The sequence below is a fragment of the Poromitra crassiceps genome (assembly GCF_964638095.1).
Source record: "Poromitra crassiceps genome assembly, chromosome: 22".
NCBI lineage: Eukaryota > Metazoa > Chordata > Actinopteri > Beryciformes > Melamphaidae > Poromitra > Poromitra crassiceps.
In genome coordinates this window covers 3142389-3212949 of record NC_139647.1, presented here as the reverse complement: position 1 = coordinate 3212949, position 70561 = coordinate 3142389, and the positions used below count along the sequence as shown (strand labels likewise).

The 70561-nt window shown below is 44.0% G+C and overlaps 7 protein-coding genes across 10 annotated transcripts in view; 4 read left to right on the top strand and 3 right to left on the bottom strand.

The window, feature by feature from the left end:
- LOC310795872 (cellular tumor antigen p53-like) overlaps positions 1 to 2234 on the bottom strand; it is a 5574-nt gene extending 3340 nt beyond the window's left edge. The window contains exons 1-4 of the mRNA XM_083657963.1: positions 2149 to 2234; positions 1290 to 1503; positions 1136 to 1199; positions 800 to 988 (exon numbers count right to left, since the gene is read on the bottom strand). Coding sequence (XP_083514089.1) covers positions 800 to 988; positions 1136 to 1199; positions 1290 to 1426 — 390 coding nt within the window. The 5' untranslated portion in view covers positions 1427 to 1503; positions 2149 to 2234. The remainder of the gene's footprint in view (positions 1 to 799; positions 989 to 1135; positions 1200 to 1289; positions 1504 to 2148) is intronic.
- Positions 2235 to 4901: 2667 nt separating this feature from the next.
- Positions 4902 to 7836, top strand: LOC310796091 (uncharacterized protein; the record flags this gene model as incomplete). The annotated part of the gene is made up of 2 exons (XM_083658242.1): positions 4902 to 5918; positions 7762 to 7836. The coding sequence occupies exons 1-2, from the start codon at positions 4971 to 4973 to the stop codon at positions 7834 to 7836; spliced, it is 1023 nt and encodes a 340-aa protein (XP_083514368.1). The 5' UTR covers positions 4902 to 4970.
- Positions 7837 to 8027: 191 nt separating this feature from the next.
- LOC310795960 (uncharacterized protein) lies at positions 8028 to 9757 on the top strand. The gene has a single exon (XM_083658070.1). It carries the CDS (start codon positions 8157 to 8159, stop codon positions 9357 to 9359), a length of 1203 nt encoding a protein of 400 aa, XP_083514196.1. The 5' UTR covers positions 8028 to 8156; the 3' UTR covers positions 9360 to 9757.
- Positions 9758 to 22854: 13097 nt separating this feature from the next.
- ubtd1a (ubiquitin domain containing 1a) lies at positions 22855 to 27735 on the bottom strand (the record flags this gene model as incomplete). Its single annotated transcript, XM_083658241.1, has 4 exons — positions 27643 to 27735; positions 24983 to 25210; positions 23281 to 23466; positions 22855 to 23063 (listed from the first exon to the last, which is right to left on the bottom strand). Exons 1-4 carry the CDS (start codon positions 27713 to 27715, stop codon positions 22855 to 22857), a joined length of 696 nt encoding a protein of 231 aa, XP_083514367.1. The 5' UTR covers positions 27716 to 27735.
- A 3564-nt stretch (positions 27736 to 31299) lies between these two features.
- Positions 31300 to 41728, bottom strand: zdhhc16a (zDHHC palmitoyltransferase 16a). 3 transcript variants are annotated; one of them, XM_083658534.1, is made up of 11 exons: positions 41622 to 41728; positions 36999 to 37260; positions 36352 to 36546; positions 36151 to 36239; positions 35538 to 35566; positions 34782 to 34915; positions 33779 to 33862; positions 33568 to 33653; positions 33305 to 33428; positions 32796 to 32866; positions 31300 to 32028 (listed from the first exon to the last, which is right to left on the bottom strand). In XM_083658534.1, the coding sequence occupies exons 2-11, from the start codon at positions 37236 to 37238 to the stop codon at positions 31926 to 31928; spliced, it is 1155 nt and encodes a 384-aa protein (XP_083514660.1). In that variant the 5' UTR covers positions 37239 to 37260; positions 41622 to 41728; the 3' UTR covers positions 31300 to 31925. The 3 variants fall into 3 exon arrangements, with proteins under 3 accessions (XP_083514660.1, XP_083514659.1, XP_083514661.1); XM_083658533.1 differs by lacking the exon at positions 41622 to 41728 and adding an exon at positions 38079 to 38202; XM_083658535.1 differs by lacking the exons at positions 33779 to 33862; positions 41622 to 41728 and adding an exon at positions 38079 to 38202.
- mettl18 (methyltransferase 18, RPL3 N3-histidine) lies at positions 38542 to 40315 on the top strand. The gene is made up of 2 exons (XM_083658173.1): positions 38542 to 38706; positions 39145 to 40315. Exons 1-2 carry the CDS (start codon positions 38602 to 38604, stop codon positions 40084 to 40086), a joined length of 1047 nt encoding a protein of 348 aa, XP_083514299.1. The 5' UTR covers positions 38542 to 38601; the 3' UTR covers positions 40087 to 40315.
- Positions 41729 to 48103: 6375 nt separating the features above from the next.
- On the top strand, positions 48104 to 69656 carry sufu (suppressor of fused homolog). 2 transcript variants are annotated; one of them, XM_083657998.1, is made up of 12 exons: positions 48104 to 48410; positions 48772 to 48906; positions 50453 to 50589; positions 53088 to 53230; positions 55114 to 55199; positions 56946 to 57018; positions 57732 to 57885; positions 60540 to 60642; positions 62295 to 62429; positions 66820 to 66958; positions 67701 to 67769; positions 67871 to 69656. In XM_083657998.1, exons 1-12 carry the CDS (start codon positions 48262 to 48264, stop codon positions 67958 to 67960), a joined length of 1413 nt encoding a protein of 470 aa, XP_083514124.1. In that variant the 5' UTR covers positions 48104 to 48261; the 3' UTR covers positions 67961 to 69656. The 2 variants fall into 2 exon arrangements, with proteins under 2 accessions (XP_083514124.1, XP_083514123.1); XM_083657997.1 differs by having other exon boundaries at positions 57729 to 57885.
- The last annotated feature ends 905 nt before the right edge of the window (positions 69657 to 70561 follow it).

The window sequence follows — 70561 nt, the reverse complement described above, 5'->3', positions numbered from 1 at the left end:
TGCTATTGGCTGTTCAAACACAGTGACTGACATCTAGACCTTCAATTTTAGCGAATTGTCACAACGAATACGATTTCACATGAATGCCGCCATGAGAGATGCGAAACAATGGAATGATTTTTAAACGCCACGGTAAGAGAATTCAATTTGTTTTAGATCTCTCACCAATTTCAAATCACTTTACTGTGGATGGAAGAAAAACGATAGTCAGTGGAATTTTCTTCAATGAATGCACACACACACAAAAATCATCTGTGTTCTACATTTATCTTTAAATAGAGTGAATTAAAACAACACCCGACAAGGGCAGAGTCTGTGTATGAGAATGGCTGTAGGGAGTTACTGAGTTGACTGTAGGGAGTTACTGAGGAAATGGTGGTTCCAGCCCGGGAAATGACAGAAATCCCCTTTGTCTGTGCCCAAGTGTTCAAATAGCTGACTTCTGCTTTTTTGTCGTGTTTGGTTACAAGCCCTGTTAATCTAGACCTTAAACTGCTCTGGGCCACTGCAAAAATACAGCTAACTGCTGGTCTTGAGAGTGGCGATTTTAGATGATAAAAATGGAAATAATAAAGTGATAAGATAAGATATCACTTTATTTCCCATGGTGATATTCTGTTATTCAGAGTGACGGGCCATAATGAACTGAGATTACTGGTAATTTCACGTCAGTCCGTTTGAAAGTAAGAGGAATCAACGACTTAACTGAAACCAATTTAAGAGAAGTATCGTGATTTGTAGAGCTCCGATTCATCAAGTTACTTGTAATATTACATAGTTGGCTAGTAGAGTTACTCACTGTGCAGGTCACAGACTTGGCCACGCCAGACTTCTGGAAACGCAGCTGGAAGCCGAAATCCCCAGGATAGTCAGTGGTGGTGGGCACAGTGGAGGCTGGGGGAGTGAGGCTGTCCGCAGCAGACACACCAGGGGGCAACTCAAACAAACCCTCGTCAAAGCCTTCCTGGAGGGTGGAGCCAGGCATGAGCTGGAGGGGAGAGGAACAAGAGTATGTTTTTTGCCTGTAACTTGGCTTTTGATCTCTGAATATTGACAATTATCAACTGATATAAGGCTCTCTCAAAACAACAATTACAAATGTTACTGCCAAACGTTACAGCTCTTGTTAGCTTACCGACATAACCATACCAGATTCCCAGGTGACGTCATTGGTCGCAATAGTGGAGATGGAAGGTATACTAGAACAAAAAATGTAAACGGAAATCTGTTAATGTGGTTTTTCAAAAAAATGTGGGCTGAAATGGTTGGTTACTTTTTTTTTTACTTACACAGTGTCCCAAAGCTCCATGAAAGAGTCCTGACTCAGAGGAAGGCTGGGAAGATCCTCAAAGCCCTGCTCTTCCAGCTTGAATGCCTGCTCTTCCAGCTTGAATGGCTGCTCTTCCATCTTGTATGCCTCATTCATTTTCTCCTGCCCTTGCTGAGAGAAACTTGAGGAGAGGACCGGAGGCCGAGATGGCTAACCACCGAGATACAGGAAGGCTGTGGGGGTTATAGAGGAAGGGAATCTCCTGTTAGATTGATGAGGTTATGAATTGTTGTTGTCACTATACAGCTGAGGGAGAATGGGGATCTTGGTAGAAGAGTGAAATCAAAACAAGCAAGGGCACCAACAAGACATGAGTAAAATAGACATGAGTACATGGAAACAAACACACTCGCAATGATAGCAAAGAAACATGCTAACGTTAATAGCATAATACTGTAGTGGTAGGAACTGCGACTTTCAATGAAAATCTGCTTCCAGCCACACAGGAAATGAGAGTTCCCACTCGAGTACAAAAGTAGGTCATTTTGGGCCCCGTTAGCTCGTTAACTAGCATAGGCCCAGTATCCTTGAATAAAACATACCAGTATTCCTATAACAGCCATAATAACCCAGAACATGCGCTACATAATGATTGGAGCAAGAAAGACTATCATGATAACCAATGGCGAGGCTGCAGAATCAAAACAAACAGCGTGTACAGATCACGTTAGCTATATGCTTGCTAACGTTAGCTTAGCCAGCTACCTTTATGTTTACATTATGACCGACAAACCTGCCGTGAAACTTTTTTAATCTGACAAATTAAATGAGTTTTACTCCAGCGACTCACGCGAATGAGATCAAACAGGTAATGTTACCTTGTGTCCAGTAACAGTTACGGCGGTACCGAAGCCAGCTCTGAGTCACACAGTTGAGCTAAAGAGCACGTTGTTTGAGATGGGGATTCCTTCCTGCTCCTGTGGGGGATTTCTGTGCTAAAGCAGAGAGGCGGGCTCTCTGTTTTACTGGTCCTCTCCTTTCTTACCATGTTTCTTACAAACGGAGGAGGAGGAGGAGAAACAAACAAACAAACAAAAATTATGACTATTGTGTGATAGTAATTATTTGGTGTTGTGTATATAATACAGAAGGGATTTTAGTCCACACTCCAGATCAGTGGGTGGCGGTAATAGCCATTAAAACAGAAGAAGAAGAAGAAGAAGAAGAAGAAGAAGAAGAAGAAGAAGAAGAAGAAGAAGAAGAAGAAGAAGAAGAAGAAGAAGAAGAAGAAGAAGAAGAAGAAGAAGAAGAAGAAGAGATAAGGCACTTCCGCATTCATTGGCTACTATTTGTATTTTCATTTCAGATCGGCGGGTTGCCGCAAGTTCAGTTAGTTCAGGAGGAAAAGTTCCTGTCACTGTGTAAATGGCTAAAGTCCAAAAGCTGAGAGCGTTGGTCAACCAGCGACTAGCAGTGGCTGCCGAAGAGATATTTGGGCTGGTTGAAAGAACGATATCAGAGTACGAGGAGGAAGCTTCTCGTTTCAAAGAACAGATCGACCGACAACAAAACTTACTGGACACTGTTTTAGATCCTGAAGTACGGTTACACAGAACAGACCTCCCCTCTGAGCAGCAGGACTGGAGCCCCAGTCTGGACCAGGAGGACCCAGAGCCCCCGCACATTGAAGAGGAACAGGAGGACCTCTGGATCAGTCAGGAAGGAGAGCAGCTTCAGGAGGACCCAGAGCCCCCACACATTAAAGAGGAACAGGAGGAACTCTCGATCAGTCGGGAGGGAGAACAACTTCAGGAGGAACCAGAGCCCCCGCACATTGAAGAGGAACAGGAGGAACTCTGGGCCAGTCAGGAGGGAGAGCAGCTTCAAGGGCTGGAGGAGGCTGATCTCACAGAGTTCCCATTCACTCCTGTCCCTGTGAAGAGTGAAGATGATGAAGAGAAACCTCAGTCCTCAGAGCTTCATCAAAGCCAAACTGAGGTCGCCAGCAGCTCAACTGAACAGATGAAAACAGGAGCTGATGGAGAGGACTGTGGAGCATCAGGCTGGTATCCAGCCCCAATGAATGGCAGTTTTCAGCACTCTTTGAATTTGCATAGCGATCCATATGGCTTCATAGAAGCTGGATACCAGGCGAGTGGAGTATCAGAACCAGCCAGGAACTTAGATCCAGCTAATGATTTACAACCAACTAGTGCTGACAAGACTTCACACTTTTCTGAATCTGCAGCTCAAGAAGACAGTGATGATGATGTTTGGATGGAGACTAGGGACCCTCAGTCAAGTTTAGACTCACAGAAAAACAGTGAAGTACTTGAGAAGAAACGCTTTATTTGCGCTTGTTGTGGTAAAAGATTTGACCGCAAGGGAACCCTGCTGATGCACATGAGAATACACACAGGAGAGAAGCCATTTCATTGTTCAGTTTGTGGTAAAAGCTTTGCTTCTAAAGGAAATGTGACGTCACACATGAAATTCCACACAGGAGAGAGACCATTTAATTGCCCAGTCTGTGGTAAATGTTTTGCTTATACAGGGCACTTGAAGAGACACATGAGAATCCACACAGGAGAGAGACCATTTAACTGCCCAGTCTGTGCTAAAAGTTATAATCGTACAGAACACTTGAAGAGACATATGAGCGTCCACATAGGAGAGTAACCATTTAATTGTTGTCTGACGTGCGGTAAAAGCGGTAGTCAAAATGTTCAATGTTACTGCTACTGTAATAAACTATGGTGCAGGTTGACTGATATGATATCCCTCCAAAACACCACCAAGACTGTGAGGAACACCATAAGAGTGCATGCATTGATATAAAAAAATATTTGACATTTGGAGATTGCACTAAATCAGTAACATCTGTAGCAGATGGTTGGGACCAATGGATGTCTTACATCTTAGTTTCATATGCTATAAGTAGCTATCTTCATTATAGCTTTGAAAATGAACCCGCTAGTGAGCTCCTTTGAAAGACGGTATCGGCCACGGACGAGGAGTAGAAGATCTAGGACATTTTCAGCCGGGGACAAGTCACCAGAACGGCGACTGTCCCCGGAAATCAGGTACGTCTGGTCACCTTCATCCTACACATGTCTGCTCTTTAACCTAATTAATTAACGTAAATGCATCTACTCTGATCCACTGATCTGATCATTATTTCTGACGAAAGGCACTTGAATGAATCTGTAGCCCGGAGTAGTTTATTTGGAGCAATTGAAGGCAGCATACAGTAAGGAGTCATGGCCACCTGTCAATCACGTCTATTTTACTCTAAATTGAATAATTTACTAAATGAACATCATGCTGTATTGGAGAAGACTTGAAACTACTGAGGCATTAAATCAAGTGAGAAGTAGGGTCATTTTCCCATAGATTTGTACAATCTGACTTATTTTTGCAGCCATTAGTCTTTTGTTACTGGTCGCCCACAGTAGGGGGCGGTAATGCAACACTTGGATGACAACCGCCTTCAAACTCAAAAGAAGAAGAAGTAGCCAAGGCACTTCCGCAATCCGCATTGTTGGATACTATTTTCGTTTCAGACCGGGGGGTTGTCGCATTTTTTATTAGTCCTGCAATAGATGAGGATACGTTCTAACTGGTACCGTGAAGCTATTGAACAGTTTGTCAGTAAGTAACGTTAGCTAGTTCAGCAGGAAACGTTTCAGTCACTGTGTAAATGGCTAACGTTAAAGTCCGAAAGCTGAGAGCGTTGGTCAACCAGCGACTAGCAGCGGCTGCTGAAGAGATATTTGGACTGGTTGAAAGAACGATAGCAGAGTACGAGGAGAACGCTTCTCGCTTCAAAGAGCAGATCGACCGACAACAAAAGTTACTGGACACTGTTTTAGATCCTGAAGTACGGTTACACAAAGCAGACTACCACCAGCAGCTGCTGGTTCCCTCTGAGCAGCAGGCCTGGAGCCCCAGTCTGGACCAGGAGGACCCAGACATTGAAGAGGAACAGGGCGAACTCTGGACCAGTCAGGAGGGAGAGCAGCTTCAGGATGACCCAGAGCCCCCACGCATCAAAGAGGAACAGGAGGAACTCTGGACCAGTCAGGAGGGAGAACAACTTCAAGGACCGGAGGAGACCCATATCACCGAGTTCCCATTCACTGAAGATGATGAAGAGAAACCTCAGTCCTCACAGCTTCATCAAAGCCAAACTGAGGAGAACAGAGAAGCAGAGCCTCTAGCCAGCAGCTCAACTGAACAGATGAAAACAGGAGCTGATGGAGAGGACTGTGGAGCATCAGGCTGGTATCCAACCCCCAGTTTTCACCACTCTTTGAATTTGCATAGTGATCCATATGGCTTCATAGGGGCTGGATACCAGGCGAGTGGAGCATCAGAACCAACCAGGAACTTAGATCCAGCTTATGATTTACAACCAACTAGTGCTGGCAAGACTTCACACTCTTCTGAATCTGCCCATCTAGACAGTGATGATGATTATTGGATGGAGGCGAGGGAACCTCAGTCAAGTTTAGACTCTCAGAAAAACAGTGAAGCACTTGAGAACAAGCACTTTATTTGTGCATGTTGTGGTAAAAGATTTGACCGCAAGGCAAATCTGTTGATGCACATGAGAATCCACACAGGAGAGGGGCAATTTGATTGCTCAGTGTGTGGTAAAAGTTTTGGTTATAAAGGAAACTTGAAGTCACACATGAAATTCCACACAGGAGAGAGACCGGCATTTAATTGCCCGGTCTGTGGTAAATGTTTTGGTTATACAGGACACTTGAAGAGACACATGAGAATCCACACAGGAGAGAGACCTTTTAAGTGCCCAGTCTGTCCTAAAAGTTATAATCGTACAGAACCCTTGAAGAGACATATGAGCGTCCACACAGGACAGTAATTATTTAATTACTGTCTGCTGTAAAAGCTGTATATGGAAACATTCATACGAGTTACTACACAGAAGAGAAACCCCTTACTGTGTGTGTGTGTGTGTGTGTATTAATGATACTAGAAATCCATGCATTTCACACAACCATGGAGCAGAACCAGGCCGCCTTATTATACTAGTAAGATAATTCTGTTCTGTGCTTGATTGTTGTATTAGTTAGTTAGATCTAGCTAGGCTCATTGTAAAGCCCTTTGAGACATTATGTAATGAAGAGCGGTACCCTATAAATAAACAAATCTGAACTTGTGGTATAGTGTCACGTGTCTGTGGTACTTAATAATCAGGATCATGGAAAATGATTTGATTTGATTTAAATTTACAACATTCAAAATTTAGTCAGGTACAGTGAGCATCATATTGCACATAAAAATGACAGCATTTCATCAACTCCTGTTTGGAGTGATGAAATAAAAAATAAATAGCAAGACATTTGCGCCTCATCAAGTGGCAAATTCAAGTCAGGCATTGATATAAAAAATATTTGACATTTGGAGATTGCACTAAATGAGTAGGCCTAACATCTCTAGAGATGGTTGGGACCAGTTGATGTCTTAGGTCTTCTAGTTTCATTATGCTATAAGTATCTTCACTATAGCTTTAAAAAATTACCCTGTTAGCCTTTGAAGGACGTAATGTTAGCTATGGACGAGGAGTAGAAAATCTTGGGACATTTTCAGGGACAGGTCACCAGGAACGGGGACTGTTTGTCCCCGGGAATTGGGTACGTCTGGTCACCTTTATCGTACACGTCTGTTCTTTAGCCTAATTAATTAATTAACCTAATGCATCTAATCGGATCATTATTTCTGACCAAATGCACTTGAATTAATCTGACCTGTCAATCACACCCCATCTATTTCACCATAAATTTGAGCATAATTTACGAAATTAACATCTTGCTGTATTGGAGAAGAATTGAAACTACCAAGGCATTAAATCAGGTGAGAAGTAGGGTAATTTTCCCATACACTTGTATAGGCTGGCTATAGTACAATAGGATTTATTTTTGCAGCCTGATCTCATTCATGAAATAGTATTAGTTTTATATAGAATTGAGAAGGCAGGCTGTTCAGTGGAGTTTTGCTGGGTTCCGGGGCATGCTGGGATTGAGGGAAATGAGACAGCTGATTCCCTTGCAAAGGAGAGCCTGAAAAAGGAAGAAGTTATAAGTATTTCAATGGGAAGAGTTGAGCTCAGAGATAGGATCAAGAAAGGAGTTGAAGCTGAGTGGCAGGCTGAGTGGGAAAAGGGGACCAAGGGGAGGCATTATTTCTCTCTGCAGCCTCAGGTCAAAATCAACTTGGCTGGCTATGGGTCTAGGAGCGATAGGGTCAAGATATGTAGACTGAGGCTTGGCCATTGTGGATTGAATAGTACCTTAATCATTGTGGGAAAACATCCAGATGGGCGGTGTGAGTGTGAAGAGCCTGAAACTGTCAAGCATGTTTTTCTAGAATGTAAAAGGTATAGGAAAGAAAGGGACATCTTTTATAAGAGGTTAACAGTATTAGGAGTTTCTTCTTTCTCTCTAAAATCTTTCTTTGGCCTAAAGAATAAGAACCACCAGCTGATCACAGAGGCAGTGCTGAAATTTCTGCATGAATCAGAGTTGTATCAGAGGATATAGTGTTTATTTGTATTTGTATTTTTATGCGTATTTAAGTTTTTCTCAATTATGGGAGTAGTTGAAGTATAGAACTGAGGAGGGCAGTAATACGCCATGTTGCGTTTACACTGCCGGAAAAAGAAAGAAGAAGAAGAGAAGCCAAGGCACTTCCGCATTCCGCATTCATTGTTGTTTGGATATCAGACCGGAGGGTTGTATTCGCTTTGTCCTGCACACACAAAATGTATACGTTCTAACTGGTATCGTGAAGCTATTGAACAGTTAGTTTGCCAGTAATTAACGTTAGCTAGTTCAGGAGGATACGTTTCTGTCACCGTGTAATGGCTAACGTTAAAGTCCGAAAGCTGAGAGCGTTGGTCAACCAGCGACTATCAGCGGCTGCTGAAGAGATATTTGGGCTGGTTGAAAGAACGATAGCAGAGTACGAGGAGAACGCGTCTCGTTTCAAAGAGCACATCGACCGACAACAAAAGTTACTGGACACTGTTTTAGATCCTGAAGTACGGTTACACAGAGCAGACGTCCAGCAGCTGCTGGTTCCCTCTGAGCAGCAGGACTGGAGCCCCAGTCTGGACCAGGAGGACCCAGACATTGAAGAGGAACAGGGGGAACTCTGGACCAGTCAGGAGGACCCAGAGGCCCCACACATCAAAGAGGAACAGGAGGAACTCTGGACCAGTCCGGAGGGAGAGCAGCTAGAAGGGCCAGAGGAGGCCCATATCACCGAGTTCCCATTCACTCTTCCTGCCAAGAGTGAAGATGATGAAGAGAAACCTCAGTCCTCACAGCTTCATCAAAGACAAACTGAGGAGAACAGAGAGGCAGAGCCTCTAGCCAGCAGCTCAACTGAACAGATGAAAACAGGAGCTGATGGAGAGGACTGTGGAGCATCAGGCTGGTATCCAACCCCAATGAATGGCAGTTTTCAGCACTCTTTGAATTTGCATAGTGATCCATATGGCTTCATAGAAGCTGGATACCAGGCGAGTGGAGCATCAGAACCAACCAGGAACTTAGATTCATCTTATGATTTACAACCAACTAGTGCTGGCAAGACTTCACACTTTTCTGAATCTGCACATCTAGTCAGTGATGATGATGATGATGATGATGATGATCGGATGGAGAGGGAACCTCAGTCAAGTTTAGACTCTGAGAAAAACAGTGAAGTACTTGAGAAGAAACATTTTATTTGTGCATGTTGTGGTAAAACATTTGATCGCAAGGGAACTCTGCTGATGCACATGAGAATCCACACAGGAGAGAAGCCATTTCGTTGCGTAGTTTGTGGTAAATGTTTTGGTTACAAAGGAAACTTGAAGTCACACATGAAATTCCACACAGGAGAGAGACCGGCATTTAATTGCCCGGTCTGTGGTAAACGTTTTGGTTATAAAGGGGACATGAAGAGACACATGAGAATCCACACAGGAGAGAGACCTTTTCAGTGCCCAGTTTGTGATAAAAGTTATAATCGTTCAGAACCCTTGAAGAGACATATGAGCGTCCACATAGGAGAGTAACCATTTAATAGTCTGACTGCAGTAAAAGCTGTAGACAAAATGGAAACTTGAACATTCACATGAGTTACCACACAGAAGAGAAACACCTTAGTTTAGTTTATTTCGGTCAATTTAGTATATACAAATCAATTCAATAGTTATTATATTCTGAAAGAAAGCAACGGGAAAAAAAGAAAGAAAATAAGTAATTGCTTGTGAAGCATTGACGAAACCAAAATGGGTTAATTGTGACTGAAAAGGTGTAGGCTGAAGCCTTTGCTTATAGCTTATGGTGTTCTGTGGCAAATTAATTTATGTGTGTCGGTATTACATAGAGTTTTGGTTTAAAAAAAAGTTTGGTAAGACTGCAAATACTGGAAGGTGAACGCTTATGTCATTGAGAAGGAGTCCACTAACTACTCTGCTCCCAATTTCATTGGTGAAAATGTTGTATATTAATGTAGCACTGTCAGTTGTTATTCTGATTGGCTTTAATATAGTAGGAAATAAACTTATACTGTACATTGTCTTAATTCATTCTCTATTGGATTTGTGTTGGTTTGGGTTTAGTAAATCTGCATTGAAATCCCCACATGTGTACGAAAACCATCATTGTTTGTCATCTACTATACATATCTGTTATCTTATCGTTTAATTATTAATTAATACACAGGACAAGATGTTACTATCCCTTGTGCCAAAATCCGAGGAAAAACACATTTAGAAGCCCAATCCAGACCGCTAATCTTCTCCCTTTTTGGCTGGCTGGCCTCTCTGCTTTCCTCGGTGCTAGGACCTGCCTCAACATCAGGGGTGCTGATGTCCTGCGAGCTGTGGGTTACTTCCTGTCGCTGGACTTCACCCGACTGACTTGATAAACTTCTTAAGAAATAATTATCAATGCGGGGTCCCTGTGTTCCCTCTACCAAGCACCTCTTCCTGCCTTGATGGATTCTAAGGCCCCTCAAAGTTGTTACCTTCTGCCAGCCACACAAGCAAACCTGACGCTTCTTTCCATCTACATCTGAACTAGTGGCTTCCACTGACATGTTTTCCCTACTCATAGTCAAGTCCGTTCCAGAGTCAATAACCATGTCAACCATAGGTGAGTCATCTTCCGCCCCCGCTCTCGCAGACTCTAGGGGTGTTTTTTCATAATTCTGTTTCGTAGCAAGTTTGGGTGTAACCAATGGCCTATTGGCCTTGGCTACTGCCACAATGAGCAGCTAACCCATTGCAGCCCCGGTGGGGTCTAATCCCTCCTGTCAGCTGTCTTTCCATGCTGTCACTAGGTCTTTCCCTAGTTGTCAGCTGCACTATTCACAACAGTCACTAGCCTAAGCTAGCTTTAGTATTAATTAATACACAGGACAAGATGTTACTATCCCTTGTGCCAAAATCCGAGGAAAAACACATTTAGAAGCCCAATCCAGACCGCTAATCTTCTCCCTTTTTGGCTGGCTGGCCTCTCTGCTTTCCTCGGTGCTAGGACCTGCCTCAACATCAGGGGTGCTGATGTCCTGCGAGCTGTGGGTTACTTCCTGTCGCTGGACTTCACCCGACTGACTTGATAAACTTCTTCTAATATATCAATACACGATCCTGGTGGTATTATGCAGGTTATGATTATGTTCTTTGATTTCTCCACCTGTCTTGCTGGGACTGTCCCCGGAAATCCTGTACATCTGTTCTTTAGCATAATTAATTAATCTAGTGCATCTAATGATCTGATCATTATTTCTGACCAAAGGCACTTGAATGAATCTGTAGTCCGAAGTAGTTTATTTGGAGCAATTGAAGGCAGCATATCAGAATCACTTTTATTGCCACAGTATGCAAGTTACAGTACATACGAGGAATTTGTCTTAGTGGCTGTATGCAGCATAGCGGTTACATCAATATACAGGGATAAAAACAAGAAGTAGGAAGATAACTACCGGCAATCGCAAGGTTGCAAGTGCAATCAAATCGAGTCAATATATACAATATGTACATGAGTTCTGAAAAAAAAAAAATACTAACCTAAACTAAATTTGTACCACTGTGTAGTTGTCATAGACTGTGCTCCATAGTTGATTGCTCTATTGCTGACAAAAATGTGTTATTGTAAGTCGCTTTGGATAAAAGCGTCTGCCAAATGACGTAATGTAACGTAATGTAATGAGTGGTGAAGTGTTCTGTGGATGATAAATATGAATTTACGTTGGATTTACATGAGATTTACAGACTGAGTTAAATATATGTTAAATAGGCAGTGGATTTACATGAATTTACAGTCAGAGTTAGATAAGAGTTTACATTGAATGTACATGAAATTTACAGGCTAAGTTAAATAGGCATTAATGTGGAGTCGTGGCGACCTGTCAATCACACCCCGTCTATTTTATTCTAAATTGGACCATAATTTACGAAATGAACAACATGCTGTATTGGAGAAGACTTGAAATTACAAGTGGGGTCATTTTCCCATATTTCTTTTTGCAGCCAGTCTTTTTTACTGGTCGCCCCTGCTTGTTAGAATCCAGTAGGTGGCGGTAATGCAACATTTGGATGACAACCAGGCCAAGGCACTTCCGGTCTTCAGGAATGCGGGCTTGGATACTATTTTCATTTCAGAACGGGGGTTGCCGAATGGTTTGTTTCGTTTGTATTCGCTTAGTCCTGCAAAAAATTAAGATACGTGCTAACTGGTATCGTGACGCTATTAGCCAGTTTGTCAGTAACTAACGTTAGTTAGGTTAGTTCAGGAGGAAACGTTTATGTCACACTGCAAATGGCTAACGTCCAAAATCTGAGAGCGTTGGTCAACCAGCGACTAGCAGCGGCTACTGAAGAGATATTTGGGCTGGTTGAAAGAACGATAGCAGAGTACGAGGAGAACGCGTCTCGTTTCAAAGAGCAGATCGACCGACAACAAAAGTTACTGGACACTGTTTTACGTCCTGAAGTGCGGTTACACAGAGCAGACCTCCAGCAGCTGTTGGTTCCCTCTGAGCAGCAGGAGGACTGGAGCCCCAGTCTGGACCAGGGGGGCCCAGAGACCCCACACATTAAAGAGGAACAGGAGGAACTCTGGATCAGTCAGGAGGGAGAGCAGCTAGAAGGGCCGGAGGAGGCTGATCTCACCGAGTTCCCATTCACTGCTCCTGTGAAGAGTGAAGATGATGAAGAGAAACCTCAGTCCTCACAGCTTCATGAAAGACAAACTGAGGAGAACAGAGAGGCAGAGCCTCTAGCCAGCAGCTCAACTGAACAGATGAAAACAGGAGCTGATGGAGAGGACTGTGGAGCATCAGGCTGGTATCCAACCCCTATGAATGGCCGTTTTCAGCACTCTTTGAATTTGCATAGCGATCCATATGGCGTCATAGGGGCTGGATACCAGGCGAGTGGAGCATCAGAACCAGCCAGGAACTTAGATCCATCTAGTGCTGGAAAGACTTCACACTTTTCTGAATCTGCACCTCTGGACAGTGATGATGATGCTGATGATGATTGCATAGAGACTAGGGAACCTCAGTCAAGTTTATACTCACGGGAAAACAGTGAAGTCCTTGATAGGAAACGCTTTATTTGCACATGTTGTGGTAAAGGATTTGACCTCAAGGGATCTCTGCTGAATCACATGATAACTCACACAGGAGAGAAGCCATTTAATTGTTCCGTTTGTGGTAAAAGTTTTGCTCATAAAGGAAACTTGAAGACACACATGAGAATCCACACAGGAGAGAAACCGGCATTTAAAGATAAACCATTTAATTGCCCGGTCTGTGGTCAATGTTTTGGTTATGCAGGGCACTTGAGGAGACACATGGGAATCCACACAGGAGAGAAATGTAATTGCCCAGTCTGTGGTAAAAGTTATACTCGTACAGACCACTTGAAGAAACATATGAGCGTCCACACAGGACAGTAAGCATTTAACTGCTGTCTGACTGCAATACAAGCTGTAGTCTAATGGAAACTTGAACATTCACATGAGTTACCATGCAGAAGAGAAACGCCGGCCTTAATGCTCAGCGTGTGTGTGTGTGTGTGTGTATTGATACTAGGGCTGTGAATCTTCACTGGCCTCACGATTAGATTCGATTACGATTCAGAGGGCTACGATTCGATAACGATCTTAAATCGATGCATCACTTTTTTTCCCGAATACATGATTTTTTTTCTCACTTTCTTTTTTCTCACTGTGTGGCTACTTTTAAAATAAAAGTGCATTTAGAATTGCATTGTATTATGATCCATAATTAAAATAAACAACTGCATGTACTTCCATTATATTTTATTTGATTATATAAAAAATAATAATAATAATAATCGATTTTTGACATTTGTGAATCGATGCAGAATCGTGCAGGTCCGCATCGCGATGTATCTTATAATCAATTATTTTTGACACCCCTAATTGATACTAGAAATCCATGCGCTTCGCACAAAACCGCAGAGCAGAACCGGGCCGTCTTATTATAGTAGTAAGATAATTCTGTTCTGTGCTTGATTGTTTTATTAGTTAGATCTAGCTAGGCTCATTGTAAAGACATTTGAGACATATATGTAATGAAGAGCTGTAGCCTATAAATAAACAAACCTGAACATGTGGTATAGTGTGTCTGTAGTCTCACTTGCAATAATCAGGATTATGGAAAATTATTTGATTGGATTTAAATTGACAATATTCACAATTTAGTCAAGTACAGTGAGCATCGTACTGCACATAAAAACTACAGCATTTCATCAACTTCTGTTTGTAGTGATGGAATAAAAATAATCAACAGGACATTTGCGCCTCATCAAGAGGCAAATTCAAGTCAGGCAGTCCTGAGTGAGAAACTTCACATCATGCACTGTTGGAGTTCATCGGTTTACAAAGCAATTGACAATCCTACAATAAGGTGACCAGATTTCTGAGATTACAATTGGGACATGTCCAGTTTTGCACCCAATATATCATTGAAATATTCAATGTTATATTATATATGGGCGGGAAGGGGAAACGATTCCGGTTTCATGTATTTTGATCATGGTAACTGTTGTACTGTAATAAACGATGGTGCAGGTTGACTGATATCCCTCCAAATCACCAAAGAGACCTTGAGGAACACCATAGAAAAATGCATGCATTGATATATATATATATATATATATATATACAGTATATATATATATATATAAAAAGACATTTGGAGATTGCCCTAAATGAGTAACATCCGTAGAGATGGTTGGGACCAATGGATGACAGTAATGTCGACCACGGACGAGGAGTAGAAAATCTGGGACATTTTCGGGGACACCTCCAGCCGGGGACAGGTCACCAGAAACTGGGACTGTCCCTGTGTTAATCATGTACGACTGGTCACCTTTATCCTGCACATGTCTGTTCTTTAGTCTAATTAATTAATCTAATCTCATTATTTCTGACCAAAGGCACACCCCTTCTATTTTACTCTCTAATTTGGAGCATCATTTAAGAAATGAACATCATGCTGTATTGGAGAAGACTTAAAACTATTGAGGTAGTAAATCAAGTGAGAAGTAGGGTAAATAATTCTCCCATAGATTTGTATACAATCAGACTTATTTTTGCAGCCAGTAGTCATTTTCTTACTGGTCGCCCCCTGCTTGTTAAAATCCAGCAGATGGCAGTAATGCAACACTTGCATGACAACCGTCTTAAAACTCAAAAGTAGAAGAAGAAGCCAATGCACTTCCGCGATCCGCAGCCATTGTTGGACACTATTTTCATTTCAGACCGGGGGGTTTAGTTGCCTCATGGTTTGTTTGTATTCCCTATAGTTCCTGCAAAAAATGAGGATACGTTCATTCAACTGGTACCGTGAAGCTATTGAACAGTTTGTCAGTAAGTAACGTTAGCTAGTTCAGCAGGAAACATTTCTGTCACTGTGTAAATGGCTAACGTTAAAGTCCAAAAGCTAAGAGCGTTGGTCAACCAGCGACTAGCAGCGGCTGCTGAAGAGATATTTGGGCTGGTTGAAAGAACGATAGCAGAGTACGAGGAGAACGCTTCTCGTTTCAAAGAGCAGATCGACCGACAACAAAAGTTACTGGACACCGTTATAGATCCTGAAGTACGGTTACACAGAGCAGGCCTCTCTGAGCAGCAGGACTGGAGCCCCAGTCTGGACCAGGAGGACCCAGACATTGAAGAGGAACAGGGGGAACTCTGTGCCAGTCAGGAGGGAGAGCAGCTTCAGGAGGACCCAGAGCCCCCACACATCAAAGAGGAACAGGAGGAACTCTGGACCAGTCAGCAGGGAGATCAGCTTCAAGACCAGGGGGAATTCACTGAAGATGATGAAGAGAAACCTCAGTCCTCACAGCGCCTTCATCAAAGCCAAACTGAGGAGAACAGAGAGGCAGAGCCTCTAGCCAGCAGCTCAACTGAACAGATGAAAACAGGACCTGATGGAGAGGACTGTGGAGCATCAGGCTGGTATCCAGCCCCTATGAATGGCAGTTTTCAGCACTCTTTGAATTTGCATAGTGATCCATATGGCTTCATAGGGGCTGGATACCAGGCGAGTGGAGCATCAGAACCAGCCAGGAACTTAGATCCAACTAGTGCTGGCAAGACTTCACACTCTTCTGAATCTGCAGATCTGGACAGTGATGATGATGCTGATGATGATGATGATGATTGCATAGAGACTAGGGAACCTCAGTCATGTTTATACTCACAGGAAAACAGTGAAGTACTTGATGATAGGAAACACTTTATTTGCACATGTTGTGGTAAAAGATTTGGCCTCAAGGGAACTCTGCTGAATCACATGATAATTCACACAGGAGAGAAGCCATTTAATTGTTCAGTTTGTGGTAAAAGTTTTGCTTATAAAGGAAACTTGAAGTCACACATGAAATGCCACACAGGAGATAAACCATTTAATTGCCCAGTCTGTGGTCAATGTTTTGGTTATGCAGGACACTTGAGGAGACACATGAGAATCCACACAGGAGAGAAATTTAACTGCCCAGTCTGCGGTAAAAGTTATACTCGTACAGACCACTTGAAGAAACATATGAGCGTCCACATGGGACAGTAAGCATTTAACTGCTGTCTGACTGCACTCTAATGGAAACTTGAACATTCACATGAGTTACCACACAGAAGAGAAACCCCAGCCTTAATGCTCAGTGTGTGTGTGTGTGTGTGTGTGTGTGTGTGTGTTAATGATACTAGAAATCCATGCGCTTCGCACAAAACCGCAGAGCAGAACCGGGCCGTCTTATAGTAGTAAGATAATTCTGTTCTGTGCTTGATTGTTTTATTATTTGGATCTAGCTAGGCTCATTGTAAAGACATTTGAGACATATATGTAATGAAGAGCTGTAGCCTAAATAAACAAACCTGAACATGTGGTATAGTGTGTCTAGTCTCACTTGATTATGGAAAATGATTTGATTTAAATTTACAATATTCACAATTTAGTCAAGTACAATGAGCATCATATTGCACATAAAAACTACAGAATTTCATCAACTCCTGTTTGTAGTGATGGAATAAACATAATCAGCAGGACATTTGCGCCTCATCAAGAGGCAAATTCAAGTCAGGCAGTCATGAGTGAGACACTTCACATAATGCACTGTTGGAGTTAATTGGTTTACAAAGCAATTGACAATCCTACAATAAGGTGACCAGATTTCTGAGATTACAATTCGGACATGTCCAGTTTTGCACCCAATATAACATTGACATATTCAATGTTATATTATATATGGGCGGAAAGGGGAGATGATTCCAGTTTCATGTATTTTGATCATGGTAACTGTTTTACTGTAATAAAACGATGGTGCAGGTTGACTGATATCCCTCCAAAACACCACCCAGACCTTGAGGAAGACCATAGAGAAATGCATGCATTGATATAAAAAATATTTGACATTTGGAGATTGCACTAAATGAGTAACATCTGTAGATATGTTTGGGACCAATGGATGCCTTAGGTCTTCTAGTTTCATATCCTATAAGTATCTCCACTATAGCTTTAAAAATTAACCCGCTAGAGTATTTGAAAGACAGTAATGTCAACCACGGACGAGGAGTAGAAAATCTGGGACATTTTCGGGGACAGCTCCAGCTGGGGACAGGTCACCAGAAACTGGGAGTGTCCCTGTTAATCATGTACGACTGGTCACCTTTATCCTGCACATATCTGTTCTTTAGTCTAATTAAATAATCGAATGCATCTAATCTCATCATTATTTCTGACCAAAGGCACACCCCTTCTATTTTACTCTCTAATTTGGAGCATAATTTAAGAAATGAACATCATGCTGTATTGGAGAAGACTTTAAACTATTGAGGTAGTAAATTAAGTGAGAAGTAGGGTCAATCATGTTCCCATAGAACATAATCGGACTTATTTTTGCAACAAGTAGTCTTTTTTTTACTGGTCGCCCCCTGCTTGTTAAAATCCAGTAGATGGCAGTAATGCAACACTTGCATGACAACCGTCTTAAAACTCAAAAGTAGAAGAAGAAGCCAATGCACTTCCGCAAACCGCAGCCATTGTTGATACTATTTTCATTTCAGACCGGGGGGTTTAGTTGCCTCATGGTTTGTATTGTTGTCCTGCAAAAAATGAGGATACGTTCATTCAACTGGTGTCGTGAAGCTATTGAACAGTTTGTCAGTAAGTAACGTTAGCTAGTTCGGCAGGAAACGTTTCAGTCACTGTGTAAATGGCTAACGTTAAAGTCCAAAAGCTGAGAGCGTTGGTCAACCAGCGACTAGCAGCGGCTGCTGAAGAGATATTTGGGCTGGTTGAAAGAACGATAGCAGAGTACGAGGAGAACGCGTCTCGTTTCAAAGAGCAGATCGACCGACAACAAAAGTTACTGGACACCGTTTTAGATCCTGAAGTACGGTTACACAGAGCAGGCCTCTCCTCTGAGCAGCAGGACTGGAGCCCCAGTCTGGACCAGGAGGACCCAGACATTGAAGAGGAACAGGGGGAACTCTGGGCCAGTCAGGAGGGAGAGCAGCTTCAGGAGGACCCAGAGCCCCCACACATCAAAGAGGAACAGGAGGAACTCTGGACCAGTCAGCAGGGAGATCAGCTTCAAGACCAGGGGGAATGCACTGAAGATGATGAAGAGAAACCTCAGTCCTCACAGCGCCTTCATCAAAGCCAAACTGAGGAGAACAGAGAGGCAGAGCCTCTAGCCAGCAGCTCAACTGAACAGATGAAAACAGGAGCTGATGGAGAGGACTGTGGAGCATCAGGCTGGTATCCAACCCCAATGAATGGCAGTTTTCAGCACTCTTTGAATTTGCATAGTGATCCATATGGCTTCATAGAAGCTGGATACCAGGCGAGTGGAGCATCAGAACCAGCCAGGAACTTAGATCCATCTTATGATTTACAACCAACTAGTGCTGGCAAGACTTCACACTCTTCTGAATCTGCACCTCTAGACATTGATGATGATGATGATGATTATTGGATGGAGGCGAGGGAACCTCAGTCAAGTTTAGACTCACAGAAAAACAGTGAAGTACTTGAGAAGAAACACTTTATTTGCTCATGTTGTGGTAAAAGATTTGATCGCAAGGGAACCCTGCTGATCCACATGAGAATCCACACAGGAGAGAAGCCATTTCATTGCGTAGTTTGTGGTAAAAGTTTTGCTTATAAAGGACACTTGACGTCACACTTGAAAACCCACACAGGCGAGAGGCCATTCAATTGTCCAGTCTGCGGTAAAAGTTTTGTTCGTACAGGACACTTGAAGAGACACATGATATTCCACACAGGAGAGAGGCCATTCAATTGTCCAGTCTGTGCTAAAAGTTTTGGTCGTACAGAACACTTGAAGAGGCATATGAGCGTCCATATGAGCTGTCTGACTGCGGTATAGTCAAAATGGAAACTTGAACATTTACACGAGTTACCACACCGAAGAGAAACCCCTTAATGCTGTGTGTGTGTGTGTGTGTGTGTGTATGTGTGTATTGATACTAGAAATCCATGCACTTCGCACAAAACCATGGAGCGGAACTGGGCCGCCATATTATAGTAGTAAGATAATTCTGTTCTATGCTTGATTGTTTTATTAGTTAGATCGAGCTAGGCTCATTGTAAAGACATTTGAGACATATATGTAATGAAGAGCTGTAGCCTATAAATAAACAAACCTGAACTTGTGTTATAGTGCGTCTGTGGTACTCAATCATTGAAAATGATTTGATTTAAATGTACAATATTCACAATTTAGTCAAGTACAGTGAGCATCATATTGCACATAAAAACGACAGCATTTCAAAATCCTGTTATGTTGTGATGAAATAAAAAATAAATAGCAGGGCATTTGCGCCTCATCAAGAGGCTAATTCTTGTTAGGCAGTCATGAGTGAGACACTTCACATGTACTGTTAAGAGTTAATCAGTTTACAGCACTTGACAATACTTTCCTACACATGTCTGTTCTATAGCCTAATTAATCTAATGCATCTATTCTAATCTGATCATTATTTCTGATCAAAGACACTTGAATGAATCTGTAGTCTGAAGCAGTTTATTTGGAGCAATTGAAGGCAGCATACAGTAAGGAGTCACGGCCACACCCCGTCTATTTTACTCTAAATGGGACCATAATTTACTAAATGAACATCATGCTGTATTGGAGAAGACCTGAAACTAATGAGGTATTAAAACAAGTGAGAAGTAGGGTCATTTTCCCATAGAATTGTCTGACTTCTTTTTTGCAGCCAGTGTGGTATTTTTTTTTACTGGTCGCCCCCTGCTTGTCCAGTAGGTGGCGGTAATGCAACACTTGGATGACAACCACCTTAAAAGCAAGCTGAAGAAGCCAATGCACTTCCGGTCTTCCGCATTCATTGTTGTTGGATACTATTTCATTTCAGACCCGGGGGGTTGCCGCATGGTTTCGTTTGAATTCGCTTAGTCCTGCAAAAAATGAGGACACGTGCTAAGTGGTATCGTGAAGCTATTATTAACCAGTTTGTCAGTAAGTAACGTTAGTTCAGTTAGTTCAAGAGGAAACGTTTCTGTCACTGACTGTGTACATGGCTAACGTTAAAGTCCAAAAGCTGAGAGCGTTGGTCGACCAGCGACTAGCAGCGGCTGTTGAAGAGATATTTGGGCTGGTTGAAAGAACGATAGCAGAGTACGAGGAGAACGCGTCTCGTTTCAAAGAGCAGATCGACCGGCAACAAAAGTTACTGGACACTGTTTTACGTCCTGAAGTGCGGTTACACGGAGCAGACCTCCAGCAGCTGTTGGTTCCCCATGAGCAGCAGGAGGACTGGAGCCCCAGTCTGGACCAGGAGGACCCGGAGTCCCCACACATTAAAGAGGAACAGGAGGAACTCTGGACCAGTCCGGAGGGAGAGCAGCTTCAGGAGGACCCAGAGTCCCCACACATTGAAGAGGACCAGGAGGAAGTCTGGACCAGTCCGGAGGGAGAGCAGCTTCAAGGGCTGGAGGAGGCTGATCTCACCGAGTTCCCATTCACTCCTGTCCCTGTGAAGAGTGAAGATGATGAAGAGAACACTCAGTCCTCACAGCTTCATCAAAGACAAACTGAGGAGAACAGAGAGGCAGAGCCTCTAGCCAGCAGCTCAACTGAACAGATGAAAACAGGAGCTGAAGGAGAGGACTGTGGAGCATCAGGCTGGTATCCAACCCCAATGAATGGCAGTTTTCAGCACTCTTTGAATTTGTATAGTGATCCATATGGCTTCATAGGGGCTGGATACCAGGCGAGTGGAGCATCAGAACCAGCCAGGAACTTAGATCCATCTAGTGCTGGCAAGATGTCACACTCTTCTGAACCTGCACCTCAAGACAGTGATCACAATGATTATTGGATGGAGACTCAGTCAGGTTCAGACTCTCAGAAAAACAGCCAAGTACTTGGGAAGAAACCTTTTATTTGTGCACTTTGTGGTGAAAGATTTGACCGCAAGGGAACCCTGCTGATGCACATGACAATCCACACAGGAACGAAACCATTTAATTGCCCGGTCTGTGGTAAATGTTTTGGTTATACAGGGCACTTGAAGAGACACATGAGAATCCACACAGGAGAGAGACCATTTAACTGCCCAGTCTGTGATAAAAGTTATAGTCGTACAGAACACTTAAAGAGACATATGAGCATCCACACAGGAGAGTAACCATTTAATTGCTGTCTATGGTTTAAAAAAAAAATCGTCAAAATGGAAACTTGAACAGTCACATGAGTTCACACACAAGATAAATCCATGAATTGCTCTAGTTTGTGTTAATATACACATGTTTGTGTGTGTGTGCGCGGGCACATTTTCGAATTCTGTTCTATAGTTGATTAGTTAGATCTCTAGGCTAATTGTATACCGGTAGCCCTTTGAGACATGTATGTGATAAAGAGCTGTAATAAATAAACTAACTTGAACTTGTGGTATTAGCGTGCCTGTGGTACTATAATAATCAGCATCATGGACAATGATTTAAATTTACAATATTTATTCACAATACAGTCAAGTACAGTGAGCATCATTATTGCACATAAAAACTACAGCATTTAATCAAATTCTGTTTGGAGTGATGACATGAGAATAAATCTAATTCTTACCTTTTAAAAGGGTCCCTTCATTACCGTCTGTTTTCAATAACATTTACAGTTGTGATTTGAAAATGTGTACATTAATTTCACACATGTACATATTCACATGACACGACATGGAACAACACACATTGGGAACTTGTTTTTTTCTCGTTTTCTGTCCTCTCAAAGAAAACAACAGCAGCCGTAAAAAGAGAATCGCCTTTTCCTTAGTTGGATCCTCAGGCTGATCAGATCTTTGATCAATGAGCACTAACAAAAAGGGCGGTGAGTCGATGACTGATGAAGGAAGACCGATGTCCGTCCAGAAAAAGACAGATTATACGGATTCTACTTTGAAAAGTGTTTCAGTGCGGGTGTCTGGGTAGCACAGCGGTAGATTCCCTGCCTACCCACACGAGGGTCGCATGAGCCCCTATGTTACCTCCGGCATCCATACAGGCACAACTGGCCGTGTCTGTGGGTGGTGTATGTGTCCTGGTCACATGGTGTGATCCTCTCACGTGCTACTTCCTGCCGGCAAAACTCCTCGCTATCAGGTGAAAAGAAGTGGCTGGCGACTGCACATATATCGGAGGAAGCGCGTGCTAGTCTACAATTCTCCCCAGATCGGCAGAGGGGGTGGAGCAGCAACCAGGACAGCAGGGTGAAATTGGCCAAGTACAATTGGGAGAAAACGTGGGGGGGAAATGTGAAAAACATGTTTCAATACTTTGCAGCATTTCTTTTACTTAATTTGGGAAAATGAGGAAAAATACAAAAAGGAGCAATACAAAAGCAAACAAACGTTTTATAAAAATTTACACAAAAATTGCACTGCAGTACCTGCTGGAAAATAAATTCAAGCTCTAACATTACCCCCATCCCTGCCCCTCACTCTGGATGTCCTTTCTCTTCAGTCCATTCTGTGTCTCTCTCTCCTCAGTTAACTGGCTGGAGGGTTTTGATTGACAATGACCTGGATGACAAAGTCCTTCTGCATCTTGGTGTCTTGGAGGCGGGTCTTGTCGGTGAGGAGCTTCCCAGAGAAGAACCACCTCTGATGGGCCACGTCGATGTCTTCCTGTCCTTCCAACTGCTTCTTCAGCTCGCCGATGGAGTCTGCCATGCTGGCTGTCAGGCGCAAGTCTTTGCCTGAGAAAGACACAAGGCGTAAAAATACACTCGATTCTCATTTCCGAACATGTGAGACACTGGAAACCGTGAATTCTGAATCAGTCCCTACTAGCCTAGATTGATGAGATAAAAGTTTAATGAACGACGTGGAGAAATGTTTCATTATACATACGGTAATTATCTGGTGTTCTGGGGACTGGAAACAGGCATTACTTTGGTGCTGGGTGTTTCTTACCGGTCGACAACCGCACCCGCAGCTGGAACTCCTGTTTGGGCGGAGGGGGTGGAGCTTGTTTCTCTGTGTGTTCAGAGACCTCGCTCTCATTGGTCGTTTCATTGATGAGGTTGAGGGGCGGGGCTAAAGTGTAGGCTGGGAGCTGGTAGCGGTTGCCCAGTTCATCATAGCTCTCTGTTAGAGAGCCTGGGGAGGGAAGAGAGAACAATTTGAACAGTCGGTTTGCATTTCAGTCAAATGGCTACCAGTAACTGAATATCACCCTCATCATACACACAAACCCTGTCTCTAATCCCAACCAGTGTCCATAACTCAATATTGCCAGTGGAAAGGATGAGGCCATCATAACATTTATTTACCTACAGTACATCAGTGTCCTCCTACAAGGCAAAGACAGGAAGATATAATCTGAATGACATATTCAGGGGCCCCTTAAATTTTTGAATTCTAGAGCAACTTGACTGAGCGAGGAAAGATGATTTTCTTCTGTACTAGTGTCGGGTCAAAGGTCAGGCGGTGACCTCTGCAGCAGTGCAGTGAGATCAGGCAGGACTCTGATCAAAAATGACAGCAGGATTGAGGCAAAGTTTGCATTAAACAGGAAGATTATAGGAATGCTGCTTATATTTGAAAAGAATGCGCATTATGGATTCACTCACAAAAGTGCGACTGGAAATACCAAGAAGTAACGTGCTACTATTTTTTTGGCCACAATTCTATATTTCATTTGAAGGGGTAACATATCTCTCAATGTTACTTGTTTTTCACATTTTAATGTACAGTAATGCACTTCGCTTGTTCTTTTACATGAACCTGATCTTTTTCCACATCTGTTTTATTTCTGTAGACTCTTTTCTTTTATCTATTTTATGTCTTTTATCGATTTTATTTAAAGCACTTCATACACCTCTGTGTATGAAATGTGCTCTACAAATAAACTTGCTTTACAACCAGTGAGAAGGTTATGAGTAAAAATCACTTCTGCACGTGTGCAGATCCATCCAACTCTGCCATGGATTTATGAGTAGGAATCCATCCGCTCTGGTCTGGTCACGCAGCGCTGGGACTATTATGTAACTATTAATCATCTCTGACCAACCGATACACGGGATTCTGCAGACTGACCTCTGACATTTTGAGAATTATATAATTGTGACAATTTGTGAGTATTGGCACGTAAAGTACCGGGACCTTTACAACATAGCTGGATCAAGCACATTTCCATACCAGCATCTATCTACTAATTCCAGGAATCTGTCTGTCTGTCTGTGTGTGTGTGTGTGTGTGTGTGTGTGTGTGTGTCTGTGTGTGTGTGTGTGTGCGTGCGTGCGTGTGTGTGTGTGTGTGTGTGTGTGTGTGTCTGTGTGTGTGTGTGTGCACGTGTGTGCGTGTGTGTGTGTGTGTGTGTGTGTGTGCGTGTCTGTGTCCTCCGTGTAACTCGGGCATCGTTCGTCCCATCGACTTCAAACTTGGCGGGTGTGTTGCGGGGGGCCCGAGGAAGGAAGTGCGGTGTCGGATCTGTGCAAATTGACCAATCAGAACACGGCTTTGCACCATTCTAATCGGTTATGACATCACAATCAATTATGATTATGATCGCAAGGTCACAGCAGCCCAGGGCATCGGGAATAGTAATAGTCATGGAAAATAACGCTAAGAGGACGATGCTGCTGCGTGCGTGCGTGCGTGCGTGTTTTCGTACCATGAGGCAGTGTGATGGAGGCTCCGTCCACTATAGCCTGTGCTAGCTCCAGGTCGCTGCACTCTGCAGCCACCGTCGCTGCTCTGAGTGCATCCCAGATCTCCTTCCTCCCGTCAAAGGCCGGTGCCGTATCCCAAAACTCATCCCTCTTACTCCGCAGCTGGCCCTCTGTCATCGGATACTCACTCTTCCATTTTGGACGCTCCTTCTTCAGGGGTTCGTTCCGTCCTGAGAGAAAGCAAGAGTACGGAGGGTTAAATTTGCAGGTTACCATTTGCAGCTCATTTAACAATAGCCCTGTCCCTCAGCTAGCACATGTAAATACACAACTCAGCCCATGTCCTTTCCTATGAAGGGCCCAAATTGATCTGGATGGATGGCTGTGGGCCAAAAATAAATCTTGATGTTATGTCAAATTACATGAAATTATATTATTTGATAGAAAAATTACATTCTAAAATTAAAATAGGTCTTCTAATTTTATGTGGTAAAAGTATCATCAAGCTAGCTTTAAAAATGACCCCACCACAGCCTCTGAAAGACAGTAATATAGGCTGTGATCTTTTTCCTTTCAAAACCATGGAGGGCCAAAACAAACTGAGCGTGGGCCAGGTTTGGCCCGCGGGCCCCAAATGGGTCAGCCCAGAGCCGTATAATAGAAGAGTTCCGACATCTCCATTCACTCCAATGGACCAGTTTTTTACTCTCAAGAGTTCCAGGAAGTAAGGTCCTGGATTAAGCAGCACTGTCGAGTTGCAGCAAAATAGACAGTTTGTGTTGTACTCTGAAAGGGTTTTTTCCCCCTTGAATCAAATTGTACATTATCAGCTTTATTTTAGCATGCAAAAGTAGCGCGAGACCCATTCCTGGCTGTTCATTGGCTAATGAGTCTCGCATTTTGGTCCTCCGCTGACGCCACTCTCTCTCTAGACTAGAGGACACTAGGTCAGCCTAGCCATGGGCTAAATAAAGCCACTCACTCATATCTGTAGAGCACCAAAAACAACAAGCCACTTTGGCTACTTAGAGATGTTTCTGTGCTGCCTTGTCCAGTCTGAGTGCTGGCAGAGTGGAGTGCTCTGTGTGAAAGTCACTTTGATTCACAGAGGGAGGAAAAGCAAAGTGATTATTTATAGTGCTGTGGATTACTGAACGTAACAAATACACACAGCCAACAAGCACACACACACACACACACACACACACACACACACACACACGCAAGCAATACACACAGCCTACAAGCTCACGGACACACAGACACACACACGCAAGCACACACCAGTGGCTTATAGGCAGTAATCAGGTTCTACATAACAGTATTTATCTCCCTCTATCCCATAATAAGGTATTGGGTTGGGGAGATGAGCACTCTTTGGCCAGTGGCCTCCACATGATAAGCCATCTTCTCTTCTCACCGCGAGGTAGAGCAGAGAAAGGTCAGCGATATAAAGTAGGTCAAAGTTTATACAATTTGAACTTTGACCTCAGCGCACGGTGGGCAAATCGAGTAGGCGCAGAGCTGTTTTACCGCAGAGATCATGTATGGGGGCTTTCCACAGCAAGCAGGCAGAAATCCAACTGCCAATCCATGATCAATCACATTGTCTGATCACATTGCCTCAATTGATCCTAAACCTGGCCCTTTGCCGACTACACACAGTCGTAGTATCTGAGAGGCAAGAGATCACTACAGCTGATATGTCCAAAACTCAAGCAACTAACACAAAACAATCTAGATGGATAAATAGCACTATAGTAAAAATATGTATTTGGGATTTTAGGGTGAACTGTCCCTTTAAGAAGTTGTTGTTGTTGTTGTTGTTGTTGTTGTTGGAAAGCATGGAGATGGCTCCCAGCACAACATCAGGAGCTCAACAGAACATGTTTGACTTGCGTTTAAAACTGGTTGCCTTAGTTATAGCACATTGGCACATAGAGATGGAACGATATGAAAATTTCACGATTATAGTGACCAAAATGATCACGGTTATCAGTATTATCCCGGTTTGTTAGAATGTGCTGAAAGTACCAATACACTCACTGAAAACATTTCTCCAAGGCTGCATGTTTGCATCTGGGAGACGGTTGCCAACTTTGGTTGATGATGGACAGTATTTACCATGTTTTTAAAAACACTGTAATCACGGTACCACGGTTTTAATGATAATGATCATTTGAAACGGTACGGTTATTGTAAGTAATTTTATCACGGTTATCATTAAAACCGGTTATCGTTACATCCCTATTTTGCACAGCATTTTGGTTTGGTTTGGTTGTGTCTGTACTAGAATCGGGGGAAAGGGCTCAGTAGTGCTACAGTATATAGCCCAGTCCACTGTACACAAACCCTGAAGGTGATGGGACTGGACCAGAACCACCAGCCTTGGTTGGGAATGTGGGATAGGGGGACATTTGCTTTTCTTGTGTTTTTAGCCTTTTTCATTATCATTTATTTACTTTGTTTAGCTAGGGTGACTGATCTATAACTGATCTCTGTGAACTAACAATTCATATAAACGTTGTTACACAAGTTCAAGAGAACACAGCAAAATGATCTCAGACTCAAAACAAAAGAGACAGATAATCGCACAACAGAGTATGAAAACAGAAAAGAAGCACAACAAATGATTCTGCCCACTAACTGAATCCATACTTACTTTTCAGCATCGCTCTAGTGGGCATATCAGCAGCATGATAGTAGCTGGATTCCCTGGAGTTTGTTACTCCCATAGCTTTTCTTTTTTGAGGTTTTTTTTCTGTGAGTCCGAGTAGATCCAAAGTCAGACCGAGCCAAGGAACCAGACAGTCCGTGACTGACCCGAGGAACCAGAACCAGACAGTCCCTGACTGACCCGAGGAACCAGAACCAGACAGTCCCTGACCGACCCGAGGAACCAGAACCAGACAGTCCCTGCTGTATCAAGCTGCAACACAAGCCTCACTGCTGGACTGGTGAAACCAAAACTTCAACCAAGATTGCCAGGGTGTGGCAACCTTAGAGATCAGTTAATCGTAGTGACACTTCACTCTGTCCACTTTCTAACGACAAACAGTTCGCCAGCCAAAAAGACAACAGGATCAATTGATGGAAAGAGCTAGTAGAGTAACAGGAGAGCATAATGTGAGCGTTCTAGCCACAGGCTACCTTCTTTACGCAGGAAGCCTACCGGTAATCCTATCAGCTCTATTTAGAGATACCCAAAGGCAAGATGGCCGACCTATTAATACACAGTAAAGCCTTCCTGTTCGAAGAAATCTGTTAGAAGTGGAAGTGGAACCTATTTCCATGAACTGCTTCCCCAAAAGTTCCACTGTTGTGCTTGTTTGTCTGTTAGCAAATTGAGGAGAGGAATAATAACTATGAATCAGAGCCGTGTATATAGAAGAGTTGCGACATCTCCATTCACTCCAATGGACCAGTTTTTCACTCTCAAGAGTTCCAGGAAGTAAGGTCCTGGATTAAGCAGCACTGTCGAGTTGCTGCAAAATGGACAGTCTGTGTTGTACTTTGAAAGTTTTTTTTTATATCAAATTGTACATTATCAGCTTTATTTTAGCATTCAAAAGTAGCGCGAGACCCCTTCCTGGCTGTTCATTGGTTAATGAGTCACACATTTTGGTCCTCCGCTGACGCCACTCTCTCTCTAAATTGCTCTGCTATGAATGAATGAATGCATGTCTGTTTGTTTGTCACAGCATTATCACAGATTACCTGCCAAGTTGTGTCTGTGTTGCAGCTTAACTATGTCTACTGTATGTGCATGTAGGTAAGTAAGTTTTTATTTTATTTATATAGCACATTTTTAAACAAAGTAACAAAGTTCTTTGCAGGACGGGGCCCCAATCACCTTTGGATTTTGCGGAGAGAGAGAGAGAGAGAGTGGCGTATAAATAAGAGCGCTTGGTCGAATGATCTGCGTGGCCGAGAGCTGGAATATAAACGCAAAGGTTCAGAAATGTATGAAGAGGTGAGACCATGTAGGACAAGCTTTGATATGAAAACTCTCTGTCCAGGGCAGCTCCTGATGCCCAGCCACGTTCTAACTTGGAGTGGATGGTAACATTGTTTATATAAACTGTTCCATCAGGACAGATCGTCTCCGCCCTCTAAGTGACACAGAGATTATAGACATGGCTAAGCTGTGAGGTCTGAAGCGTTTAACACCTTAGACAATAAGCTTTCAGAATGACACACTTGGTGATGTGACGCAACAGTGAATGTGTCAAGATGGTCTCTCTGGGCTATTCTCCAGTCCGGATCCTGTTATGCATCAAGTTTGTGAGGATGGTCCTCTTGGGCCTATGAGCATTTCCAGGTACTGTAGATAAGCAGCCTGATGGCAGCACTGTCCCACAATGCATAGCAGAGCAACGGGTGTTTCCTTTGACCTTTGGCTGAGAAGCCAATCCTATATGTCCCAGCGAAGTTCTTACCTCCACGTTTTTTGTTTCTTGCCAAGCTTCGGACGCCGACTTCTCTGTCCATCCTCTGTCCATTCCTCCCCACACAGCCTCCCATCACTGTCCCTATACAGTCCATACCAAAAAAACACAAAGTCACGAACTATATAAGTGCCAGATGTTCAAACGCACATGCTTATAATATAAATTGCAATTACATCCAAAAATGTGAAATTGATGATGATGATGATGATGAAGATGCACAATGAACAGCCTTATAGGAGAGTCATGATGTGAGAGTTGTGAGTGTGACAGCTCAGCAGTAGTGTAGGTGTAAGCCTACAGCCATGCCTCTGCTCCTCATCATGTCCATCACTGGCTGATATGATTTGTCCATAAGGCTTCATCCAAACATTGTGTCATTAATTAGATTTATATGCAGCCCTATGTTACTAATCATTTGTAACAAAATATGCACGACTTTCATTAATGAATGCAAATGTGCAAAATGCAAATGTACAGCCTAATTGGTGTCTGAGGGAGGGGAGGGGTTGGCGATATGATTCATGTTATACCTACCGGAAATCCAGTCTGCTAAATTATGCATTCTTCTGCAGTTTGCGTGCCACATCCGAACTTGCTTCAAAGTAAAGTTATCAGTGGATCCTCATCCTGATCCTGACGAGACGAGACGAGACAACCTGCAGAGCTTCACTGACACACAGCCGGTGAGACTCGAGCCAGGCTGGCTCTGACTGTCGTTGTGGTTCTTCAGAGCCTCGCTCTGGCTGGTCTGACTCTGAACAAAAAGCAAACAGAAATACTTGTCCCTTTCCCGAAGAACTGTAGTTATACTAGTGAGAGTGAAGCTCACCAGCACAATCCGTTTGTTTGCGCAGATCCAGAATCCAATCCCTTTGATTGATCGGTACGCATGCGCAATCCTCCTGCGTCAAGCCAACCAAAACCAGACCAGAAGTTGAGCGAGTATGCTTTCAAAATAAAAGCACTTGTGGGCGGTGGTGGTGGGTGGTGGCTTTAGTGTGGAAATCATTAACACACAGGAATCTACTGTATCCGGTGAAGCTAGTCTGCCCCTGTCCTTTCAACGGGCAGCTCCTGACCAGACATAATTTGTTCAACTCTGACCTCTGCTGGAAGATTGAATGTCGACAGTGTGTGTGTGTGTGTGTGTGTGTGTGTGTGTGTGTGTGTGTGTGTGTGTGTGTGTGTGTGTGTGTGTGACTCCACACATCTGCATGTATCTGCAGATCAAATTAGACACACAGCTCAGTTAATCCTTTACTACTGATGACAGCCTTCTGTCTCTGTGTCCATCTGCCTAAGCAACATGATGACATCAGGGCAGAGCTGGAGTTTGTCGATGGGCATTATAAAATGATCCTGCAGGAAACAACTGCAAATAGAAGACAGTTCTCCATAGGTCCACATTCTACAGTGATTCTCAAACGGGTTTTTATGTTGAGATTGAGAAGCACTAGAACCACGGACCCCCCATTTCATTAGATTTGTTTTCTCTTGGACCCAAATCTGGGAATATTTTTTTATTGTTTGAGATGATTGTGACCAGAATTCCACAACTATCTGTAGAGAGATAGCAGTGAAGCTATGATCAAAACAGTCATTCTTCTACATTCTCTAATTGTTCACTTCTTATAATGGTGAAGTTAACACACAAGTTGTTGGGGACACTCTCAATGACCCCTCTTGGTCCATGGCCCCCACGTTGAGGACCACTGCCCTCAGATACCAGACTGAGTATTGTGTGTTGAGGTTTGTTTACCAAAATGTGACTAAATACTGTGTTTCTCTTTTGCAATAAACTGGAAACTCACAAAGTATAAAATGATTTAAATAGAGCAATTTATGAAGATTATATTAACTTAACAAGTACAAAATACAGATACACGGTGATGAATGCTCATGGGACTGCTGTTTTTTCTTGGATGTTTGAAGTCAACATAGTAAATTTAGGGCCGGAATGGCTGCAATGCTCAAAGATCTGCGAGGAACCATTCTGGCCCAAACCTTCGCGGTGTTGTTTCTTTGGCTCAGTGGGCCATGATTCATCCAGTCCAATTAAAAAAAAATTGTAGTCACTGATCATTCCATCATTATTTTACAGTCACATCATCAGTCCAACGATGTGTCAGTCAGTATTATGTGGGTTAAAAAAACCTTTGGCCCATCATCAGCAGCACAACGCTCCGAGTCACGGAAGACCTGCTGAAAGATTAGTCCAGGAAAACTCCAGTGGAGTGACACATCTTCACGTTGCTTTAATATTCCAGATGGTCAAACCACGACACAGATGGCTGCTCCACAGCATGTTGAGGAGGTATTGGAGGCCATTTCTTCACTTGTATGGAGCCGTTTCTACCACCGTACAAAGACCCCAATTGTGGCCGACCACAGTGGGCTGGGGCAGAGCAAAGGCTGCTGGGAGCAGTCTATGTCTGGAAGCAGTCTATGTCTGGAAGCAGTCTGTGGCAAACAGGAGTCTGTAGAGGCAAGGGGGTCATACGGGCATCATGTCCTTCTGAACTGGAAAGATGTCCCACGTCAGACCGTCGCCGGGCGGGGCGTGTCCGGAGGGGAGGAGAACACGTGTGAGCCAGTGACTGCAGACAACGGAAAGAGCAAAGCAGAAAGTTAACAGAAATATCTATAATCATGAAGACGTAAGGTCCTTATACATCGGGAGCGTTTTTTTTCGTGCGATTCATTCGCACGTCAATAATATTTTCCGAACCTATATCAATCAATGCAACCGTGCATACCAACGGCGAAGTTTCGCTGAGCGTTATTGCGGTGTTTATCTTTTTCGAACCACGGTCGATTTTTCAGAAATTCGCTTCCGACGTGTACACATCTGTGGCTGTGAATGACAGGTGGGTCAAAACTCGCATCGCAATTTCGTGCCGTATATTCGCATCGCTCTTGATGTGTAAGGACCTTAACTGTACACAGGAGCGGGGAGAGGGGCAGCAGCATTAAATGTAGAGCAGAGATTTTCAACCTTTTTCATATCAAGGACCCCACTTTAGTCCATATTATGGACACGGAGCCCAATTTGGTCAGATGTTGCCTCTCTGACCAAAACTGAGAATATTTTTTATTGGCATATACTGTATGATTTTATTCATAATTCCATGACTATCTGTATTGTATGTAGAGAGATAGCAGTGAAACTATGATTAGAACAGTCCCTCTACATTCTGTAACTGTGAAATAATGGTGATGTTTTGAAATTAATCGATTTGTTGGGGACCGCCTGGAACCCCCTCAAACACCCCTGGTGGTCCCCGAACCCCACGTTGTGAACTTCTACTGATGTAGAGGAGGTTCATCAACTGATTATCTCTATGAACAAAGAAGAGAAACTCACCTTCTCTTCTCCACGCCAAGGAAGACCTTCCAGTTATTCATTCTGCCATAATTGAAAGGGTTTCTGTATACCTGGTGGAGGAGTGAGAGAAAAATAAAATTTTCACTTCATTTCATGTTTCACATCAGTGTGAACTAGGGCTGCAACTAACGATTATTTTCATAATCGATTAATCTGTCGATTATTTTCTCGATTCATCGATTAGTTGTTTGGTCTATAAAATGTCAGAAAGTGGTAGCAAATGACTTCAAAATGTTTCCCAAAGCCCAAGATGATGTCCTCAAATGTCTTGTTTTGTCCACAACTCAAAGATAATATCAGTTTACTGTCATACAGGAGTAAAGAAACCAGAAAATATTCACATTTAAGAAGCTGGAATCAGAGAATTTTGACTTTTTCCTCTTAAAATTGTACTCAACGGCTAATCGATGATCAAAATAGTTGTTGATTAATATTCTGTCGAATGACTAATCGATAAATCGTTGCAGATCTAGTGTGAACGCGCTCACCTTTCCCCGTTTGGCCAAGCGTTTTCTTTCTTTGCCGTTAATGTGTCGTTCTATACTGGTCTCCCCTCTGGATATGAGAATCGCGTGCCAGATGGTCAGACCTCCCAAGGCCACTCCCACCGTGCTGAAAAGACCAACCACATTTCATTTCATCAACTGTAATAATAAAGTGAATAGAAGAGTATTAGATAGTAGTAAGGTACGGTGCAAGGCAAGTGGCAACAAGACCTGGTCAGACTTGCAAAAAGACAGAGATGTTTTACCTGGTAAGAACCCACATGTAGATGATGCTCTTATGAATCATCCGTTCCTTTAAGGTGTAGGGAGGCGGGGCTGTCTGATAAGTGGTCTTGACGAGAATAGAAAGAACAACCATTACGTACTACCAGCAAAAAAACAACAGACCAACTTAATGATGTGTTCCTTGAGTGTGCGTGTGCCTGTGAGAGTGTGCGTGTGCCTGTGAGAGTGTACCTGCCCAGGGGGGAGAATCCCTATGAGAAGTGCCATCCCCGTCACCGGCAGCCCTGGCTTTTCCATATCCAAATGCTTCAAGTGCTAATGAAGCAACCCAGATACACAAACGCCGGTGTTAAAGACAGAAACAGAGCAGTATCACAAACCCCGGTGTTAAAAGACAGAAACAGAGCAGTATCACAAACCCCGGTGTTAAAGACAGAAACAGAGCAGTATCACACACCCCGGTGTTAAAGACAGAAACAGAGCAGTATCAGTAGAGCGCAGGGTAGGAAATTGCCCTTGGAATTGGGATGACGGGGGCATTTAAAATAAAGAGTTTAAAACTTTATGTATTTTAATGTTATTCTGTCTTTGCAAAGCACGACTTAAAAATGGCCAGCTAGGCATCCGTACCTGCACAAGCCCCGCCCCCTCCTACTAGCGTTATGTACCTCAGTGACAGGCAGCGCAAGCTAGTTCATTAGCTAACATGAACATGTAACATTTTGTAATATGCAAACCACCTGTTAAGTCACGACTAGAAACAGATCAAAATGATATAGAAGCAGACAGTCGCTCTGCCCAGGGTCTAAAAAAGCTCTCAAAGAGTCTACTGCTGATAGATGCTTTTTGTCTTTTGCCATAGGCCATGTTATTTGAAAGGTTTTTACCAAGTATATTACATAACATGCCAGACCATCAACAGTCTTGTTGAGATAGAAAATTAGGATTTTAAACTGTGATTGCTTATGAACTTTTAGAAATAAAACTTGGATAAGAGTCACTGATTGGTCTAAGCAGGTATTTCCCAACATTTGATCAAATTGCCCTGGAAATGATCCAAAACATATCTCACAGGGGCAAAAAGAAAAAAGGAAAATAAAGTGGATTTCCTACCCTGGTAGACAGTTACATCCCAGAGAGAACGACACCAGAGGTAGGCAAAGAAAGCAACAGACAAACCTCCAACAAGCCACACAAGGACCAACAAGCTCCCATAAGAGTTGACGTGTCTCACCTCAAGAGCATTGTATGCGTCGAGGAAGAGGTTTCTGCCGCTGATGCTACACCAGACACAGCCCATGGTCATGAAGAGGCAGAAGGAGAAGAAGTAGCGCTGGTTGAAATGGCCCACGCAGTTATTCAACCAGGCTGACATGAGGAAATTAAGGAGCGTTTTCCAAACACCTTCACATCTCTCCGTGAAATCACACAATGTATTTTTACCAGCCGCGACAGTGCGTCTTTGTGAGTGTGTGTCATCATGGCAAAATGTGGTCCTACAGACACCTATTGTAGCGGGAACTACAACAGAAGCAGTTCTGAGTCAAAGGTCAAAGGTAGTTTTATTGTTCTGAGTTCTGAGTCTGTGGACAGATGTTGTCAACGTGATAAGAGATGCCTTCACCAAACTTTACACGTGTGTAGTTGAGATCGCAATGAAGGCAGAGTTTTGAAAATGGGTGTGGTCCGAGCAAGGGGGCCCGAGGTAGCCTAGGTAAACCCAGCCCCCACGTGACCTGCTCTCTCAGTCCCCTAGTGACTGAGAACAGGTCTGAGAGCCGGTCACGTGGGGGATGGGTTTACCCAGGCTAGGCCCGAGGTAGGGGGTAGGAAGCAGGGAAGGGGCCCCGCATTTTACACCCCTGGCCCAGATTAGTTTTAAGTCACGGCTGGCTGCTGCTTCACAAGATGCTCTTTAGTTTTTAGTATTGCATGAAAAACATCATTTGGAATCAATTGCAAATATAATTTTTTTTGGCACAAAGGATACGACAGTGATGGTCCATTTTCAGAATGCACCTGTAAAAAGAAAATATTCAGTCCAATATCTGTATAAACATAGTATATAGACTAGGCTGTCCGAAAAACACCACTACTAAAGTGAATGACAGGGATGACACTAGTCTCGCTGGCCAGCCTCCCCCTCCCTACCGGGAGAGGAGTCTGGCGGCGCAGGTCTCCATTGTGGAATTGCGATGGGCGGCGCTTAGTGGCAGTGCCCTTGGAAAATAGTTTCCAACAATCCAACTTGCCATTTTCAGCGTGTAGCAACGAGCTAGCGTGTAGGTTTCTGCCGTTAGCTTGCTAGCTAGTTAGCGTTGTTGTTTTCACTGAGGCGGCAGGGCACCGTTTACAGCGACACACAGAGAGGAGGGAGCGGAAGCCGCTCTGATTGACATGGTCGGAGCCAATGACAGAGCTTGTGTAATAAGCCGGGAGCAGACATCCGGCAGTGACTGAAACAGTCGCTCCAATGGGGAGCAGCTGTAGAGCAGGGAAGGGCTTATCCCAGTTGCCTGTTTCCGTGCAGCCAGACGACTCTCACGGTAGGGAGGGGAGGGGAGGGGAGGCTGGCCAGCGAGACTAGGATGACACTGACTTACCTGTTACAGATTCCACAGTGGTGTGTTCTGGCTGGTTTAGGAATGATGCATTTTTTGCAGACAGATACGAATGGAATGTCATTTTTGACCTGCAAGAAAGATAATGCACGATCAATGTGTTGCAATTCAAAATTTAAGGCCGAGATTGGCAAAGATTTAGCGTATGTGTGCTACTGCTGAACTACGGAGTTGAGGTCTTACTGTAGGGGGGTATCCAGGGGAGGTCTTGGTGGCTTTGTAGTAATGAAAGGCGATCATGACCAGGATCCAGTGTCCGTAGCAAAGGTGCCAAGCGATCCACGCGGGGGAGTAGGTGTAGAAGACCATAGGCAGGAGAACCAAATAGGCAATCAGGACGATGGTGCTGGTCAGTATCACCACCAGACACACAAACACCTGACGGGCAGAGATGGGGCACAGACAGAGAGAGGGTTCTTCTCCACAGGGGAAAAACAGACATCTATACCTCGAGTCCAAGCAGAGTCTCCAGTCGCCAGTGTTCGAGTCCGAGTCACCAAAGAAGAGTCAAGAGTCAAGTCCCCATTACCTGCATCACCTGCCTGCCCTTGCACGAAATTGAATAATGTCACAGTATTAATACAGCTATCATTACCTTATGGCAAACTATTAGGGCATATTAAATGAACAAAAACAAAAATCACCCTTTATCAATTACCGGTAACAAGTCTGAGTCCTCGTCTCCAACGTCTGAGTCCGAATGCATGGATGATCGAGTCCAAGTCCGAGTCATCAGTGCTCAGGTCCAAGTCGACTCACAAGTCCTGAAAATGAGTCCAGGAGGACTCGGACTCGACTACAACAACCCTGGTATGAGCAAACAGACTTACCATCCCAAACCAGCGAGTGATGCGGTCCACCGTCCAGAACACCGGCTCAAAGACTGAGTCGAAGACTACGTCCGAGTTGGTGAGCGAGTTAAAGGAAAGCGACTCGCCCAGCAGTCTGAAGTAGGCCGAGATGTCCCTCAGCCTCCCTGGGAGCCTGCTCCAGCTCCGGCCTCGCCTGGTGCACACCCGAAACCGCAGGCAGCGCGGCAAGGAGAGCACGCAGCCGGGCCAGCACCACATCCTGCGTCTGAGATGCACACACCTAAAAGAGTACAACAACATCATGTATGTCACTGGGCTTAAAGTGGCAGGTGGGAGGAGTGCAGGCAAGTTTACAGACGTGCTTCTCAACAAGATCTACGTTGCCAAATATCAAACAATGATTATATGAACTAACGTTGCCTCTGTCCGTCCATCAATAAGTAAATGCAGAATAATCCCAACCAATATCTTGTTAACAATATAGTGAATTTACAATTGTGCAATTTGGGAGTTTGAGTTTGACTATACAGTTTACATGGATTACATAATTGTGTCATCAATATAAACTGTATGACAATGACATAATTAGGTTATCAATATAAACTATTATGGTCAATCTCAGGCTAAGCCTGTGCTAACTCTAACATAACATAACATAACATAAACTTTTCAACGTTCATGATGTGCAGTTAAAAAGGAGCTATAGGTGTGAAGCATCGACATATATGGTGTGAAGGTGAAATGACTAACGTGAACTTTATCACGAGCAAGGCCTACAACAGTCTTGCTATTCAGCATTCCAGTGTATTTAGCGAGACAGGGTGGAGTCTGATTTGGAGCTACCTTAGGTGAGGACAGGTCAAGTAACCGTTATAGAAAAACAAAACATTTATACGCAATTATGATCGTCGCCTTATGAAAACCAATGAACAATTGAAAATATTTTGTCGATTATGGCTCAAAGCGGCGAAACAGAAGCTTAAACACGGCTCCCAAATCTCTATTGTTTGGGCATCGTTCTCCCATTCACTGACGCTGTGCGCTGCGCCTCACAGTAACAAATACATGCATTTCACATTCCTGTAAGGGGATACTCACTTCTCTATGACAGCAGGCAGATTGCGAAACCCACGACTAACGCCATTGTCCAAACGAGTGGAGAATATATTATTGCGGCACTAGCGAAGAAGAGCTAGATAAAATAGCTTTTGACAGCCCGATTCCTGAATCCTGAGCTGCAGTTGATGCGCAGGCGCAGGTGGCGAAAGGCATCACGGTACTCTGAGTCAGGAAGTACATATTTAATAGACCTCTCTCTCTACTGTTTCGTTTTTGTGGCCAATTCTGAAAGATTATAGCATAATCCCCACATTTAGGCTCATTTAAATAGCTCGGTGGCTGATGTTTTATTCAAACAGGCGACATGAAACAGGCTGTTGGTTGGTTGCTTTGGTTGAGAGAATTGTGGGTTTTGTAGTTCTTCTTCCCCGGGCCCGCCCTCCCGCACACGCACGCGAGTCAACTCGCCTCTCTAGTCCTCTAGTCTGACACACATCTCACATGTGGAGCCGGTAGCTAACGCTATATTAGCATTCGTACTGTAGTTCAAGTTTTGTCAGTCATGTCATTTAGTTTTAACTTCGATGTGCATGCCCAAACCGCAAGTCCAGACGACGTGGATGGGAGTGAACTGCAACATGGCAAGCCAGACTCTGCAGCTAAACCTGTAAGTAGCTAACTAGCTAGTTAGCTAAGTAAGCTCTTACACCAAATATTGAAAAGTATCTGGTTAGACCTAACGTTACAGTCTATGTTGCACCGAAGATAATGTAAAACCTGAAATTTTATAGCAGCTAACGTTAGCACCCCTAGCTTAGCTACATAACAACCAAGCTTATTGATGCTATGTTAGACTATGCATACACTTTAAGCAAACCTAGCTGATTGTGTGGTTGTGCAGTTGCACACATGACACAGACATATCTGAGCCCCCTGGCACGTGTACTCTTCTTCTTTGTGTTTATTGGCAGATTGCACTATAAGGTGCATACCGCCACCTACTGTCATTTAGTAGTTTTCAAAATTCTGTTATTTACAGTGAAAAAGTAATTGTTCACCCAAAGTCATGTGCACTCTAACCATTCACGTTGTTTGTATTTGTTAGACAGAGGACAACCCCAAACCAGCAGAGGCAGTAAAAGAGGCCAAAGAGCATCTACCACCATCAGACTCGCATCTCCTCCTTGTGGATGCTGTCCCTGAAACGGTCACCGTGGGTGCTCTCCCTCCTCTCCACTTCCTAAACGAGACAGTGTTTGAGAAGACGGCCTCAGAGAGGGAAGACGGGGAGAGTATTCTCTCTCGCACCGCTGCTCAGAGGTCTGATCTCATCTCTGGCGTGTACGAGGGTGGGCTGAAGGTGTGGGAGTGCACTTACGACCTTCTGGAGCTGATCGAGAAAGACGGAGAGACGTTTGGGGGCAAGAGGGTTTTGGACTTGGGCTGCGGAGCGGGACTCCTGGGTATACTGGCTCTGAAGAGAGGAGCCGGGCACGTCCACTTCCAAGATTATAACACTACAGTTATCGAGCAGCTGACGCTGCCCAACGTACTGCTGAACTGCCAAGAGGATGATGTGCAAAGTGAAGATGACGAAGAAGAGGAGGGCGAGAAGAAAGTGGAAGACGGCGAGAGACGGGGGGCAAGGAATGGAGACCCTCCACCTAAGAAAAGAGCCTTAGATCCATCCCAGCACTCGTTAATGACCAGGTGTCGTTTCTTCTCCGGCGACTGGATCACGTTCCTCGCTTTGGCATTGAAGGAAGAGCCGTCGCCCAGATACGACATCATATTCACCGCGGAGACCATCTACAACACGGCATACTACCCCGCGCTGCACGACACCCTCCACAGACTGCTGGCGCCGGACGGACTGGTCTACCTGGCCACCAAATCCCACTACTTTGGGGTGGGAGGTGGACTGCACCTGTTTGAGAAGTTTGTGGAGCAGAGGGGTGTTTTCGCTGTGGATCACCTGTGGGACGTGGAGGAAGGACTTCAGAGACATGTAGTAGGGCTGCGTTTCAAAACGGTCAAGGCCTCTTGAATTAGTTACGGAGTCCTACATAAATACAGTATGTGCCTTCATTCAGTGTGTTGAGAAGTGGACGTTTTGAAAAGTGCAGCGCCATAGTGAATAAAGACAGGGACTGTCATGGACTGTTAAAAGGACTAATCATTACAGTGATTAAACCCAAAGTGCACAAACCTGAGCAGCCAAATGAATACTGAATTTGTTACGGTGGCCTTTTTAGTCTGCGATATGGAAGCTGTATTACCCACAACAGTGGTAAAAGGAGGAGGTGGTTCTGGAATTAAAAAAAGATGCTGTCTCATCTTCCATTTGCTCCGTTGTCGTTGGTTACCTACACCTTCTTCTCTCACTTCCTATATAGGCATTTGAATATGTCTGCCAGTAAGCGAAGTGCAGTTGAAAGGCGCTGTTACAGGTCTTTAGATGCATGGTGGTGGAGGAGAGAAAGGAAATGGGCTCAGTGACCTTTTGCGAGTGATTTCCCCCGTGTTCAAACAGCAGCATGAAAGCACGGCTTGTTTCTGAAGTCCGGCACAAAATGTCAATTGCAACTTATCCCACCAGCCCAAGGATGGAAGCTGGAAAGTGCATTCTAGAGTCACTGCACATCAATGGTGGGACTCTATGGGGTCTCTGTACCTCTGGTTCTATTAATGGGTCCTCTCGGCTGCCTTGTGGGATTTTACCTTTTTAACTCTTTGATGTTTTCTTTTCTTGAACAAACGGGTAAATATTTTGCTGTATATATACTCTTTGTGCTTCATACACTGCAAAAAAAACAAGAATGGATGTAGACATTTTGGAAAGTTATGCGGATGCCTGATGCACATCCTCCAAAATGTACGAGGGGAACTAGATTCTTTTGGGAGGTGACCAACTCGTTGTGGAATCCCCCCCCCCCCCCCCCCCCCCTCTCTGCAGATCACGGAAATCAGTGAGAATTAAGCCGGCTGCTGGACTTTTTCTAGGGGAAGTGCATATCCAGTCCAGACTAGTTTCTCATACCTGAGTGAGTGCGTAAAGGACACGACGAGGAAATGTAAAGAGATTACGCACGTTCCCAAAACAATGACATTGTTGGAATAAATAGGGTCTGCCGGGTTTATTGAGGAAACCGGTCTTACCTTCCTGGTCGAGGCATGTCACGGGCCTCTGATATAACACGTTCAGTATCACATCACTGTCCTGTTTGAACATGACCATAGAGCAAACAGGTTTTTTGAGGAAGGCTGTATTATTGAATACATCCCTATCAAACCCTTACGTGAAATAAATGAAAACAGCCACACAAAACAGAGTCACATGGGTAGACTGATATGACGCAAGTCATATCATTTGCATGCTGACAAAATACGATGTAACATAGGTCAAATGTTTTTCTTGGAACGTATTGTGTCACCAGCTCAAACATGACTTCATCAGAACAGTGTGTGGACAGAATTTCCATTTCCTGCTCTCTAAACACATTGAACACGCCGTCTCTGACTTCCACATACACATACAAATACCACACATGGTTTCTGTTTGCATACGTCCGCCCGTCATACCGTGTGTCGTCCGCTTCGTCATCGTCATCGCTGCTGCCTCTCCTCTCGACAGCTGTTCATGGGGCCTGTGGGGGAATTCCTGGTTCCTCCTCCGGTCCAGTAGATGCCTTTCCCCTGCTTTCTTTATGGGAACAGGGGGCGGGGCCTGTCAGATGGTTTTCCTCAGAAACTCTTATGTGTTGATTCACACAGTGAGGGGGCGTGTTCACTCCCACAAGCTTCCTCCTTACTGGGAAGTGACAGTCAAGCTTACCGTACGGAGGGAGTGCATGAAAAACAGATAGAGAGAGAGAGAGGGAGGGAGTGCATGAAAAACAGAGAGAGGGAGGGAGTGCATGAAAAACAGAGAGAGAGAGAGAAGGGAGGGAGGCTAATGTGAAAGGTGGTGGTATTTAAGGTTCTGAATGTCAGGCAGTTGGCTGTATCCTTCCTTGGGACTTGGAAGGCATGGGAGAGAGCGAGCAGTCCATGCAGGTGAACTGGGGGGAGAGACATACAATGGCTTGTGTGCATTCAGTTTGGACAGCTGATGCAACACTAAGACATCTTTTTGTTGAGATGGGAGGACCGGTCGGTGTGTGTGTGTTTTTTTTTAAGTTTGAATTTTTCAACAGCACATTCTTGGGAAGCCTTGATGAGGAAATGTATTTCTGATATATCCAAGATCCGGAGGGTTAACTGATCAGTGAATGATTGGGGTAAGTATTTAGGTAAATATGTCATTATTGTTTGATTTGTTTTGTGTGTGTGGGGGAGTGGTTCTCAAAGTGGGGTCCGGGCACCCCCAGGGGGTCCTTGAGGGCGTTCCAGGGGGTCCCCAGCAAAAAGGGAATCTTTTTTTAATTTTCAATGTAATTTTACCCATAAGTAACACAATGACAGATTATCTTGTGTTATGTATGACTATTTTGGTCATGGGGTTCATACACAGTCTGTAATAAAACATCTAAAAGCTAAAATCTTACCAGATGGGGGACCCCCCTGGGACCAAATCATCAAATGGTCCGTAGTCAAATTTTTGTCAGTTTCGTTGATGTGAAAAAGTTTGAGAACCCCTTTAATCATTTTTTCAAATCTGTCTTAACTGCTTTTAACTACAGCCTTTAAATGACAAACCCTGCTTTTTAAAGAAGTGGAGTGGAATGTTCAAGAAAAGAAACCGACCAAATTATTCTGAGAACTGACAGATATCTGCTGTCACGCTGTGTTAATCTGCCTGATCTGCCTTTTGAGGGGTGTTCAAATGAGTCCGTTGGCCTTAAGACCGGGTGAATGCCTTCATGGGGGATTTCTGGTATTGTAATAGGGCCGTAGAACCGGTTGTTTCCCAGTCCAACTGCCAAGAAGATAGGAGTTTCCTGAACACGCTCAGGTGTGGCCTTCCTCACAGAAGTCATTGTGCTGTGTTGCATGTATCCTGAAAGAATGTTCTCCTCACATAGTGAATAAACTACTAGTGACTGAGATAACAAGGAATCATCTCCACGTTCTCTGTCAATATTGACTCCAGCCCTCCAGTGGGTTGCTGCTTTGAGATGGAGGAAGAGATCCTGTAGCACAGCCCAATAGAGATCCTGTAACACAGCCCAATAGAGATCCTGTAGCACAGCCCACTAGAGATCCTGTAACACAGCCCACTAGAGATCCTGTAGCACAGCCCAATAGAGATCCTGTAGCACAGCCCACTAGAGATCCTGTAGCACAGCCCAATAGAGATCCTGTAACACAGCCCAATAGAGATCCTGTAACTCAGCCCCAAATAGTTAATGGAAAACTTTTGCCCCCGCTTTGGAAGGTTCAAAGATGCACCAATCGACTGTACGTCAGTAATCATGATGCTGTCCTATACAAAGTTCTTCCTCTGTAACCTGATGAGTCATTTTGTGCCTTGACCAGAGCAGTATCACCATGAGGCTTGCATCAGCCCAGAGGATCTGACTTTCATTTCAGTGGTGGTGAGAAGCATTTCCAGGAATTCTTAAGTTTGAGAGGATGGTTGGATTCCTCAAGACGGCCTTCACCAGTGAAGCTCGCTCTCTCTCTCTCGCCACAGAACTGGATTTTAATTGATTTTAATTCCATTTGGGAGGTTTGTTTTCCACTTTCATTCAAAATGTTCAATTAAATGCCTCAATCTATTGCCAAATGATTACCCCCCAAAAAAAGTATGTTCTGAATTCAGTGCTGAAATTTGATCTTGATTCCTTTGACTAATTAGCCTACTGATCGATGTTTAAGATCAGCTTTATCCAATGCCACTGAAGTGTCGTCTTGCTCAATCTCCCGCCATGCCTTCAGGAAGTTAGAGTCGACCTTATCAAGTCATCATCTCCCTGCCTCTCCCTAGACTAGGGAGGGGTTTGAGTGGGTGCAACTCAGGACACTGTTCATGTTCAGCATATCTCCTAACTGCATTTGCTCTTAATTCTGGAGGTTTAAATGTTTATTACTGTGTGTGTGTGTGTATATATATATATATATATACTGCTATATATTTTAGATGTTTATCTCATTCGTACATGTATGACCAATTTATTAGCCGAGTTGAAATGGGTACGATTGCAGTAACATTACCGTCAAAGAGTCACGTAGGGTTTTTATGAGCAAGGCAAGGTCAAACGAAAGAGCGATTCATCAAGACCAAAGCGTGAGAGGTGCTCTACTATGAGAACTGAATTCCATAGATGGTGGCTACTTCAGGTATCATCTATGGGCTCAGTTCTTTTGGCATGGTACTAGTTTGTCAGCCTTACCACAGGATGGAAATCGTACCTCCAGAAAAATGTTCTTGTGTGTGTCGCAGATGTTTGCCACCATTTCATGTATTTGTTTCCATGTATAATATCAACGATCTTCAGAAAATGAATAAGGCAGTAACATTACATTGCATGTGATGTTACTTTGAAATGAAATACATAACTACTGATGAGAGTCATTTGAAATAAACTGTTGATGTATGTTGCATGTACTGTAAAGCAAATAAAGTTTCCCTTTCATTTAGTAAATCTCATAACTTTTCATTTATGGTCTCTTTGAAGGATTATGCTTTGTTTTTAATGTATAAGATGGTGTTATATAGTTCACAAGAACCTGGGAAGAGAGTGTACAAAGGATTTACAGAAATAAGAGAAGACAGAAATAGCGTTCCACACTCAACCCACACACACGCACACCACAAATATTCAGATCTTATCTCAGATCTAGTTCCATAAATCCTGCAGCCATAGAGATGGCTTATCATGGCAGTTAGCTGGACCATCTATAAACATTATGGTTAGATATGACAGTGAACATGGGAATCACAACAGACGTCATGACTGTTACCGGGCCAGGAAGAATCAACTGCAGATCATCTTGGTACACCAGTACAATTTATTTTAAAGCAGTTCTTTTTGCGGTAACAGTTAAACATAATTTGAACATGATCAAAAAAAGAGCAAACCAGATCAAACTATGTTGTATGACGCAAGTAAAGACAGAGAAAGTAGATGCACCTGATAGATGTACAGAGAATTGTAAGTCATTTAGATAACAATAAAGTAATTGGACAGTAATACATCAACAACAAACAGGTCTGAAACTATATTTTTGTGCTCATAATCCATAACTAAATTATTGAAACCGACAGGAAGTACTCACTGAAAGAATTCTGAACTAAAATATAAACACACCATGGAGTTTCCATGTAACCATTAACAGCCTTATATTTTGTGCTTCTTAAATATTGGGTGTGTTTGGTACCCAAATTAATGTATTGTGGTTGGAATTATTGGTGACATATTGGCTGCCTTGCCCTTTGCTGTCCATGCTATTTTTCATAGCCAAATATGAAGTAATTGCCAAGTGAGATGTGAGCTGGTTTTCTCAAATAGCGTGGTCATCACCTCATCTTCTCCTTTTCTTCCTCTTCACCACTTCTCTCACATCATCTCCTCTGCGCTCCTTTCTTGTCCAATCACTCACCTCTCCACATTGTCTTCCTGCTCTCCAGGGGCTCACTCTCATGACATACTCCCCTCCTCGATAGGTGATGCACAAACCACTCCTGGGATAGGTGCCATACACTCTGCACAGGTCCTCACTGACAATCTCTGGTAGCTCCCTGTGAGGACCGTACACCCTTTCTAGGCTCCTCCTAAACTCCCCCACAAACACAGCTCCCCTCTCAGGGTGAAACCCTCCGGCCAAGCCCCAATCTGACTGGGACTACTACAGCCTTGGCAGTCTGGGTGGAAACAAAGACATGGGAACCACAGCTGCTGGATTTGAATTCATATGTGGGTAGTTCCAACATGAATTAGATCAGGGGTGGGCAACTGGCGGCCCGCGGGCTGCATGCAGCCCCCGACCTCACTCAGTGTGGCCCCTTGGTCAATTTTCTTTTCTTTTTCTTTTTCCTCTTAACAAGGCATTTTTTGGTTAGGTTAGGTTAGGTTAGGTTAGACCACCCAAATCTGTGTTTTTATTTTACTGTACATCCCAGAACATGGTACTAATGGTGTTAGCATTGTCCATCCACATACTGTTTAACGTTAGCATTTGAGCTAACGCTATTGTAACAAACTATATCCAGGATTAACATCTTCCGCTGGTCCAAAGTACCTGAAACTTTCACAGGTTATTTTTGGGTACCCCCTAAATCCATTTATGAAATAAAAAGAAAATGGCCAAATTTGGAGATACAAGGTTTCTGCCCGACAGCAGCGATATGAAAAATATAAATGTTGGTATAATAAACTTTGATTACCAGTCCTTTTCATCAAATTAGTAGCTATAATTGGGAGTGATGGGGTTACAGTAGGCTACTGGTGGAAGTGCACGGTCACAATCTGGTAGCCTGGGTAAACCCAGCCTCCACGTGACCTGCTCTCAGACCTGCTCTCAGTCACTACAGTAGTACGGTAGTGACTGAGAGCAGGTCTGAGAGCAGGTCACGTGGAGGCTGGGTTTACCCAGGCTAACAATCTGGCCCTCTGGCCATTTTTTTGTGGCCCTCTCTATCATCAAAGTTGCCCATCCCTGAATTAGATCATATCACAAGAGAGGGTCCATATTGGTTGTATTCTTCACAAGCCAGGTCCTGGGGGAGCCTCATTCTCCTGGTCACTGGGTACAGCTGTGTATACTGGGCGGTGATAGGTGGAAAGAGGTACAGCTGTGTATACTGGGCGGTGATAGGCGGAAAGAGGTGGCTGCTATTGTGCCACTGTGAGTGGGTGATCATGGAAACATGGCCCTGTAGTAGCACAATGGAGGTAATATGTACGCACAGGAGTAGTTCATAGATCCCTCACAGCCACAGGCAGGTTTAAATACCGTAATCTTTGTCCAAGCAGGAACCTGTCTGCTGAAAAAACAGAAGCAGAGTCACTATCACTTTATTATTTTTGCTTTACTGATTGTATTCAATATGGCGAAGGTCAAGATATATATATAAAAAAAACAGCTTTTACCATAAGCAGCAATGCTACAAAATAAGTTCCTCGTCAGTATTAAAGTTCCTCAGACCTCAGTGCCTCAGCATGCTTTTTCCTCAGATGAATATAGGCTGTGTGTCTTTCCATTCCAAATTCCAAACAAGGACAGGCAGCCATGGTGCACCAAACAAACATCTGTGTTTGTCTGTGTGTCCGTGTTTGCTGTAGAAGCTTTGGTTGGTGTGCCATAGGCTTAATAATGCATACTGTACTTCTGTGAAATAACGATCTACGTAACACAGAACAAGCAGGCACTCCTTCCTTCACATGTTTAGGATACAATGAGGTCTCTGCCATGTGGCCCAAAGGTAACAGTATCCAGGCAGCAGGTACGCAAATGAGTAGGATGAATCAAAATCATTATCAATCAATTAATCAATCAATCAACCAACCAATCAATAATAATAATAATAATAATAATAATAATAATAATAATAATAATAATTATTATTATTATTATTATTATTATTATTATTATTATTATTATTATTATTATTATAGGATTATTTAAGACTGAGACACTAACAGTTTTGGACTGACAGTCCCCTTTGCTTGTCCCATTAAACAATCTAAATAACAAACAGTAGACGGCGCACTAAACCAGAAAAGCAGCATATAGCTAGGGACAGCTCACATTATGCTTGCTAGCAACCTACTGTAAAAACATAGAGATGAGACCTTTTAAACTGTCTGGACTTGGAATATGAAAAATATATCAACAAACTGCTGATAGTTCTCTAAAAATAACTGCTACAATAGCCTGGTTCTTTCTTTGAAAGTCCATGACCATTTGGCCCATGAAAAACTTTGGTGCACGCCTTCTTACTTCTTATGATTGACAATTTATCAACCAATGATCTCCCTCTATGAATCTACACAAACATAAATGGACGTGATCATTGGCTGCCATAGCCGTCGCTCAGTGACGTCAGTTCTTCATCCAACCAATGGTTAAGTAGTATTTTGCAGAGGCTGAGCAACAGGCTTGGCCCTGTTGAACAACGATCGGGTTAAAACAGTTATGAGTTAGTTATAGACACTATTACCGTTAGAGTGGGAAGTGTTTATTATCTAGTAATAATACATTTTTGTTGAACTGCGTGTAACTGGCAGCGATATAACATTTGCGTTGTTTTTCAAAGACATCTTTTTGAGGCCGTGGCATGGATGAAGTACGGCCTACCAGTGGGGCTCAAGCCCACGGGCTAGCGTCAGTGTTCCCCCCCGGACTGCAGGCGATCTACGCGGAATGCAGACGCCTCTACCCCGACCAGGCCAACCCGCTTCAAGTTACAGCCATTGTCAAATATTGGTAGGTGCCCCGTCCTATAGCAATTACTGACCCGACACGTCGCTATCAAGAGTTGAGCTACTCCAACAAAGTCTTGCGCAGTGGTTAGATGCATAACAGTTAGCAAGCTAACATTATAACGTTACATCCAGACCAGCGACGAAGGCTACTTTGTTTTGGGGTGGTTTGGAATTATAGAATCAGAATTGCTGATCACCCCTTACTTTACATTTTGGTCTAGTGCTCCTCGCGTCAAATGATCTCCCTGGTTAGATTGCAGTCAGACATATCAAATGAGATGTAAACAAAGTTCAGTGATAACACAAACCATGTGTGACCATGTAACAAACTAAACATGTTTTTCGTCCTATGCTTCTCACAGGTTAGGAGGCCCAGACCCATTAGACTATATTAGTATGTACCGGAATATGGGCTGTTCGTCCCAGGACATCCAGGAACATTGGCATTATGTCAGCTTTGGACTGAGTGACCTGTATGGGGACAATAGGGTTCATGAGTAAGTACCCTCATAGTTCTGACTTGCACTTGAACAGGGAAGCGGGGTCTAAAGAAACTGTGAGAATGTGTTTTGTTTGATGTAACAGGTCTTGAGCTGTTTAAATGTAATTGAGGTGTTTTTTTACATTGTGCACTGCAAACCCAGTGATGTAGCATTGTTCGTGTTCTGGGTAAATACTTATGTTAGGAGCCCTCTCTCAGTAGGAGACCCCTAGAGGGAGACTTGGTGTTAATGAGCGGTCATCTCATTATTCGACACCATTGTGTTGATTTTGTCAAGCTGGCGTCACAACAACACAGGAGAGAGGGTATGGTGTAGTAGCAGCTGGCGTCACAACAACACAGGAGAGAGGGTATGGTGTAGTAGCAGCTGTCGTCAACAACACAGGAGAGAGGGTATGGTGTAGTAGCAGCTGTCACAACAACACAGGAGAGAGGGTATGGTGTAGTAGCAGCTGTCGTCACAACAACACAGGAGAGGGTATGGTGTAGTAGCAGCTGTCGTCACAACAACACAGGAGAGAGGGTATGGTGTAGTAGCAGCTGGCGTCACAACAACACAGGAGAGAGGGTATGGTGTAGTAGCAGCTGGCGTCACAACAACACAGGAGAGAGGGTATGGTGTAGTAGCAGCTGTCGTCAACAACACAGGAGAGAGGGTATGGTGTAGTAGCAGCTGTCACAACAACACAGGAGAGAGGGTATGGTGTAGTAGCAGCTGTCATCAACAACACAGGAGAGAGGGTATGGTGTAGTAGCAGCTGGCGTCAACAACACAGGAGAGAGGGTATGGTGTAGTAGCAGCTGTTAACAACACAGGAGAGAGGGTATGGTCTAGTTGCAGCTGTCGTCAACAACACAGGAGAGAGGGTATGGTGTAGTAGCAGCTGTTAACAACACAGGAGAGAGGGTATGGTGTAGTAGCAGCTGTTAACAACACAGGAGAGAGGGTATGGTGTAGTAGCAGCTGTCATCAACAACACAGGAGAGAGAGGGTATGGTGTAGTAGCAGCTGTCGTCAACAACACAGGAGAGAGGGTATGGTGTAGTAGCAGCTGTCGTTACAACACAGGAGAGAGGGTATGGTGTAGTAGCAGCTGTTAATAATAACACAGGAGAGAGGGTATGGTGTAGTAGCAGCTGTCATCAACAACACAGGAGAGAGAGGGTATGGTGTAGTAGCAGCTGTCATCAACAACACAGGAGAGAGGGTATGGTGTAGTAGCAGCTGTCATCAACAACACAGGAGAGAGAGGGTATGGTGTAGTAGCAGCTGTTAACAACACAGGAGAGAGGGTATGGTGTAGTAGCAGCTGTCATCAACAACACAGGAGAGAGGGTATGGTGTAGTAGCAGCTGTTAACAACACAGGAGAGAGGGTATGGTGTAGTAGCAGCTGTCATCAACAACACAGGAGAGAGGGTATGGTGTAGTAGCAGCTGTTAACAACACAGGAGAGAGGGTATGGTGTAGTAGCAGCTGTTAATAACACAGGAGAGAGGGTATGGTGTAGTAGCAGCTGTCGTTTTGTTTGTGTGCGTCAGATTCACAGGGGCAGAGGGAGCCAGTGGCTTTGGCTTTGAGCTGACCTTCAGGCTGAAGAGAGAGGTGGGAGAGACGGCACCACCTACCTGGCCGGCTGAACTCATGCAAGGCTTGGCTCGCTACGTCTTCCAGTCAGGTCAGTAATCGTGCATTCCTTTATAACTGGGGACTGGTTATCTTTCGACTTCAAAGGTCATGAGCTGGGCGGTGACGTCATCAGAGCTGGTATTTCCCATTCCAAACTCGTAGGAGCCTCAGCAGCCCCAACCTCAAAAATCCAAGATGGCTGCGCCGCGCAACAACAGTAGTAGTAATCGTAGTAATATTGTTTAGCACTTCTGTTCTGTTGTTTGTGTCTCATTAAATCAGCTGTACACACAGCACTGCCTAACTTCTATCTGTGTGGACATGAGGCTGCAGTGTTTGTATGCGCAAAATGCCGCGAAATGCCATGTTGTCAATTGTTATTGCTAACAATGGCTAGCCTGGCTAGCGACTGGATCTGACCAATGAACAGTGAACTTCCCAGCTCAAGTTTTCTGCAAATGGAACGCTAACAAAACGGATGTGATGTCATTTAGCCTCCACATCCCAGTTATTTTGCGATAAAGGAACGCACGATAAGACACAGCAGTATGTAACGCTACATCACTGTGTTTGAAAAGGCCAAAGGGGCACTCTTGTCTTTGCTTTCACCTGTTGTAAGCTACTGTACATACTACAACCAACATTATGAAAGATAACAGGATTTATGCTGAACTGATCACCTCAAAACAACATCCATCTCAACATTTTGTCTCATATTCAGTTGTAAAATCAGTCAATATGACTTGTTAAGTTTTTTTTGGTAGGGATATGGTAGGGAGGAGAATTTCTGCACTTCTGTGTTATTGATAAGGGAATACTTTAGTTTTGAATGTAGGGCTGGATGATATGGCCAAAATCTATTCACAATATACTTCTTCATATCAGTCGATACGCTATTTATTACAATATTAGTCAATTAGTGTGTACTAGTGTTAACACTATAACGTCCACAGGAAAAACTGCCAAGAATGCCCATTCATGTCACAACGGATCACTTCATCAACAAACATGTCTGAAAAACACATGTATGTGCCAAGTCTATTGTATTCTGCTTGAATGCATTGCACACTGACTCAAGGGCACTGCACAGATTCAGTGACTGATGCTGTAAATAATGTATATTGAAAATATCGGAGATGTATAAAAAAATATCTTGTTATTGAGGCATATTTTATTGTGATATATATTGATATTGATTTATTGTCCACTCCTATTTCCTATTTTGAATGTCATTTATCTTACCTTCAAACTGGGAAATTTGTGACAAAGACTCATGGCCTGTGTGTGGTTGATTTTAGTAGCAGTGTAATAATAGTCTCGTAAAGGTATTTATCCGCACTGGGCATGAATGATACAACAATTCCCTTGTGGCCGGCTGCTGCCATGCCACCTATTCACGTCTTCACAGAAGAATGTGTTCTTTGTAAAGTTAGCTTGTAAAGCCGTGGCTACACACAGAGACATACATGAACAGAAGAGTCTGCTGCAGCGGTAGCTTGTGTTTGTCACAGCTCTGGGCATTGCCAGGAAGTCTCTGTGTGTGTGTGTGTGTGTGTGTGTGTGTGTGTGTGTGTGTGTGTGTGTGTGTGTGTGTGTGTGTGTGTGTGTGTGTGTGTGTGTGTGTGTGTGTGTGTGTGTGTGTGTGTGTGTGTGTGTGTGTGTGTGTGTGTGTGTGTGTGTGTGTGTGTGTGTGTGTGTGTGTGTGTGTGTGTGTGTGTGTGTGTGTGTGTGTGTGTGTGTGTGTGTGTGTGTGTGTGTGTGTGTGTGTGTGTGTGTGTGTGTGTGTGTGTGTGTGTGTGTGTGTGTGTGTGTGTGTGTGTGTGTGTGTGTGTGTGTGTGTGTGTGTGTGTGTGTGTGCGCGTGTGTGTGAGACAAATGGGTATACACTGTGCTGTTAAGTTGCTAAAATCCCCCAATCGTGTATATAATGTATACATAAAGGGTGGTGGAGGAGGCTATTTAAAAGGCATCCAGGGAGAGAAGAAGTCCATTCTCTCCAGGCTCCTCCCCTTCCTCTCTCCTCTCTCCCCCCCCCCCCCCCCACCCCCACCCCCTCTCTACTCTTCCAGCTGGGGTCAATTTGCGCGTGGGTGGGCCGGGCCCCCTGAGCTAAATGAATGCTGATTCCTCGCCATCTCTCCCCTCGCTTTTCTCCCGCAGCAGAGCTGGACTGGACTGGGGGTGCGTGTTACCTCCCAAGCAGAAGGATTCCTCGCACAGAGACAGAGTTCTGCTTTCTCCGATCCATTTGGGGGTTCTCTGTTTCCCTCTCTCCTCTCTCTTTACTCTCGTTCTCCCGCTGATCTGTGTCCCCTCTCGTCCTCTTCTTAGCTTTCCACCAGTAATTCTGTACCGGCAAATGAGGTGAATTAGAAGAGAAAAGAGCGCTCCTGACTGAGCGGTGGTGCTCAAGCCAGTGACCCAAACGCACTCTGCAAAGGAACACTCCTGGAACAAAGTATTCTAGACAGCTTGAAAAGCCCCCCTCCCATTTTTTCAATTCCTTCCCCCTCGAAGTTCATGTCTGCTCTTTCCTCTCTTCTACAGAAAACACATTTTGCAGCGGGGACCACATATCGTGGCACAGTCCGCTGGACAACAGTGAATCTCGAATCCAGCACATGTTGCTAACAGAGGACCCACAAATGCAACCCGTTCAAACTCCGTTCGGCTCAATCAGCTTTCTCCAGGTGAGGAGTGGACAAGAATCGAGATGTGATATTGGCATCGTGTAAACATCTACGCACCATCAGGCACGTCCAGGTTCTTCTTTACTGCTATGATGAGAAAGAAGAAACCGCACACACTCTGGGTCCAGAGGCAAACGAGATTTAAAATGTATTTGACAACGTTTTTCAGCCCTGGTGGCCTTTGTCAAGTCTGTCATTATACAGACGGAGTGGGATACACAACCTAAATAGGGGCCTTATGTAGAAGAGACAGTCTGGCTTGAGAGACTAACAGGAAGTGTAAACACAATCTGAAGTTCTGATTGTGTTTACACTTCCTGTGACTCATACACCTAAGTCTGACTCATAATGTGAGTCAAACTAGGTTTGAGCAGGTGAGTCAGACTAGTTTGAGCAGGTAAAACCCCAGGCGTTTTGGACAGGAAGTCGTGACACAATAGGTCAAGTGGGCGGGGCTACATAAGGTGAATAGGTGTTCCAGGGGAAATGGACTGGAGGAATGCTGTGCTGCTGCTGCCTTCATAAGCTTGCCCAAGGAATTGGAATTGGGAAATACTGCCTGACTCCAATCATCACCATATTAGCGGAAGCCATTAATCAGTAAATAATGTAAAAAAAAAAAAAAAAATCACAGATTGCAGTTAGGAGGAACTACATTAGCTACAACTCATGTTAGCTCCCATGCTAACTGAATGGCACCTAACCTGATTTATATAGCTGACATACGGTATGCATGCACACCTGCAAACTACCGGTAGTCACCTTTAGGTGACAGCCACCTTTTTCATGTCAAAATAGGGCACTTAAGTGAATGATTGGTGATGAGTGGTTTTGTGTCTGCCCTGGTCTCTGTCAACCTTTTCACTATGTATGCGAGTTGTAGCTAACACTACAGCATAGATCATCTATGTATGTGAGTTGTAGCTAACACTACAGCATAGATCATCTATGTATGTGAGTTGTAGCTAACACTACAGCATAGATCATCTATGTGTGTGAGTTGTAGCTAACACTACAGCATAGATCATCTATGTATGTGAGGTGTAGCTAACACTACAGCATAGATCATCTATGTATGTGAGTTGTAGCTAACACTACAGCATAGATCATCTATGTGTGTGAGTTGTAGCTAACACTACAGCATAGATCATCTATGTATGTGAGTTGTAGCTAACACTACAGCATAGATCATCTATGTATGTGAGTTGTAGCTAACACTACAGCATAGATCATCTATGTGTGTGAGTTGTAGCTAACACTACAGCATAGATCATCTATGTATGTGAGTTGTAGCTAACACTACAGCATAGATCATCTATGTGTGTGAGTTGTAGCTAACACTACAGCATAGATCATCTATGTATGTGAGTTGTAGCTAACACTACAGCATAGATCATCTATGTGTGTGAGTTGTAGCTAACACTACAGCATAGATCATCTATGTATGTGAGGTGTAGCTAACACTACAGCATAGATCATCTATGTATGTGAGTTGTAGCTAACACTACAGCATAGATCATCTATGTGTGTGAGTTGTAGCTAACACTACAGCATAGATCATCTATGTATGTGAGTTGTAGCTAACATGACAGCATAGATCATCTATGTATGTGAGGTGTAGCTAACACTACAGCATAGATCATCTATGTATGTGAGTTGTAGCTAAGACTACAGCATAGATCATCTATGTATGTGAGTTGTAGCTAACACTACAGCATAGATCATCTAATTAAGTTCCTCTTACCTACAAACTGTGAGATCTACGAACTTGAGACAAAGTGTCTTCCACAATCATGGTGATGATTTCAAATTAATTGATCAATAATCAATAAAATATTGATGGTTGAAGATTTTGTAATCATGTTCCGTTGTGTCTCCTATAGATTGTGGGTGTATGTACGGAGGAGCTACAGGCAGCCCAGCAGTGGAACGGCCAGGGCATCTTGGAGTTGTTGCGTGGAGTCCATGTGTGAGTAGAACTGCACATCAACACTAGAGATGAAACGATATGAAAATTTCATATCACGATTATAGTGACCAAAATTATCACGCTTATCAGTATTATCGCGCTATAGAAATGTGCCGGAAATGTTCAAAAAGTACCGATACACTCACTGAAATCATTTCACCAAGGCTGCCCCGGTGCCTGGGAGACTATTGCTTGTGATTACAGCCATGTCTCCTGTGCGCGACCAACTCGCAAGCCTTGGTTGTCTTGGATAGACCTTTGACCTTTTGATTAACAATCACAAGTCTATTTTGTGGACCAACCAACCGACAGTGACTTATAGCAGTGGTTCTTCTCAAATGGGGGTCCGGGGACCCCCAGGGGTCGGTGGCACTTTGCAAGGGGGTCCGCGAAAAGTTTTCAGGAAAATAAAAATACCAACTTTTTTTTGCAAAAGCTTCATAGTTCAACGAAAATATTTTATGCTTTAAATCTAAAATGGTTCATGGATTACATTCTAATCTAACAAACCTATCAATTTAAAAGTCAAGCACTTTACCGTGGAAACTATTAAGCTTAGCCCAAAAATCACAAATCAGAATGAGGGGGTCCCCGGTATATTTTCTATCTTGTAAGGGCTCCTTGGCTAAAAAAACATTTGAGAACCTCTGACTTATAGAACTGCTGGTTGCAGCTAAAAAAACAAATGTGAATTATCTTCATGATTTGATACAGTATTATTAACTCTTCAGCATAATAGTGACTGAACCAATCAAAACCAGGCTATAAAGCAGATGTGAATGGAGTTGCCAAATATAACATACTTTATTATCTATTGTAGCACATTCTTTATATTGATTCTTTATCGAGGTGATATTGCACAATGATGCATTCTAGGAACAACATTAATTTCAACCTTCAACATACTACGACATTCTAGTTCAGTAGAGCCCATACTTGTTACTGTGTGTGAAGCAGTCGGACCAAGATGTTGATGCCTCCAGACTGGTGTCACCAACTCCAAATGTTCTTGAGCTGAACACCATCTGAGACGTGGTGTGAGGTAGGGGTGGAAATCGTGGAGTAACTCACGATACGATATGGTCACGATACTTGGCCCTCGATAACGATATTATCACGATACAGCGATTCTGCGATAATCGATATATTGGAAGAAATTTAACCTACGATACATCACGATATCTGTGTAACTGAAGAGAAAAAAATACCCCTAAAAGGCAAGAAGCAGGTATTATGTATTTATTAGCAGAATTGACATGAACTCTCTCAGAGTTCACTCACTCACTCATACCATTTTCGATACCACGGAGGAAAAGTTACACATTAAGTCTTTTTATTATTATTATTAAAACAAGAAAACCTATATAACCTACCTACCTATATAATTTCTAAAAGTAGATGTTAATGATCAAACATTTCCATTCATGTAGATGTTAATGATCAAACATTTCCATTCATGTAGCCTACAGTATTTATGTTTTTGTTTCAACTACAAACATAAATAAACGTCAACTTGAAACTATGTTTCTACCACACACAGCATAATATTTTAGCCTGTTTATTAAAAAAAAAAAAAAAAAAAAAAAAAAACATATCGATACTTGGTGCCAGTGTATCGATAACGTATCGCAAGTGGAAATATCGCAATACCGGGAGTATCGATATTTTGTCCCACCCCTAGTGTGAGGGACTTGAGCTGAAGACCATCTGAGACGTGGTGTGAATGAATGCTTTTCCTGTGTGCAGTGCTGGTGGGCCGTGGCTGATCACAGACATGAGGAGAGGGGAAACCATTTTTGACATCGACCCACACCTACAAGTAAGGCTTTGTTAAGTTCTGCAGACTTGCCTGAAGGGCAGTTTGTCATATTTATACAGAGGGGAGATGAATTATAGTCCGTGTTCCACAGCTGTTAATTGTTTGTGTATGATACTTTGTCAAGAACACTTCTAGCACTCGAGCTGTGTACTGTACCACCCCAGAGTTGGAAAATGGCCCCCACAGCTGGATCAAGTACAGATTCTGTCAAGTCTCACATTGCATACTTGGTGCCGAGACATAAATAATAAGCAGTTTATGTGATCATATATATATTATATAATCCGAGAGTATGAACATCAAAGATGATGATGTCAGCGATGTCATCGGACTCAAATGACATTAGATGAGCATGACAGGAATTGGAAAAATTGGATTTGAAGTTTTAAGTGCTATGACCAAAACAATTACAGTTTGAAATATAATTTGTCCTTGAAAATGGCTTGAAATCTATCATTATAAAAGAATGGCTGGCAAACCCTGTATAACAGAACACTGTATAGACATTAGGAAGATTATTTTTCATGAACTTGCAGTTTATTTGACTCCGGCGGTATTTAGAAGCCGCTGTCGTCAGCAGTCTGGATGCGACGTCTTCTCACCTCTTCCTGTTTGTGCGAGCCGGTGTTAATGATTGTGTGTGCGTGCCTGTGTGTGCGCGTGTGTGCGTGTGCGTGTGTGTGTGTGTGTGTGTGTGTTGCTCATCCAAGCAGGAGAGAGTGGACCAGGGCATCGAGACCGAAGGCTCCAACCTGAGCGGCGTCAGCGCCAAGTGTGTGTGGGACGATCTGAGTCGACCGCCGGACGATGAAGAGGACAGCAGATCCATCTGCATAGGATCGCAGCCGCGCAGGCTCTCCGACAAAGGTACGCCCGAGTCCCCAAGGGTGCAGGTCAGAGGTCAGAGACAAAGGTACGCCCGAGTCCCCAAGGGTGCAGGTCAGAGGTCAGAGACAAAGGTACGCCCGAGTCCCCAAGGGTGCAGGTCAGAGGTCAGAGACAAAGGTACGCCCGAGTCCCTAAGGGTGCAGGTCAGAGGTCAGAGACAAAGGTACGCCCGAGTCCCTAAGGGTGCAGGTCAGAGGCAGGCCAGCCAAGCCAATAAAAAAAATACAGAGTATGGGGCATCCTGGTAGCTCACCTGGTAGAACGCATACCATTAAGGCGTCGTTGTCCTTCATGCAGCTGACCCAGGTTCGAATCCGACCTGCGGTTCATTTCCTGCATGTTCTCTCCTCTCTCACTCTCTGCTTTCCTGTCGCTGTCTAGCACATACTGTCCTATCAAATAAAGGCACAATGTCCACCAGTGTTGGGTGTAACTCATTACAAAAGTAACATATTGCATGTAATACATTACTTGTAGCAGTAACTCAGTAATATAACTTATTACCAATAGGATTTCAGTAATATTATACCAGTTACTTTGTCAAGTAACACAAGTTACAAATTGAGTTACCGTATTTTTTTATTTTATTTTTTTATCAAAGCACATATATATATATTTTTTTTTCACAATATTTTTATTCAGTTTCACATTTTTCTCCCCACATATATTACACATACATACAGACAGTAGTAATCAAATTCACATACTACATATATTAAGAAGACAAAACTAAACTAAACAAAACAATGATAGATAGCACAAAACGAAACAGACAAAAAAAAAAAAAAATCAAAGCACATATTTAAATAAAGGCTGTTGAAATTATTACTCTGCTAATGCTGTTATTTTGGTGAAACTGGAGTAATGCAAAAGTAGTGTAATAAGTAACGAGTTACTCTACACAGACAGTCATATTGTAAAGTAACTTATTACTTTCAAATGAAAGTAACTAGTAATATGTAGTATATTACATTTTGAAAGTAACTTGCCCAACACTGATGCTCACACAAAAAAATTACGGGTATATATGCAGGTTTTTTAAACCCAGGAAAACCAATTAAAAATAAGTGATTAACACTTTCACATTGCCTCCCACACTGTTGGCACTTATTTCAGTTATGACTTCTGACTTCTGATTTAACCTCAGACACACAGCTAGCCTCAGTCTCCTCAGACACACAGCTAGCCTCAGTCTCCTCAGACACACAGCTAGCCTCAGTCTGCTCAGACACACAGCTAGCCTCAGTCTCCTCAGACACACAGCTAGCCTCAGTCTCCTCAGACACACAGCTAGCCTCAGTCTGCTCAGACACACAGCTAGCCTCAGTCTGCTCAGACACACAGCTAGCCTCAGTCTCCTCAGACACACAGCTAGCCTCAGTCTGCTCAGACACACAGCTAGCCTCAGTCTGCTCAGACACACAGCTAGCCTCAGTCTGCTCAGACACACAGCTAGCCTCAGTCTCCTCAGACACACAGCTAGCCTCAGTCTGCTCAGACACACAGCTAGCCTCAGTCTGCTCAGACACACAGCTAGCCTCAGTCTGCTCAGACACACAGCTAGCCTCAGTCTGCTCAGACACACAGCTAGCCTCAGTCTGCTCAGACACACAGCTAGCCTCAGTCTGCTCAGACACACAGCTAGCCTCAGTCTCCTCAGACACACAGCTAGCCTCAGTCTCCTCAGACACACAGCTAGCCTCAGTCTGCTCAGACACACAGCTAGCCTCAGTCTGCTCAGACACACAGCTAGCCTCAGTCTGCTCAGACACACAGCTAGCCTCAGTCTCCTCAGACACACAGCTAGCCTCAGTCTGCTCAGACACACAGCTAGCCTCAGCCTCCTCAGACACACAGCTAGCCTCAGTCTGCTCAGACACACAGCTAGCCTCAGTCTGCTCAGACACACAGCTAGCCTCAGTCTCCTCAGACACACAGCTAGCCTCAGTCTCCTCAGACACACAGCTAGCCTCAGTCTCCTCAGACACACAGCTAGCCTCAGCCTCCTCAGACACACAGCTAGCCTCAGTCTGCTCAGACACACAGCTAGCCTCAGTCTCCTCAGACACACAGCTAGCCTCAGTCTCCTCAGACACACAGCTAGCCTCAGTCTCCTCAGACACACAGCTAGCCTCAGTCTCCTCAGACACACAGCTAGCCTCAGTCTCCTCAGACACACAGCTAGTCTCAGCCTCCTCAGACACGCGGCTAGCCTCAGTCTGCTCTGAGTCAAATAGGGCCACCATCTCCAGAGGCGCCTCAAAAATAAAATACGCTGTGTTGCTAAAATGGAATGACTCAATTCGCCTGTTTCACCTCAGCCATTTTGTGTCTAAAAGGCAGGTGCAACCAAAACATTAACGAGGGCCCCCCGGCACACGGAACACCTAAATGGATTGGAAGTTGGAAACCCTCATTAATGTTTTGCTCGCACCTGTGTTACTTCCTGCCTTTTAGACACAAAATGGCTGCTGGTGGGAAAAGGCCCATGTGTACGCAGGGTACAAGTGTTCTGATCTGTGTGATGATGGGATAACTCTGTGTGTGTGTGTGTGTGTGTGTGTGTGTGTGTGTGTGTGTGTGTGTGTGTGTGTGTGTGTGTGTGCGTGCGTGTGTGCGTGTGTGCTTAACAGACACAGAGCAGATCAGGGAGGCCCTGAGGAAAGGACTGGAGTTCAACAGCAAGGCAGCACTCCCACCCATCAACAGCCAGAGACAGAGCCATGAGAAATCTCAGTGAGTGTCCTCCTACACACACACACACGCACACACACACACACACACACACGCATACACACACACACACACACACACACACACACACACACACACACACACACACACACACAGTCACACTCACCTAACTTCACCTCAGCACAAAGCCTACATACATACGGATCATTCCCTCCAACATGTGCAGTGACTCAGAGCCCAGCCGGCGTGTGAACGCTTATCATGCCTGTTTCTTAGCCACCTGCACGATATGGAAGATTGTATTGTAGCTATTCCTTAGTGATTTTTCCATAGACAATCTTTGGGCCATTTGCAGAGCCAGCAGCATCAAAGGTTGTAACAAGTAGACTTGTGTGAAACTCCTAAGCCCATGGCACACCAATCAAACATTCTCCAACAAACACCAACAAACACCAACAGACTATAGACCCATTTCACGGGGGCCATTTTGTGCCGAAAAGGCAGGATAAACACAGGTGCAAGCAAAACACTAATGAGGGTTTCCAAATTCCAACCATGGAAGTTGGAAACCCTCATTAGTGTTTTGCTTGCACCTGTGTTTCCCCTGCCTTTTCGACACAAAATGGCCCCCGTGAGAAGGGTCCATTGTCTGTGAATGTTGGCAGATGTTGGAGATTGTTTGAAAGCATGGCACACCGACCAAACGTATTCAGCACAACAGCTGTTCTAATTTCAGCCAAATGGTGGCGGTAATGCAACAATAACTATGCCAACTGCCGTAAAACACCAAAGAAGAAGAAGCGGACCAAATAACTTCCGTGTTTACTTCGACCTACACTGCTGATGCTGACAAGACACTAATGCTAATGTTAAAGCCCCTTACGCTAGCATTAGCTACTTATCGTTAGCCCACTATAAACTCACCAGTAGTGCCGAGTCTTTCAGCAATCTCTTCTATTGCTTTCGCCCGGCTGTTTCGTTTGGAAAATCGTTGAGATGACACATCGTGCAACTCTCGTTTTGATTCCCACAGCTCCACCAAGAGTTCCTCTCTTTCCAGGGTCCAAAACGAAGCCATCGACAGCAACAACACAACAGCCAGAAGTTTACTGCTAGCTAGTACTGAGTGTGCGCGCGTGTGCGCGAGCTCCGTTTCCATGGATACGCGACTGAAAACATGGTGAACTGACCAGACAACCGCGAACACCGAACAAGCACGGATTGAACATGTTGAATCCGGGCGAACATCACCGAACATCGCCGAACACGAACAGACAAGGACAGACAGCTATGGCACACCAAAGGAACATCTACGTGTGTTCGTGTTCGTTCGTGTTTGTTGGAGAATGTTCGATTGGTGTGCCATGGGCTTTAGGCAGGGAGCCCCCACAGGACATCAAATATAAGACGAGGAGCAAAACAAAAACAACACGTAATAAATATGAAACGTAGCATGAAGGAACAGAAAACCCATGAGAGCAATAATGAATAATTATTCATAATTATCAATATGAAATAGAGTCAGAAGGCAGAAGAAACACTAGCAATGGCAGTGCAGCCATCCTCTTCTTTTCTGACGATCACTGTCTTTCTGTGTCCCTCGCACTCTTCCTCTCCTCCTCCTCTTCCTCTTCTCCTCTTCCTCTCCTCTTCCTCTCTTCCTCTTCCTCTCCTCCTCTTCCTCTGTTTCTCAGGAGTCGGAAGGACAGTCTGGAGAGTGAGAGCTCGGCAGCCATTGTTCCTCATGAGTTGGTGCGAACACGACAGTTGGAGAGCGTCCATCTGAAGTTCAACCAGGAGTCAGGCACACTGCTGCCCCTCTGCCTCCGGTATGGTGACGTTATTACACACACACACACACGCGCGCGCACGCACACACACACACACACACCATATTTTCCCTAAAGAAAGAGATCAATAATAGCTCAAATAATAATATAGTAATAATAATTAATAATAATAATATGAGTGGGCATACAAGGACTTCTCGGGTGTATTGGCTTAATATGTAACATTATCCTGATAAGATTTTGTGCTGCTAATTAGGTTTTGTACGATTTATATGAACCTGAAAACATCATCATACCATCAGGTGGTATCTGTATCTATATATAAAATAAATAAATAAATAATATATATATATATATATATACATACATACATACATACATACATACATACATACATACATACATACGGTACATACATACATACATACACACATACATACATACTGTACATACCTTTTTCAACTCTCTCCACTCGGGTGTCATAAAGGAAAGTTACTTTAGGCAGTTAGTGTGTCTGATGCTGTTTTAAGTGAAGAAAATAACAATGTTTCCAAAAATGCAGAGCACCTTGACTGAAGTGTAGATTGTCACATGACCTGGGGCACAGCACAGAATCATGTATGTGTCCATGCATTAATGTTTTGATCACTGATAGCTTGCAGGAGAGAGATGTAAAGTGGCCTCCTGCTGTTGATGCCACATAAGCACAACAATGGGGGAAGGATGTTTTGCATGTGTTTGCCTTTTAATTGTAATGAGTGGAGAGGAGCCCTGCACCCTGTCACAACACAAACTATGTGCCAGGCTTATGGCACAAATAGAAGGACAAATGGAATACATGAATTGCTATGGTGACAACTAGGGCTGGCACGGATCACGGATAATCCGTGACCCGTACGGATCAGCCCCCACGGTTCGGCACACGGTTCGGAACGTCAATGGTCCGCGGACCCCCCCCCCCCCCCCCCCCTTTCGTTTCATTTAACGTTTAACGTTAGTGTATGAGAACGCCCAGCGCAGCCAGACACAGACAGGCATAATCATGGCAAGCACAAGTGAGCTTCCTCATCTCTTGTCGCTGCTGTAAAGTATGTCTGAAGGCTGTGGCTAGTGGCTACTAAACACAGCGTCACACAAACTTATTTCAACACCTCTTAAAAAACACAGGAATGCGATCAGTGTGTTGCGGGCTCCACAAGATAACGAGAGCCACAACACACACACACACACACACACACACACACACACGCACACACACACATGCGCACACACACACGCGCACACGTTTCACAAACACATTACCACTGGACGGTAAAATGTTGCCTTAGGACACATAACAACAAAACAACACGTGGGGCCACTGAGTAGCTTAACGTAGCATCAACGTTATATTTCCAGACTGACCTGCGGTCTGGTCTGTAGTAGGTCTGTACCTGTGTCATGTGACTGGTGCAAGCAACAGCCACGAAGTTAGGCATAGCAGTGACACCTAAAACAGGAAGTTGGGTCGTTCTGCCTTCAGAGTAAAAGCATACATTGTGTCACTTATGAGAAAAAAATATTTTTTGAGCTGTGCAGGGCAACAAATGGTTAGAGAATTATAATAGTATTAAAAAAATCTAATCGAAAATCTAATTTTGAGAGAAAAAATCTGACATATATATTTTTTTGCTGATCCGAAAAATCCGTGATCCGTGGCTCAAAATCCGTCACGCGATCCGATCCGTGGGTTTTCTGATCCGTGCCAGCCCTAGTGACAACAAACCGAGATCAAAGATGGTGCAGTTTAGATTAGATCATCGGATTCTGCTCTTTGCTTCTTGATATGCTATCTGTCATGTTTCATTTGCAAACCTGTGGTTGATGATTATCTGGGCTTTGTTTTAATGAGGGCTGGTACATGACTATTTCATCATTTTTTGCAATGCAAAACAGCAGTTACTGTCTAATATGAACTGTGGAATTTTGAACAAATTTGCTTCTCGCTGCAGCCGGGAGATGAGGATGAACCTGCTTTATGTAATCGCTGTCTCTGTGGGAAAAGAACAAGGCCACAGTCATCTCACAGAGACGCCTTTGTGTGCGAGAGGGGAGACAGACAGAGAGGGAGAGATGTGCAGGGAGTTAAGACAGACAGAGAGGGAGAGATGTGCAGGGAGTTAAGACACAGAGAGGGAGAGATGTGCAGGGAGTTAAGACACAGAGAGGGAGAGATGTGCAGGGAGTTAAGACAGACAGAGAGGGAGAGATGTGCAGGGAGTTAAGACACAGAGAGGGAGAGATGTGCAGGGAGTTAAGACACAGAGAGGGAGAGATGTGCAGGGAGTTAAGACACAGAGAGGGAGAGATGTGCAGGGAGTTAAGACAGAGAGAGAGGGAGAGATGTGCAGGGAGTTAAGACACAGAGAGAGGGAGAGATGTGCAGGGAGTTAAGACACAGAGAGGGAGAGATGTGCAGGGAGTTAAGACAGAGAGAGAGGGAGAGATGTGCAGGGAGTTAAGACACAGAGAGAGGGAGAGATGTGCAGGGAGTTAAGACACAGAGAGGGAGAGATGTGCAGGGAGTTAAGACAGACAGAGAGGGAGAGATGTGCAGGGAGTTAAGACACAGAGAGAGAGAGATGTGCAGGGAGTTAAGACACACAGAGAGGGAGAGATGTGCAGGGAGTTAAGACAGACACAGAGGGAGAGATGTGCAGGGAGTTAAGACACAGAGAGGGAGAGATGTGCAGGGAGTTAAGACACAGAGAGGGAGAGATGTGCAGGGAGTTAAGACACAGAGAGGGAGAGATGTGCAGGGAGTTAAGACACAGAGAGGGAGAGATGTGCAGGGAGTTAAGACAGACACAGAGGGAGAGATGTGCAGGGAGTTAAGACACAGAGAGGGAGAGATGTGCAGGGAGTTAAGACACACAGAGAGGGAGAGATGTGCAGGGAGTTAAGACAGAGAGAGAGGGAGAGATGTGCAGGGAGTTAAGACACAGAGAGGGAGAGATGTGCAGGGAGTTAAGACAGACAGAGAGGGAGAGATGTGCAGGGAGTTAAGACACAGAGAGGGAGAGATGTGCAGGGAGTTAAGAGGGAGAGATGTGCAGGGAGTTAAGACACACAGAGACGGAGAGATGTGCAGGGAGTTAAGACACAGAGAGAGAGAGATGTGCAGGGAGTTAAGACACAGAGAGGGAGAGATGTGCAGGGAGTTAAGACACACAGAGAGGGAGAGATGTGCAGGGAGTTAAGACAGACAGAGAGGGAGAGATGTGCAGGGAGTTAAGACACACAGAGAGGGAGAGATGTGCAGGGAGTTAAGACACAGAAAGGGAGAGATGTGCAGGGAGTTAAGACAGACAGAGAGGGAGAGATGTGCAGGGAGTTAAGACACAGAGAGAGGGAGAGATGTGCAGGGAGTTAAGACAGACAGAGAGGGAGAGATGTGCAGGGAGTTAAGACACAGAGAGGGAGAGATGTGCAGGGAGTTAAGACACAGAGAGGGAGAGATGTGCAGGGAGTTAAGACACACAGAGAGGGAGAGATGTGCAGGGAGTTAAGACACAGAGAGAGAGAGATGTGCAGGGAGTTAAGACACAGAGAGGGAGAGATGTGCAGGGAGTTAAGACACACAGAGAGGGAGAGATGTGCAGGGAGTTAAGACAGACAGAGAGGGAGAGATGTGCAGGGAGTTAAGACACAGAGAGGGAGAGATGTGCAGGGAGTTAAGACACAGAGAGGGAGAGATGTGCAGGGAGTTAAGACAGACAGAGAGGGAGAGATGTGCAGGGAGTTAAGACACAGAGAGGGAGAGATGTGCAGGGAGTTAAGACACAGAGAGGGAGAGATGTGCAGGGAGTTAAGACACACAGAGAGGGAGAGATGTGCAGGGAGTTAAGACAGACAGAGGGAGAGATGTGCAGGGAGTTAAGACAGACAGAGAGGGAGAGATGTGCAGGGAGTTAAGACACAGAGAGGGAGAGATGTGCAGGGAGTTAAGACACACAGAGAGGGAGAGATGTGCAGGGAGTTAAGACAGACAGAGGGAGAGATGTGCAGGGAGTTAAGACACACAGAGAGAGGGAGAGATGTGCAGGGAGTTAAGACACACAGAGAGGGAGAGATGTGCAGGGAGTTAAGACAGACAGAGAGAGAGAGATGTGCAGGGAGTTAAGACAGACAGAGAGGGAGAGATGTGCAGGGAGTTAAGACAGACAGAGGGAGAGATGTGCAGGGAGTTAAGACAGACAGAGAGGGAGAGATGCCGCAAGTCTCCTAAGTGGGCGTGTCCGTGGGAAAGCATGGGCAAAACCCACGTGACAAAATGACAGGAAGTGAGTTGAAGTTGGGCCTTCTTGCTTGAATCTCATGGTCTTTGGAGGAGCAGGATGCACTGCAGCTGTCATGGTGGAGCACTCACCTTAGCCACTGTCTTCCACAGGGGACGGCTGCTGCATGGCAGACACTTCACCTACAAGAGCATCAACGGAGACACGGCCATCACCTTTGTGTCTACAGGAGTGGAAGGATCCTTTGCTACTGAGGAGCACCCGTACGCAGCTCATGGCCCCTGGCTGCAGGTACACACACACACACACACACACACACATACACACACACACACACACACACACACACACACACACACACAAACAAATGGTCTACCCACCAATGATAGGGAGGGCAAAATCTGTAGTATGTTTGATTTTTCATTAAGAGAAATCACTGCAGGTATCGATGCTGTTGCAAATAAGTATTGTATCGGTTTAAAAAACATTTTTTAATCAATACTATCGATACTTTTGACAACCTTATCCTCCATTAGGGGTGTGACGATTCACTCAGCTCACGATAGGATACACAATATTGGGTTCACAATCTCGATACGATTCGATGATTGTTGTAGTATATCGCTTTTCGGTGTTGCACTTTTTAGACGGTCCCTAAGCACACGCCTCACAGCGGAAAATATGATCTGTCCAGCTCAGAGGATGATTCGTTTTGGTGAAAATGAGGTTGTAGGTCATCATTGTCTACCCAATCAGAACCCAGATAGGGTGTAGGTCATCATTGTCTACCCAATCAGAACCCAGAGTCTATTTTGGCACGTAAATAGACTCACCGCTTCCCACTGTCTCCAAAATGTGCGCATGCAGTATCTGATATCGGGACTCAGTCTTTCATCTCGACAAGGCATTTTATCACATTTTTTTTATATCACAGAATTTCTGGGCATGATATTTTGTCACATTCCCTAGTCTCCATACAGTGCTTTCATTGTTGATGTATGTATTTGACTGACTGCTCTCCCTCCTCCTCAAGATCTTGTTGACTGAAGAGTTTGTGGAGCAGATGCTTGGGGATTTACAGGAGCTTAACACTTGCGAAGAGGTGGGTTTGAACCTCCTTTATATTTTCACAAAGTTAAGTTTTGTCGTTTTTGTTGAACTTGACATTTCAAGTTACCTTGTATTTCCTTTCTGTTTTTATAGACAAAGTTACCCAAGGAGTACAGTTGGCCAGAGAAGAAGCTGAAGATCTCTGTCTTACCAGACTCTGTGTTTGACAACCCGCTGCAGTGAGACGTGGACTACAGACACACACACACACACACACACACAAACACAAACACAAACACACACACACACACACACACACACACACAAACACAAACACAAACACACACACACACACACAAACACAAACACACACACACAACTTTATCCTTGTGTCCTTACATACATCTCTGTCCTGGCTGAGAACACACTAACAAAAACACACAGACACACACTCCTAGACCAGACTATCATGAACATGAGATGCCCCGGGACAACCATGGACCCTGGACTGTCGAGGGGCTCCGATCTCTCTTGCATTCCCCCACTGGACGGCCAGGGACCGCCTCGCTCATAAAGACTATCAGATCATACTGCGCTGGTGACAAGAAGATTCTGGATGATCCAATCTAGAGGGTTTGATCTGAAGACAGCTCAGCCTCGCCCCACTGTTTACAACGTCACTCGGAGGCTTGAGTGTTTTTGGAAAATGTTCAGTCAACATCAAACCTGCCTCTCCAGATGGTTGACCTGGTGGAGCAGTCGTTATTGGTGACAACGCTAGCCATAGGGCGTAACAGGATTGTTGTCATTCCTCCAATAAATGCCTGGTAAGGTCTCAGGTCTAGACACACTATAGAAGACATCACTAATGGAGTTAGGAATTTGAGAGATTACCAGACGGGCAAAATAAAACTGTCCCAAGCAATAACTGGGTTGCACTCCTCAAATATTCAAGATTATATTTATTCCAGTGGCCATAGTAAGGGCAGAAAAGCCACCCTGAACCTTTTTGACTGTGTTCCTTTCGAATTAGTTTTTATGTATAGTATTTTCAAATGCTGGACATTTCTCTTGTATGTGTTTATGGTCATACCAAAGTGATAGCAGTTGGCACTCTGCTGCCAATGCTGTCTGTGTGTCATATGCGACGTGATGATGCCGATGTGACAGACTGAAACTTTTCTTCCTTACCTGCCTTTGTCTGGGATAAACCCAAGTATTTGAACTGCTTTTCTCATATGTGTCAAATATTACAGGTAGCCTACTACAACCCACCCCTCCTCCCCCCCGTGCCGAGAACGAGCAATATTTTTGACGTGTGTTTTATTGCAATTTTGTTGATGTCCGTTTTCACGTCATGAAATGACATAAGTTGATCTTTCAGACATTTTTTTTTTTTAGTACAGGCTGAACAGCCATTTTCAAGGTCCACTATACATCTTAATGGCAAGCCACGTTCAGTATCCTCTCTGGAGGGTTTATGTGGCCACATACATATGACGTTCATTTCCGTCATTACATTTCCCCCATCAGTAGGACTTGCTCGGAAGTGAGTTGGAGTAAAATTCCTCAGTGCCTTGATTTGAGAAGGACCGTGCATTCTGTGGACTGTCTTCTGCTGCCTACAGCTCCTTCAGATACATCACTTTGAATGAAGGCCGCTGTATTCAACGTGTTTTTCTTGATACTGCCGTTGCATTCCACGTTTGTTAACCACAGAGCAAAAGACAACGTGTCCTACAGTGTCCTCTTACAAAAACAATACTCCTCCAACATGTGTTGGCACATCTTATTTTCGTTTGTCTTTTTTATTCAGAGTGACGATGTAAAAGAGGTTTCGAGGGCATTCATACAATATTTTGTAATTACCGTCTAATTTCACTGATCTGCTTGTTTTGTCTGTAATCCCAAGTGCATTAAAGGTTATAGATATTTACACAGTAAAGCTGGAACAAGGCTGACTTATTACACTCATGTCCCCACACTATTGCAAGAATATGAACGGCCTGGCACGGTGGCTCAGTGTTTTTAGCAGCACCGTGGCCTCAAAGCAAGACGGTCGTGAGTTTGAATCCCTCTGTCTTTTCTGTGTGGAGTTTGCATGTTCTCCCCCTGTTTGCGTGGGTTTCCTCTGGGTGCTCCGGTTTCCTCCCATGCACAGTCGAAAGATATGCTGTGTTTGTAATAGCAATGTAGGCTATATAAACAGGTGTGGTACTGTATTTGTGTGTATATATATGATGTAGCCTATATGACTGTGCAGATGCTATGTAAAGCCCTCTGAGACATGCTTGTAAACATAACTGAACGGAACGCTTTATATACTATGTATTGTGCATTAGAGAACGTTCCACTATGGTAGTGAATATAAAGGCAGAAATGTAATATGTATCCAGTCCACCAGTGCATTATCTCGCTGTGTAGATGCCTAAACTTCATGTGTGGGCACATATATAGTTGAATTTTATTTATTTATTTTGTATTATTATTATTATTATTATATATAGTTATATAGTTGCATATTAGCTCACAGATCAGATCACCACTTGATCAAACTCCCCCACATCCGCAAATGAGAAGATATATTGTGTGGGTTATGATTTAGTAGTGGAAACTGCATAATTTGTCTACTAGAAAAGTATTCAAAACACTGCCAAATTCATGCATTTTTCATTCGGCCAATAAAAGAAATTAAGAAATAATTTCTCAAAAATGTTGCGGAACCCAACAATGTCCTCACGGGGTCCCTGGGGAGGTCCCAGTCCCAGTCAGGAGGAGGACCCCACTTCGGGAACCAGCTAGTGATCATAAGTGTGTTGTATCCTGTCATTTACCGTTTCACCG

What these genes read in the sequence shown, in the direction of transcription:
- LOC310795960 (XM_083658070.1), top strand. Translation starts at nt 8,157, where the DNA reads ATGGCTAACGTTAAAGTCCGAAAGCTGAGAGCGTTGGTCAACCAGCGA.
- zdhhc16a (XM_083658534.1), bottom strand. Translation starts at nt 37,238, where the DNA reads ATGTGGTGCTGGCCCGGCTGCGTGCTCTCCTTGCCGCGCTGCCTGCGG. An exon ending in CCCCTGGATACCCCCCTACA is followed by an intron (nt 36,240 to 36,351) that starts GTAAGACCTCAA and finishes TCTTTCTTGCAG; the next exon opens with GTCAAAAATGACATTCCATT. An exon ending in CTTGGCGTGGAGAAGAGAAG is followed by an intron (nt 32,029 to 32,795) that starts GTGAGTTTCTCT and finishes CGTTGTCTGCAG; the next exon opens with TCACTGGCTCACACGTGTTC.
- mettl18 (XM_083658173.1), top strand. Translation starts at nt 38,602, where the DNA reads ATGTCATTTAGTTTTAACTTCGATGTGCATGCCCAAACCGCAAGTCCA. An exon ending in CAGACTCTGCAGCTAAACCT is followed by an intron (nt 38,707 to 39,144) that starts GTAAGTAGCTAA and finishes TGTATTTGTTAG; the next exon opens with ACAGAGGACAACCCCAAACC.
- sufu (XM_083657997.1), top strand. Translation starts at nt 48,262, where the DNA reads ATGGATGAAGTACGGCCTACCAGTGGGGCTCAAGCCCACGGGCTAGCG. An exon ending in ACATCGACCCACACCTACAA is followed by an intron (nt 57,019 to 57,728) that starts GTAAGGCTTTGT and finishes TGCTCATCCAAG; the next exon opens with CAGGAGAGAGTGGACCAGGG. An exon ending in GCGCAGGCTCTCCGACAAAG is followed by an intron (nt 57,886 to 60,539) that starts GTACGCCCGAGT and finishes TGTGCTTAACAG; the next exon opens with ACACAGAGCAGATCAGGGAG.